This window comes from Vigna unguiculata, chromosome 5 (genome assembly GCF_037176805.1).
Source record: "Vigna unguiculata cultivar grain cowpea cultivar isolate G323 ecotype 2 chromosome 5, ASM3717680v1, whole genome shotgun sequence".
Lineage (NCBI taxonomy): Eukaryota > Viridiplantae > Streptophyta > Magnoliopsida > Fabales > Fabaceae > Vigna > Vigna unguiculata.
This window is the reverse complement of record NC_140796.1, coordinates 13,247,583-13,319,671: the sequence shown is the minus strand read 5'-3', so window position 1 is coordinate 13,319,671 and position 72,089 is coordinate 13,247,583. Positions and strand designations below refer to the sequence as shown.

General features: G+C 33.1%; 7 protein-coding genes and 1 long non-coding RNA gene across 11 annotated transcripts in view; 5 read left to right on the top strand and 3 right to left on the bottom strand.

Annotated features, from left to right (window-relative positions):
• The window catches only part of LOC114185327 (pectin acetylesterase 5-like), a 7,983-nt gene extending 5,200 nt beyond the window's left edge, over positions 1-2,783 (top strand). For both annotated transcript variants that reach the window (XM_028072989.2, XM_028072988.2), the window contains exons 6-12: positions 29-153; positions 455-515; positions 651-704; positions 830-907; positions 991-1,096; positions 1,286-1,431; positions 2,236-2,783. In XM_028072989.2, coding sequence (XP_027928790.1) covers positions 29-153; positions 455-515; positions 651-704; positions 830-907; positions 991-1,096; positions 1,286-1,431; positions 2,236-2,346 — 681 coding nt within the window. In that variant the 3' untranslated portion in view covers positions 2,347-2,783. The remainder of the gene's footprint in view (positions 1-28; positions 154-454; positions 516-650; positions 705-829; positions 908-990; positions 1,097-1,285; positions 1,432-2,235) is intronic.
• Positions 2,784-11,573: 8,790 nt separating this feature from the next.
• LOC114185442 (Pentatricopeptide repeat (PPR-like) superfamily protein) lies at positions 11,574-14,289 on the top strand. Its single transcript, XM_028073165.2, has one exon. The coding sequence runs from the start codon at positions 11,602-11,604 to the stop codon at positions 13,204-13,206; it is 1,605 nt and encodes a 534-aa protein (XP_027928966.1). The 5' UTR covers positions 11,574-11,601; the 3' UTR covers positions 13,207-14,289.
• A 1,415-nt stretch (positions 14,290-15,704) lies between these two features.
• LOC114185441 (putative protein phosphatase 2C 4) lies at positions 15,705-18,747 on the bottom strand. Its single transcript, XM_028073164.2, has 4 exons — positions 17,097-18,747; positions 16,874-16,987; positions 16,056-16,320; positions 15,705-15,959 (listed from the first exon to the last, which is right to left on the bottom strand). Exons 1-4 carry the CDS (start codon positions 18,393-18,395, stop codon positions 15,844-15,846), a joined length of 1,794 nt encoding a protein of 597 aa, XP_027928965.1. The 5' UTR covers positions 18,396-18,747; the 3' UTR covers positions 15,705-15,843.
• Positions 18,748-30,509: 11,762 nt separating this feature from the next.
• On the top strand, positions 30,510-31,917 carry LOC114184372 (uncharacterized). Its single transcript, XM_028071684.2, has 7 exons — positions 30,510-30,518; positions 30,603-30,760; positions 30,839-30,962; positions 31,043-31,213; positions 31,303-31,362; positions 31,463-31,522; positions 31,608-31,917. Exons 1-7 carry the CDS (start codon positions 30,510-30,512, stop codon positions 31,776-31,778), a joined length of 753 nt encoding a protein of 250 aa, XP_027927485.1. The 3' UTR covers positions 31,779-31,917.
• A 3,010-nt stretch (positions 31,918-34,927) lies between these two features.
• Positions 34,928-39,493, top strand: LOC114184371 (uncharacterized). Its single transcript, XM_085672969.1, has 7 exons — positions 34,928-35,316; positions 35,397-36,310; positions 36,394-36,587; positions 36,654-37,614; positions 37,705-37,912; positions 37,957-38,828; positions 38,916-39,493. The coding sequence occupies exons 1-7, from the start codon at positions 34,928-34,930 to the stop codon at positions 39,491-39,493; spliced, it is 4,116 nt and encodes a 1,371-aa protein (XP_085529095.1).
• A 6,052-nt stretch (positions 39,494-45,545) lies between these two features.
• LOC114185440 (uncharacterized) lies at positions 45,546-50,533 on the top strand. Of its 3 annotated transcripts, none has more exons than XM_028073160.2 (3): positions 45,546-48,659; positions 49,523-49,603; positions 50,052-50,533. In XM_028073160.2, the coding sequence occupies exon 1, from the start codon at positions 45,765-45,767 to the stop codon at positions 48,453-48,455; it is 2,691 nt and encodes an 896-aa protein (XP_027928961.1). In that variant the 5' UTR covers positions 45,546-45,764; the 3' UTR covers positions 48,456-48,659; positions 49,523-49,603; positions 50,052-50,533. The 3 variants fall into 3 exon arrangements, with proteins under 3 accessions (XP_027928961.1, XP_027928962.1, XP_027928963.1); XM_028073161.2 differs by having other exon boundaries at positions 50,049-50,533; XM_028073162.2 differs by having other exon boundaries at positions 50,030-50,533.
• Positions 50,534-51,557: 1,024 nt separating this feature from the next.
• Positions 51,558-53,142, bottom strand: LOC146886092 (uncharacterized). The gene is made up of 3 exons (XM_085672970.1): positions 52,853-53,142; positions 52,695-52,773; positions 51,558-51,839 (listed from the first exon to the last, which is right to left on the bottom strand). Exons 1-3 carry the CDS (start codon positions 52,964-52,966, stop codon positions 51,835-51,837), a joined length of 198 nt encoding a protein of 65 aa, XP_085529096.1. The 5' UTR covers positions 52,967-53,142; the 3' UTR covers positions 51,558-51,834.
• A 9,983-nt stretch (positions 53,143-63,125) lies between these two features.
• Positions 63,126-68,429, bottom strand: LOC146886091 (uncharacterized). The gene is made up of 4 exons (XR_014994839.1): positions 67,940-68,429; positions 67,223-67,432; positions 65,778-67,135; positions 63,126-63,391 (listed from the first exon to the last, which is right to left on the bottom strand). It is a non-coding gene; the product is annotated as an uncharacterized LOC146886091 (long non-coding RNA).
• Between the last annotated feature and the right edge of the window lie 3,660 nt (positions 68,430-72,089).

Here is a 72,089-nt window from a genome sequence, read left to right as displayed (position 1 = left end):
ATTTGATGATAGAAGACTGCTTCTGTAGGCGTTGCTCTCAGGATGCTCTGCTGGAGGGTTAGCAGCTCTTATACACTGTGACAACTTCCGACAAGTACTTCCTAAAGAAGCAACTGTTAAGTGCCTTTCTGATGCAGGGTTCTTCCTAGATGAGTAGGTTTCTCTCAACATGCTCCTTTTTCTGTCATGATAATTTCTAGTAAATGTAAACTGAAAGTTGCCGAAACACCTTTTTATTTTATCACACTATGGGTGATCTCTGGTTGATACTTCTTGAGCAAAAAAAGTTTTGAGTAGCAATGGACCAGAGTTTCATTAACCGCTATTGAGATTTGACAAATCGTGCTACTGGTACATTGAATTCTAATTACCTGTACATGGCATGCTCACCATCTCCCATGTTATGTGTTACTACTTAAAGTAATTAGTATAATCTCTATCACACAAATTTCAGGAAGGATATTAGTGGAAACAGTACAATGAGATCCTTCTATCATGATGTTGCCCAGCTCCAGGTGTGGTTGCTTATATAGTTATAGCAATATTTCTTTTAGGAATTACGGTTATACTTACCTGTTAAGTATAAATAAAGAAAAGTACAATGCAATTTTTTCTCTTAATTATATAATAATCGCAAATCTCGTTGTCAGGGTCTTGAAAAAAGTTTGCACAAAGATTGCATTGCTAAAATGGAACCATATAAGGCAGGTTTTTAGCTTCTTATTATACTTTGTTGCCTCAGCCTTTGGTATAATCTGTAACTGTAAAATTTGATTAGTTGGTCATATATTTCAACTAAAGAACAATCAAATGTATATTTGTAATGCAGTGTCTCTTTCCACAAGAAATTGTTAAAAACATAAAGACTCCACTGTTCCTTGTTCATCCAGCTTATGATTTCTGGCAGGTAAGCTCCCTTAGCATGCATGTTTCATTGTTAACATTTTTAAAAGAAATTCTCACATTTGATACGAGTTAAAATGTATTTAGATACGCAATATCTTGGTACCTCAAGGATCAGATCCCCTTGGTCACTGGCAAAGCTGCAGACTGAATATTCGCAATTGTAATGCTAACATGATTGATAAACTTGATGGTAAGTAAACACTGTCACTACCATATAGTTCTGGATATTTTGTTGAAGTCTTGGTTTATTAATTTCTGTAAGCCTTCAATTGGATTAGATTTGGAATAGCACAGATGTTGATTAATGATAATCTAACCTGGAACATAAATATAATAGCCACATCAAGGCATGGATAACGCGGGAAATTATGATTGTCAGGTTACCGTGGCTCTTTACTGAAGACTTTGAATGAATTCCTACAACGAAAGGAGATTGGAATGTTTATAAATTCCTGCTTTGTCCATTGCCAGACTGAGATGGAAGTAACGTGGCATTCTCCCAACTCTCCTAAAATAAATGATAAGGTAATCATAGTTTTGGAACCTCACATATGCAGTGTAGATAATATAAGCTATATAATACTCAAGACATGGAATTCACCCAACTATCCTGAAATAAATGATAAGGTAGGCCTTGTTTTGTTACCTCAGGAAGGTCATACAATAGGAAATTTGCTTTTTGGCAGCTAGCACTAATATAGAATCACAACATGGTACTGATATTTTAAGTGCCAAACTTAATTAGCTACTCCTCTGGACTAGCTTCTTTAACCACATCTCTCCATTAAAATGGGAAGATCCTTACTTGTTCTCCAGTCGACACTAGATTTTGATGTTGTTGATGCTGTGAATATGGTTCATTTAACACTAGTTGTGACAAACAATTCATTTACTTCTTGATAATGGCTTAGCAGTTAGCATTAGCACATATAGTCCGTTGTGATTGATCCGTATTTGGGATTTGACAACTTTTATGTTAATTGTCGTTAGAGTCTAACAAATTCTTCCGCTTTTTCCGATGCCTGAGATCAGTCACGGGACCATAGGCAAAGTAATATAATGTTTTAAAATATAAAGTGTAGTAAAATAACAAAACTTAATTTCACATTTTCTGTTTATTTGTATAAGCATTATATAGTTATTTTATCTGAAACTGAAATACGTGTCTTCCCCTTTCCCTCTAAACTCACACTTCTTCTATACATTAAAAAGAAACTTCAGCAAACTACGTCCTAGTCTGGTTTACTTCACATTGTACTTGTTTAGTTTTTGTCATACTGTCATACTGTTCCTTTTGCTACCCCTCACTGTTGTTGACCCCTGGAGCAGACAATTGCTGAATCTGTTGGTGATTGGTACTTTGATCGAGAAGCTGTAAAGCGTATTGACTGCTCTTCTTTTCCGTGCAATCCCACTTGCCACAATATGGATTTCACTTGAATACAAAACAAAACATGGGCTCCATTTTTAATGCCACATTTATCTCGGATCTTCGTCGCTTGAAGTTCATGAAGAAATATACTCCATTTATGCTCTTTCTTGAGAGTGTGCTGGGGAGTTAATCTTATTCACTTTTGCGTGATACGTGTTCTACAGTCTATAGATATTATGCCATGCAGCACGAAGTTTTCCCTTGACCAAGTAATTCCTCCCCGTCGTTGTTATATAACCATTGTATCATTTTTTGTCAGTATCTTTTTAAGTTTTTAAATTTTTTTATTGATTTCCTAATGCAGCATACTATTATTATTATATGTAATGTACTTGTTGGATCAAGTTTTTTGTAATACCTTAATTCTAACCGTAGTGTTTTGGTTAGATGTCTTTTCTCCTCAGATTGCCACATTCGTTAACAATTGATGTAATGACTTTTCTGATTTGGGGGGCAATAAAACTATTCATCAAACAAAAAACATTACAGTTTTGAATGGGATATAGCTCAGCAGAACATAAATATGAGGAAGAAATGACAAAATTGCTGGCAATCTGATGGATCAGTAAAGTTTGTGAATGTGGTAGAGACAATTGTACATCGTTGCAAAACCCATCACATACTCTTTTATTAAGCTAAAAACCGGTATGAATTTATGGACTATATATATATATATATATATATATACACACTGGATGCATAATGAAGAAAACAATTAATGTACAGTCCCTCACATGTATCTATTGGTTATGTAAATAATATTAGATTTAATTATTCTAATGGTACCCACTCTGGTAGATGTGTGTTAATCTGGTATCCACTTCTAAAAGAGTGCTAATTATATTCCAACTTTTGAAAAAAGTGTTTCAATTAGATCTTTTTCAGACAACAATTATTAATGTCATTAACAGCGTGTCATGTGTCCGTTTGTGATTTTTTTTAAATTTTTTAAATTTTTAAATTTTTTGTTTTCAAAAAGAAAAATATCATGTGTCAGGTCAATAGTGTGACACGTGACATTGTCAGTGCCACGTGGCAATATAATGTGTGTCAGGTTACTATCAAATGTAATTATCCTTATTTATGTATATTTGTTTCAATTCTGGTCTATTTTTTTTAATAATTAAAATATTTTTGTAATCCATTTTTTATAAGATTAAAACTAATTAAGTATAAATACTTTTACAAACTTAAGTACTGATATTTATATTGTTTTTCTCAAATTTTATATCAAATTTATTATTTGTATAAATGTTATACTAATATTTTTTTATTAAAAATGACTTTTTAACATATTATTTTATGGTATATTATTAACTCAGGTTTTGTTAATTATTAATATTTTTTTAAATAGAATAATATTGTCTCTCACTAATTTTAAATCAATTTTTTTATTTGTATGAATGTTATAATAATATTTTAAAAAAGTGACTTAATAAAATGATTTTTACCACTAAATTTTAATATAAATATTAGTACTTAATTTTTGTAAAAATATTTATACTTAATTAGTTTTAATCTTATAAAAAATAGGTTTTAATTATTAAAAAAAATTGGGACAAAATTGAATCAAATACACATAAATAAGAACTAAACTGAATCAAGATGATATATATGAGAACTAAATTGAAATCAACACAATGACATTTATAGTGACCTGGGATGTGGCATTATATTGTCATGTGGCACTGACAATGCCACGTGTCACACCAAGGACTTGACACATGGTATTTTTTTTCTTTTTTGCAAAAAATAAATAAATAAATAAAATAAAAAATCACAAACTGATACGTGACACGCTCTCAACGGTGTTAGTCATTTCCATCCGAAAGGGACCTAATTGAAGCACTTTTTCAAAAGTTAGGATGCAATTGACACTTTTTAAAAGCGGGTACTAGTTTAACATATTTCTACCAAAGTGGATAACATCTAAGTAATTAAACCTAAATATTATTACAGTCATAACTTAATTCTAAATCAATTTGTAAGGTGAACTTACTCACATATATACTATATAATTTGACTATCTATATGAGATATTTTTGGATCATTTGTATCTATCACGAGTGGAATAATAGATCCAATTTTATCAAGTGCAAAATTAGATATCTTTTGGATGATTTGTCAGCAAATAAAATAATAGATTCAATAAATAACAATTTCTTTCATGATGGGTTATAACATGATTTTAATACTATGTTAATTTTATAAAATCAACTTGTAGTATAATACTTGCACATATTTATATATCGGAATTTCATTAAGTGACGTGGCATTTCCAACAATTATTTGAAGTTTTATTTCCTTCTATGTTAGAAGGATTTCCCGTGGCGATCCATGGCAGCCACTTTAGACATGGCGAGTGGCAGTGGCGGAACTGTCATGGCGTAAAAATCAGGCTGAATAAAGGAAAAAATCAGGAACTTAGAACAAAAAGAGAAGAAATGGTAGATGGTAGTGCAACAAAGGCGTGGGAGAAAGAAGGGCGTGGGAGAAAGTGAGAGAAAGAAGGATACAAAAAACCCTAATTGCATTTGGGTTCTAAAGCTTTAAAAAATGGGCCAGACCCACCAAAACTTTGTTTAATTAACCTTACCTACTTCCATTCTTATTTTCTTTTTTGACCCTAAGTTACTGCAGCAGTAAAATTCTATTAACTTAAAACACATTCTTTTACCCAAAGTAAATCTCCTTTTAATCTTTCCCTTCTCAACATTACTTTCCAACATCAAGTATCAACTTTTGTATCTGCCAGTCACCATTGCTAGCCGCTGCCGCCATCAGACACTACCAGCAGCTGCTGCCACCGGCCACCGCCTATTTTTTTTTCTTTTTTCAATATTTTTTTCTACCTCTCTATTTTCACTATAATTATTTTGCAAAAAAAAAAAGACATACCAATTGTCCAACAAAAATAGTGACCAATGATCATAATACTTCAATATCATTATTTTTGTATTAAAATTATATGTGGGGGTATTATATTTTCTTTACCGCATTATTTCCGCCATAACCCGTTATAATTTTCGTTATAAATTTATAAAGGTTTTTGAGATCACCGATATAGTCTGTTATCCAATATCAATAACACTGCTATTAATAGACCGTTATCCAATATCAATAACACTGCTATTAATAGAGAAATAAGATAAAAAACAAGGAACACAACCCTTTGATTCTAAGTACACCCACACTCTTTAGAGTAAGAATTTAACTACATCTCAGAACATTTTACTACAATAGAGGATAAGAAAAGCTAAACATTAACTCAAAGTATCTTAGATTTGGGCCAAGAAACATCATGAACTTAGAGCCCATTATATAATCACTAACACTCACTCCCTTAATTTCTTAGGCGATGTGAGACTTTTCAAGACATGTTATATTGGAGAAAAGAATATACACTTAGAATGTCATTATTATATAAGAGAAATAAAGATGGATTATATTACAATATATGAACAAGAGTTGAATATTTAAACTCAAACATATCAAGTATATCATTGGTTACTGCGTGAAATAAAAATATTTACCTATATTCATTAACTTAAATATAATGGTTCAGTTTGTGTACTGAGCAACAAATCTAATAATAAAACCAATCTCATCTAAATGATTATAACTAGATGTAAAATTATAAATATTCAAAATAAATCTAAAATTTTTTATGCTATTTTTTTTTATCGTTATGTCTTATTCTACATATTATTTTTATATTCGTTGAATTCAAATATTTGAAAGATTCAAGTAAGTTAATATTTTAAGAAAAAAAATTTTAAACATAAATTTACTCATCTCATCTCATGATTATGTGCAGCTTATTTTTCGCTATTCTTAAAATCACATTTTCGTAAACATCGTTTGTCATATCATATTAATACCCTTTATGATAACAAATTTAAAATTTAGGTTGAATTTTGTCAAATTATATATATATATATATATATATATATATATATATTAATGTTATTCAATTTAGTAATTCAGAATTTAATCATTCATATATTAATCCAATATTTTAATTATGTTAATGTACTTGTTTTCCGAACTTGTATTCTTGATGGTGGTAAAAGATGCTACCATACAAAAATTAAATACAAAGAGTTTAACCACCCTAAAATTGAAACAAATATCAACAAATTAACACACCATTATATATAGTGTCAATATAAAACTATTCTAGTTCTTAAATTAAATATGTAAATGTCTTAGAAGTCAACCTCCTCACTTTTCTTCAGTCATGTATAAAATAAACTCTTTATCTTTAATTACGTGATATAAAGTAATTGATTGAGCTGTAGAGTATTTTAACAACCAAAAAGTTGTTAAATAAAAAAGAGAGGAGAGATGCAAGATGATGAATAGTAGAATCAGTAAAGTGTGTTTGGTGGAAGTGATGAATGAGAGAAGAAATAACTTAGAAAGTGGTAGAATAGAATTCGATATTATTTATGTAGGCTTAAATATTTTATCGGTGTAATTTTTGTAAAATTTGTTTCGTTTGATCCTATTTTTTTAAATGTTCAAAATAGTACTAATTTTTGTAAATTATAATCAATTTGATCATTTTTACGTATGTTTAAATTGTTAATGGAAAATGAACTTTCAATCATCACATGTTACTTTGTGGACTTCTAAATTTTTAAAAATTTTAAAATGTTGTCCACATGTCAAGTGAGCATTGTGACATGTGGTAGTGTCAGTGTCACCTTTAGAGCCAGTGTCACTGTCATGTGTAGTTAGTGTTATTGCCATGTGTCAGTGTCTCATAACTTATATTCAATTCAGTCCTAATTTTTGTTAATTTTGTTTAATTTAGTCTCAATTTTTATTATTTTTGTTCAATTTAGTTTCAATTTTGTCTTTCTCCAAATTGACCAAATTTAATTTTTATATAAATTTTATACTAAAAATTTTATTTTCATTAAAATTCATATCTATTTTAAGTATTTCTTTCATCATTTTTATACAAAACCTAACTATACTTTTGGAAGGAAATTATTATATATATGTTTGATTTTTGTTACATGTAAAAAATATGGTTAAATTTAGTTTAAAATTAGAGGATAAATTCCTCATCACTTTTAAAATTAGAAGGAAAGTTCTTCATTATTTTTTAAATAATAAGAAAAAGGCTTAACTATTTTTAAAATTAGAAGGAAAGTTTTTTATTATTTTTAAATTAGAAGAAAAATTCTTTATTATTTTTTAAATGATAAGAAAAATTCTTAGTGTAAATTTAAATTTTAATAAAAATAAAAATTTTAGTATAACATGTATATAGAGATTAAATTTGATCAATTTTGAAGAGGGGCAAAATTAAACTAATTTGAACAAAAATAATGAAAATTGAAACTAAATTGAATAAAATTAATGAAAATTAGAAAGAATGGAATATATGTCACAAGACACTGACACGTGACAATGATACTAAGTTAATACGTAATAGACAGTGACGCTGATTTAACACGTGGAATGCTAATTTGACATGACAACATTTTTAAAATTTTAAAAAGTATTTTTTTTAAAAGTTTTAAAAAAATCACAAAATGATAAGTGGCATCGGTGTTCACTCTCCATTAACAATTTAAATGATAAGTGACATTATTGTTCACTCTTCATTAACAATTTAAATGGCGTAAGTAAAAAAAGACTAAATTGACTACGATTTAAAAAAAAGTTTAATTACTTGTAAGGTACCCAATTTGTTGCTAGTGTGTCAAATTGGTACCCGGTTTTAAAAAAGTGTCAATTGCGTACCCAAATACGTTTATGTGCATCAATTGGGTCTAATTATTTAGACGTCGTTACAATGGTTAACGTTGACTGATTTAAGTTGGTCTGAGAAGCAATTTTATAACACGTGGCCATTATAGAATTACTGACGTGGATATTGTTGGTCTGAGAAACAATTTTACGTTAATTGTAGAAGCCAAAAATTAAAAACGAAATTTGGTAAAGTTAATTCTGGAGTTCGAAGAACAGAGATAGAGGGGAGAAGACGAGGGTCAGGCGAATCGACTCGCACAGGCTTTCACTGCGATTCAGTAGATTATCGGAAGCATCGTTGACAGCGACGTGGGTTGAGCGGTGGAAGAAAGCTATGTGTTCCTGGCATTCAGTAGACGAACCACTCGCGTAGGCTTTCACTGCCATTTAGGGTTTTTTGTTTTGTTTGAGATTGTGATAATTTTTGGGGTTCTGTTCAATGTATTTGATGTTTTGTGTGCTTTGATTGTTTTGCTTTTCTTATTTGTAATGCGGTGCCGGTGTTGGTCCCCCACTACATGTGAGGGTGACAGTGACGGTGTTGAGTTTACTGTGTGGTCCCCCCTTTGTTCATTTTGTCGTTGTCTTTGTGTGTTAGTGGTATGGTTTGTAATTTGTGTTTGATTGTTTGGGCATTTTCATATGTGATAGGGATATATAGATAGGAATATAGTAGTTCAGATGGACGAGAATTTCGAAGTTGTTTTTTACCATGGGGGAAGGTTTGTTAATGATGGGTCAATGAAATACATTGGAGAGAGTAGTATTTTGTCATATGACCCAGACAGATGGAGTTACTTTGAGATAATGTCAATTTTGAGGGAAATGGGTTACGTGAATGTCAAAGAATTGTGATATTCAGTAGGTGGAGGTGTTGTGTTGGATGGAAGGCTGGAATTACTGATCGATGATAGAGGTGCATGTCACATGGTCAACATCGCCACACTAAATGGTCAAGTGCACCTTTATGTGGTACACTTCGTCTGTGAGCCTATAGTAGTACATATGATAGAGGGTGGGACTGAGGCAGAAGTTGTTGTGGATGGTGCAGTTGAGGGTGAGGTTGATGTGGAGACTCGGGCTGATGAAGAACCTGTTGTTGTGGGTGGGGTTGAGGTGGAAGTTGGAGTGGATGTTGCAAGTCAAGGTGAGGGTGATGGTCATATGGAGGTTGCAGTTGATGAAGAACATGTAGTCATGGGTGGGGTTGGGGTGGAAGTTGGTGTAGGTCGTGCAGATAAGGGTGAGGGTGATGTGGAGGTAGAGGTTCAGGCTGATGAAGAAGATGTAGTGATAAGTGGGGTTGAGGTGGAAGTTGAAGTGGATGGTGCAGGTGAGGGTGAAATGGAGGGTGAGCCTGATGAAGAACCTTTTAAAGTGGGTGGTGCAGGTGAGAATAAGGGTGAAGTGGAGGTTGAAGCAGTTGAACAACCCGATATGGATGTGGAGGTTGAGGATGATGAAGAAGATGCTGTGGAGGGTGAGGAAACAGACTATGAGGGTGATGATGACTATGAGGTGAGGAGTTGGACTGATTCTGAAGAGGAAGTAATGGGTGAGGATGAGTTGTATGATGTTAGAATTGAAACCGAGGAATTGGAGGATGATCTGTATGATGTTACAATTGAAGGAGCAAGTGGTTCGTCTAGAACAAACCCAAAGGGTAAAAATGTGTTTGATAGGGGGTTGTCTGATAGTGAATGGGAGTTTGAGACATTAGATAGTTGTGGAAATAGTGATGCAAGTGATGACGATAGAGATAAGTATGGTAACTTTGGGATATTCTCCATGTCTAAAAGTATGGAAGACTATAATTGGGAAGTTGGGACATACTTTACTGAGAAGGAAGAATTCACTGAGGCTATTAGAACTTATGGTGTGCAAACTCAGGCAACTGATACCAATGGTGCTCAACAAAGTTAGATTACTGCATCTGAACCAGTTGTGCCAGCAGCAACAAATCAGCAGCAAAGTCACCCTACCCAGCCAACCCAAAATTCTTCATGCCAACAGACTCCAGTACCTCAACCAAGTCAGATTATTTCAAGCAATCAAATTCAACCAACAACAACAACCACTTTAAGAGAAAAAATGTCATTTAGGAGAGGACCAATCACGAAGCCATGAAGAAATTATGGAACAATTGTTTTATTTTGGAACATCAATATGTAATTGCTGTTATTTTACAAACTCAGTGCTGTTATTTTAGAATGTAGTAGTGTTATTTTGGAAGCACCTTACTAAGTGCTGTTATTTACAAACTCAGTACAAGTATTTTGAAGAACAATATTATGTAGTCAAATGGCATTCTGAACCACTTTAATATTATCTGTTTTCTCATATGCCCAGTTTCTCTTCATTATCAAATATTGTTAAGTGTGAATAAATGAAAAACAGAGTCAGTTCACTCAAACTTCTCATTCATTCAATAACAATTCATTACAACATTACATTGATACTTACTAAAACAGTCACTTTAACAACAGTTCAACAGCTCTTTTGTACTAACTTACAAACTAAAATTACATTAACGAAAAGCAAAAACATTATTATCACACTTACAATTTTAACCCATCTATCAGAAATCACAAGTGCTTTTTCCAGGGTATAAATCTTTCTCCTTTGTCTCCCAATGGTAGCATCTTTTTCATCTCCATTATCTTCATTCAGCCATTTGAAGTAATTGCACCCTTTAAATACCTCATTCCCACCACTTCGCTGTTTGCAAGAACAAAGAATCGAACATTAATACAAAATAGTAAATGCTAATTAAAGATTCAATCAAAATTAAATTAAAATCATACATCTATTCCGACCTTATAATTAGGACACCCCCAAAATTGTTTTCCAGCATTCCTAACTGTTTTAGCCACTCTCAACACAGCGTTCTCCCCACAAAAGCAAAGAGGGGATTCACCTAACACCCTGTACGAACCACCACTGGAGGAGACACTTTGCTTCTGCGAACCCCACGAAGAACATGAACACCCTTCATTGCGAGACATTGCAGATCCACCAAAAATGACATCTTCCAATCAATAACGAACTACAAAATGATTGAAGAAAGAAGGCAAAAGAGACGAAGCAGAGGAAGAAATATACCACACTGATAGCAAAAACCCAATTCCTCAATTAGGGCACAACACACTCTGATTTTTAAATATACCAAACCACATCCCTGTACAATTATTTTGTTCAGCCACAACTACTTTTTAGATTGACACGTATCCGTTCACAGTTGCCACATCATCTCATTTTTAACACCGTTTGTCACAATTTAACGGGATGGACACATAAATATATTTGGGTACGCAATTAACACTTTTTTAAAATCGGATATCAATTTGACACACTATCACCAAACTGGTACCTTACGATTAATTAAACCTTAAAAAAAAATAGAACCAAACAAAATAAACTTTACGAAAAATTGGAAAAAAAGTATATTTAATCTTTTAAGTTATGAAACATTGCAGTTCCTCTTTCATTTGCTAATGTTCCAGTCCACACTGTCCGGCATATCCCGGCGGCAGCGCCACCCATTTTCCACCGCCGTCTCCGCCGCCATCGCCGCAAACAGCGTTCCTGCCTCGCCGCTTCCTCCCCCATCTTTCACCATCCGGCCCCCAGTCCACCCTTGGCCTCGCCGCCTCACTCCTCTCAACCTCGCCTCCCTCATCTCCCGCCAGCACGACCCCGACCTCTCTCTCCAAATCTTCCACCACGCCCAATCCCTCTACCCTTCCCTCTCTTACGCGCCGCAACCCCTCCATGCGCTCTTCCTCAAACTCTCACGCGCCCGCCGCTTCTCCATCCTCGAGTCCCTCCTCACGCGCCTTCCCAATCCGCCGCCGGAACCCTCACTTGTCATCCTCATCCGCGCATACGGCCTTGCCGGAAAACCCCTATCGGCCGTCCGCCTCTTCCTCAAACTGCAACCCCTCCGCGTCCGAACCTCCGTCAAATCCCTCAACGCGCTCCTGAACGCGCTGGTTCAGAACAAACGGTACCGTTTAGCGCACTCTGTGTTTAAAAGCTCTGCGGAAAAATTCGGAATTGTGCCTGACGTTGTTAGCTGCAACATTTTGCTCAAGGCTCTGTGTAAGAGCAATGAAGTTGATGTTGCGGTTAGGGTTTTGGATGAGATGGGTTTGATGGGTTTGGTTCCCAATGTGGTTAGTTATACAACTGTGTTGGGTGGGTATGTGTTTACGGGTGATATGGAGAGTGCTATGAAGGTTTTTGGGGAGATTTTGGATAGAGGGTGGGTGCCTGATGCAACCACCTACACTGTTTTGATGAGTGGATTTTGTAGGATGGGAAAGTTTGTGGAGGCAATTAGGGTTATGGATTTGATGGAGGAGAATAGGGTTCAAGCTAATGAGGTTACTTATGGTGTCATGATTGAGGCTTATTGTAAGGGGAGGAAATCTGGGGAGGCTGTGAACTTGCTTGAGGATATGGTTGCAAAAGGGTTTGTGCCAAATTCGGTGTTGTGTTGTAGAGTTGTTGATTTGTTGTGTGAGGAGGGGAGTGTGGAGAGGGCTTGGGCGATGTGTAGGGGGATGGTGAGGAAAGGGATTGAGGTTGGTGGCGCGGTGGTGAGTACGATTGTGCATTGGCTTTGCAAGGAGGGGAAGGTGGTGGAGGCAAGAGGAGTGTTGGATGAACTGGAGAAGGGGGAGGTTGCGAGTTTGTTGACTTATAACACACTGATTGTGGGAATGTGTGAGAGAGGGAAGCTTTGTGAGGCAGCGAGGCTGTGGGATGACATGGTGGAAAAGGGTAGAGCTCCAAATGCATATACTTACAATGTGTTGATTAAAGGGTTTTGTAAGGTTGGGAATGTGAAGGAGGGTATCAGAGTGCTGGAGGAGATGGTGGAGAGTGGATGCTTGCCTAACAAATCAACATACTCCATATTGGTTGATGGGATTTCTGTTTCAGGAGGAAAGAAAGAGGAAATCGAGAAGGTAGTTTTGTTGGCCATGACTTCTGGAGTTGATGGGGACTTGTGGGAACTTTTGTTAAAACTTGTGATCAATTTAGATGGCAATGCAGCTAAACTGGATAGGATATTGACAGAGAATGCAGTGTGATAAAAGAAACTCTGGGATGTGCTTTCGTGTTTGATCTTTGGAAGTTGACCACCAAAGGGGATTGAATTTCTGAATCAAAGGGAATCGATGCATGTTTTGTATGTTGCATTGCATGTATCTCAATCCCTTTGTGGCGTGCTTGGAGAGTGAAACAAGTTCGGAAAGTGAGCCTGAGCTGTCAAATAGCTATGGGATTCTCATTCCATTACTGATTCTTGTTTAGTGAGTCTGTTTTGCGATTCGATTCAAGTAATGAAACATAATCTAATCATTCGAGGGTTCAACTGCTCAAGCACTTGGTTGGTTTCATTCCTAGTAAGCTGCATCTATTATAAGCATGCCACTGACTGCAAGCAAATTTTCCTGATGCTATTCTGGGTTGGCAAATTGCATTGGTATTTGGAATGATGTCAATGTGGTAATAGAAAAGTAACATCAAAAGGAAAATGTTGATATTCTTTCCCATGCCTATGGTTTAGCCTGCATCGTATAATGTTGGTCTTTGTAACTTTTGAGTCTAATATGGTAGCCAATTCAGTTGTGTTAAATTATACAAATATTCTTCAGTAAGAATACATTATATTGAGAGTGTCTGTATAATAGGGGGAAAAACTTGGGAAGTGAGAGAATAAGTTGAAAGAAAGAGCTTGAGAATTTGGAAGATCCAAGATTTAGTTCTGCGCCATGCTCACAGGATGTAACTGTGACATCACATTGTCAGTGACCTTCGCTGGAAGATTCAGTCCCAAGGATGAAGGAGAATGAGCACTCTGGAACAAAATCAGGCTCTAGTGTGCATCATTTCTTGCTTGAATGGAATAACTTAGCTTCATTATTTTCAATTCTATATAATTATGTAGCTTTTTCAATATCTTCATTTGGTAGTCTTATAAGTTTCTTCATTATAGTTAGCACGTTGTGCTGTCCTCAATCTTCAGAATCTCCAGCTGGGCACTTTTTGGTACCTTTATTTCTTTGGAAATTTCACCCAACTTCAAACACACATTTGTAAAAGTCAAGTTGTTGCAGTTGAGATCTAAGGCATTGGAACGCTTCAAACTTTCTCTGAGAAGGTTCAAACTATTTCGATTTGCGTTTTTTTATGTTTCATTAATTCGTTTTGTTTAAAACTATGACAAGTCGTCCTATATTATGTCATTGTTGCGTACCAATTTTAATTATATATGTATATTAAATAATAAACGAAGGCAAAATCGGTAAATGAACTAAGGTAAAACAATAAATTGATGTAAAAAGATTGTTATATGTCATGTAAACCAAGGAGTTGAGTGCTTAATTCGTGGAATAATTTGACATTGTCCGAGTTTTATTTTGTCAGACTTTACTTATCTTTTATTCTAGTCAAATTAATTTGAGACGAAATCTTCAAACACAGGTAGATTAGGTTTACAAACTAAAAGTTATTTGTATGTTCAGAATAAAAAATAAAAAAAGAATCAGTAGTAGTACTTCTGTAAACAATGTTAGATATTGAGTTATAACAACCGAAAATTTTTAAAAATTTAAACTGGTTTCTCGAAATTTTTCGTAATCAATTTTGGACGACCAGCCCATTAATTTTGAAATTAGTAGTTTTTTTGGGGTAAACAAATCATCTACCTAATCCATTCATAATTTTTCCAATCAAACCAGTTTTGTTGATTTCTTTAACAATAATTGTATAGCTAGGAAGAACATATATATCAAAGAAAAAAAAAACACCAATTGTTATAATAAACCAACTATTCGAAAGCTCATTTAAAAATCTGTTTTTATACAAGAAATTAAATTGACCAATGAAATTCAAGTATGGAGAATTTAATACCTCAGACCCACAGCATTGTCTTTTACAACCTTTGTGCTTATCATATACGTGTTGTAGTTGAAGTTATGATAGATTGCTTCTTGAATTTTCCTTATTGCCACGCATGATTGTACGTGTTTTGCTGAAACCGATTGCAGTTTAAACAAGTAGAAGAAAAAAACTGTCATATGGTGTACACTATTTCTTCCAGTAAAGTATAACTTAGCTTTCAAAACGAATTTGACCGAGATTTTATATAAGTAACAGCTAATTTCAACCATGCAAAGTTTGAATTTAAAAGAGCAATTTCTTGGACTATTAACCTACTATATCCAAATCTACAATTTCCTTCTCCTTAATAGGTTGACTATGCCTTTTGAATTCGTTAGAACTTTGAGATCAAACTATTTTCTGGACCCTTCTAACAGCTTCTTATCGTTTGAAACTGATAACTTTAAATCCTTGATATTTAGCACATAAATAAGGATATTTTGTCAACTGCCTGCCATTTTGGTATCATTGGAGAAAAACAATGGGCGTTGACTTTTGTGATCAGGTTATGACAACGTTTTTAAATTCTAAAATATCTCCCTTGGAACGTAGATCTACCTCTGAACAAAAAAAACCAAACAAATTAATTGGTCATCAACACAAAACTGGTCTTTCTAGAAGGAATTTTAAGTGTAGATTGCCCTTAGTGTTGGATCATTGGTATTAAAAAAATATGTCAAAAAGGGTAACAAAAGAAGAACTAGAAGGAATTTCCCAAAGTTTCAGAAAGTGTCAAAGACTCTGTGTGCTTAGTTGCTATACTCATAATCCGATCTGCAAATTTACACCAATGAACGCCATATTTTTCCCTCTAAGGAGATTATGACAATGGAAATGTCATCATGGTAATGACGGCGTTCCCCCTGTGGAATATCAAGCAGTTCATGGAACTCCAAACCTGCAAAAATGAAAGTGAGACTCACTAAGATTGTTTTGACTTGTGAATTCCTTTCATGTTGAAAAATAGAGGCAAAAAAAAGTGCTTTAAATATACCAGCCCTTTTTGCTGCTCTATCTAATGCTTCTTCAATGAGAAGTTGTGCAGGATCTCTATCAGGAAACATGGTGATGAATGACTCTACTTTGGCAGCTGCTTCTTCGTTGGTGAAGTATTGGTAGAGTCCATCTGAAGACAGTATGAGGAACTTGTCATTTGGATTGAGCTTGTGGTGGTGGAGTGAAGGGAAACATGTGATGTATGGAGATTCCCCTATGTAGCTCACTCTGAAAGTCTCTAATACTGCATTGTTTTGCTTAGGCTGCAAAATGGACCAACAAAGTCATGCATTGTTGTATATATAGAACAGTGAAGTAATCAAGCAATTAAAGTGAAATATAGTGGTCCATTGCAGTAGCAATTGCAAATGTTGACATGCAAGATGTGCTATGAATTATGATTGAGTCTTCCCAAAGTTCAGTTGTCTTATTTTTACTTTTTGAAGAGTAACCAATGACCTAATTCAATGTAACAGTAAAGAATAAGAGTATGAACCCAGCATTGCATTTTATTATGCACTAACAACACGAAGAAAATCCTAAACATGTTTTTGAAGAAAGACATAATTTTAAGGGTGCTAAATCTCAGACTGATAATTAGATTTATAACTGATCTATTACACTGAAACTAGTAGAGATACTTCAAGATCCAACTAGGAAAATAAGAAAGTATTATTTCACTAGATAATAAAGTCGGTGAAATAGATTGCATAGTGCCATTAAGCTTAGTTATATATCAAATTGTCATGAATAATTTTCACACCTAACTGTGCATTTTATGCAGTAATGCAAGTACTTCAGCAAAGACTATAGTACCTGCTTAAGGAACCCTGCCCCAAAAGCCCTTGTGACACTCAAGCGACCCTTCACTCGGCCTCTAGTTACTGCTAAAGGGTCATCAGGATGCTCCTTCCTGATTCTGTAAACCTCCTGAGATTAACAAAGGTCTCACAAACTATGTCATATGAACTAAAACACCAACCTTCATTCATTCATACATTGCTCAGAAAACAAGTTGCATTGCACAAGCACAAGCTACCTCTTTCACTTGAGTGCTATGCTCCTTGGTGAGCTGTAGAGATTCCCCACTGTGAGTGGCCAACACAGCACGGCTATCTCCCACATTCATCAGGTAAACATCTTGACCCTTCATCAACATCACCAAAACACAAGAACCCATCATAGCCAACACAGGGTTGTGACCAATCATCTCTTCAGCAGTCCTCATAAAAACATCCTCAGTCTTCCTCAATGACTCTGATAGAGCCTGTAATACTTCTGAGTGACTCAAATCCACTCTTTCACTGTTTATCCCATTCATTCCCTCTACTCTTTCTGACTCACATTCCAAATTCAACTCTCCATTTTCTATTGGATAATTTTCTCTATTATCACCTGAAGAACAACAACCATCAACCACTCCATTTCCCCTAAACAACACCTTCTCCCTCAGCTCCAAAGAGTCTGAATCCTTGAGCTCAAACTTGTTGTGACCACACAACATCTCCTTGAGCTCATCATTCACGGCATAAAACAAATTGTTGAGAAGAAAATCAGTGGCATCAGGGCCATTAAACCCATCATAAATCCCCACAAAAACCCATCCATGATCCTCACAAATCACAATATGCAAACGATCCTCACCCGCTCTCCCTTGAGCCCAATGAAGATTCTCACACCCCATCAACACATCACTATCCAAATAGTTATCATCAACCTCCACACCATGCAAACTCGTCTCAGCACTCAAACTAGTGCTGCAACTCACTCTTGCATTAGTATTATCATTGTTCTTGAAAACAGACATTCCCCCAATGGAAATCTTTCTCAGAACCTTTTTCCAATGTCTTTTACTTCCCTTTCCCTTGTTCATTGCTACCTCAGAAGAATCTTTCTCGATGGACCCTTCATCGTTCATCACACGATCACGAGGACCCCAATATAACCCTCTTTCCGAACACCCTCCCAGAGAGAATCCACGATGAACGTGTTGATGCTGAAAAGGCACCAAAGTAGAAGTGAAGGAGCCAGAGCTCTCAAACGAGGCAGAGGAATCCAAAACGGTGCTGTGTTGAAGTGAATCATCGAGCGAAGTTGAAGGCGTCGCCGACGTGTTTGCACTCACGGTAGCGCCGGAAACCGACCGGAAAGTGATGAGGGTGTCATCATCGTCAGAAAACGCCTCGCTGGAGAACCGACACGTGTCGGGTCTCACATAGCAAATAGAGTTTCCGAGGGAATTCTGGTTTTGCTTGGAAAGGAAGGAAGCTCTGTTCTCGAACCTTCCGGAGCGGTCGCCGGAGGAACAGAGGCAGAGGTTGCCGATTAGATTACCCATTGGAGAGTGGAAAAGAATGGGGGGTTCAAGTTTTAAGCTTTGGATAAGGGTGTGGCAATGCTGAAAATGGAAGATCTTGCATTGCAGAAAGAACAGAGGAGAGAAAAAAACAGAGGAAAACAGGGTTTCTGCAAGAGGGAAGAGGAAGGGGTGTTGACTTTGTAGCACTTCCTTAAAATTATAAAATGCAAATGTTGTTTTCTTGTGGTTAGTTCATGGTGGTTTTTCTTTCACGGTTCCATTTTTTTTTTCTTTCTATGGATGAGTTGACTATGAGTTTGAGTAAAAGGGTGGGAGAGAGAGTTATGCTTATTATTTTAGGAGTGTTGAGTTTGAATGAGGAAGAGTTTGTAAGGAGAACAGTTTCTTTATTTTAGGAGTGGTGAGTTTGAACAAGGAAGAGTTTATAAGAGGGAATATGTTGTTGTTTTTAAATTGAAATAGTAATGGCAACTCATTAGGGTGCTTTTGACTTTGCTGAGTTAACACAGAAACGGCCTGTGAAGCATTTATGAAGGTTTTTATTGCTACCTTCTTTTTTCTCCTTCACCAAATCAATACATTCATTCAAGTTTTTGTACTCTTTATCACTACTAGTTTAAACCAATTGATCAAAGTTAATGTAATTTACTGTGAATTTGTATCTGCATTAACCCTCAGTGTTCCTATCAGATTTGAATATGATTATATCTTCTATATATATATATATAAAGATTTAAGCATGAATATGAAGATTTCCATTTATATCTGATCTTATATTAATGATATATTTTATTCTGCTCCTTATATTAAAAGTCAATAATTGTCCCTGGTTAGTGATTATTTGTATGCAGATGGTGACAGAGATACAGAATCCAAGATCCTACTCGTTCTGGTGATATGGTAGAGCATGAACTGATAAAGAAAGTGGAGAATCTGATGAAGCAATTCAACTATGAGATTCCCAAATTTCATGAGACACCAAAGACAAAAGCAGAACAGAATTGTGAGATATGTGTGTGGTGTGGTAAATTAATGAGTATTTTGAGCATGGCATTTTGACTTCAATGAAACAGTGCACGTGCCTGAGATCTGAGGCTGACCAAACTATACATGATCTTGCAAGTGGAGAAAAAGTTCTAGCAAAACCTAATGCATTTGTACACTGTTTTTCTTTTGAAAAAATTAATGATTTTCTTGTCCTTTTGATTCTTGTCTTTCTTAAATAGACGAATTTATTTTTAACTTTTTTAATAAACTACGTACAGTTAATCTCTTATTATGTTGAGATGACTTTTGTTTAGGAGGATTTTGCTGAAATAACATGAACTTTCTGAGTTATGCATTATTGCATTTCACATATATTTTTTGTGTGAACTTGTAGTGAAGGGAGAGTGAAGTGTCACGTCAAGTGTAGAAATTAGACTGTGAAAAAGGAAAAAGAAGCTTCATTAATATCACCCTTGCCGAAACCAAAAACACTGGTAGATCCTACATGTAGAACCTAATTTTGTAGCACATAGAATAGATAACTGCTCTGAATATGAGATGTTAAAAAGGGTTATCTAACATTAAAACTCTATCTGTCACATTCATCATACTTGAAGTCAGCGGCAGAAAAGCAAGATAAAATTATGAACACTTCTGCTAGTCATCATTGCATTGCATTATTTCTCTTACACACTTGATTCTATGCTATCTGCAAATAAAAGTTGAAGAGAAGTAGTGTCAGTAATATATTTTCTTATTATGATTTTCTGTTCACAATGTTCTTCTTCTCCTCTCATGAAGGCTTTTGACTATATATTTTGTTTCTGATGGTAACTGTTGTTGGTGACACATTTTCACTATGAGACAAACTTTCTCTTAATCTCAGATACTCTTGACTTTGTTTCTTGTACATAAGGTTTTTTTTCTTCTCTTGCGTGTTTCTCTTTTATGCTACCATGATGTTCAGAGCATAAGAGATAAGGTGGTGCAATAAATATGACAGTAGAATGTTTGAATATGAAGCACAATATATACTTTTTTTTTTATATTAAATACATTATAGTTACTTTTTGATAAGATCTTTTATATTTTCAATGTATGTGTTTTGAACAGGAAAAAAATGGTGTAGTGTTTTGAAATGTTTGAAATATATAAACTTCAACGTAAAGGCTTGTATGTAAGTGTTTGAAGGTAAACTCAAAAGAAACTTAAAATTCCTGAATAGATTTATATATGAGAAAGTGAACTCAGTTAATCTTCAACATATAAAATTATGAAAGATATATCCCAAATTTTGGTTTGATTTCTCTGCTGAATCGACTCTTCTGAACCAATTTCTATGCAGTTTTTTTTTTCATTAAATAAATGTTTAACAAATATTATTATTTTTTAACAATTAAGATTATTTAGGATTAATTAATGTTTTTATATCATTAATGTATATAGACATATTTATATAATTTTTATTTGTTATAATTAATTATTTTTAAAATTTAATTTACGAATTTTTAGTATGATTAAAAATGTTGTGATTTATAATTATTATACCAGTGATACAGTAATTATTTTAACATTTTACTATAATATAAAAGTAACATTCATAATTAATATGAATATAAAATTAATTTCAATATGAAGTGTTAATATAAATCAAACTTTAATTACCTAAATTATTGACAAAGAATTAATGATTTTATTATTCTATATTAGGAAAACAATGTAATGATACTTAATTATTGTTAACTATAGATATGTATAATTAGTGAGATTTGTAATTGAGAAATTATGTAAGAAGTTAATCAGATGGAAAGACACACATCTTTAGGGTGTTGTTTATCAGATAAGATTCAACCTTCTATGAACATTCGTATCTTTCATTATTTGTTCTAATAACATCAGAGACAATAATTTTGATGATTTTGAGATAAGTCCAAATTTTTTATTGAGTTTCTGTCCAAAATGAATTGAGCTAAATGAATTTGTATAGATTTAAAAATAAAATTTGTATTATTTTTATTAAGAGATTTGTACGATGAAATTAAAGATAAAGTTTACAAAAATTTGTAAAAAATTTGATAATGTGATAAAATAAATTTTTTAATAGATTAAAATGTAATATTATTATTTTACCCATATATTAAAATTAATATATTATTTTATTATTATTAGATAATCTGAATTATTTGATGAATATAATAGATAAAAAATTGTTTTATTAAATTAAAATATAAAATTACTTTTTTGTTTCTATAATTAAAATGAACTTAAAAAATTAAATTAATTTAGTTGAAAATAATTTAAATCACTAGAAAATGTAATGTATTTAGTTAGACTAAAATTTGAGTAGGTGTTAGTAATTTAAATGAAATGTGATTGATTCAAAATAATTTTAATTAACTATTGATTTTAAAAAAATATTATTCATTTATTTTTCTCATTTTTAAGTTTATTAATATTTTAAATAACCGGTGTAGAGCTGTCAATTTAGTCCAATTTACAAGGTTTGGTCTTGGTTCATGTGGGTTGGGACCAAAAAAGCCCCCATTAAAAAGTCTACAGGGCTAAAAAATTCACAAAAGCCCTGTGGGCTAGGGCCAGCCCATGAGCTTTTCTCTAAACATTAGAAAGAAAAATTATATGACAAAACTTCACAGCTTCCGGACCCCACTTAATTGTACTAGTCATTGTAAGAGAAATAAAAACATCACTCACTGAAAATTATACATAAATCAAATAAAACTCATTCCAAAAAATCTTCTTGAGAAATAAAAACTCATTCCTAAGTTCCTTGCCCCTTACCATATCTCGAGGAGGATTAGGCATGTGGCTTACGAGATTGCTTTGCCTCCTTAGTTGGCAAACCTCCATCTGGTGTTTCACGTGTCACAACTGAGGAAGTACATATTCGATCCGTCTCATGTGTTGGAAGCAGAGAATGTGCAGATCAGGAAGGATCTCACTATGGAGGTACCACCAGTCAGTCTTGTGAAAGTCATCTGGGACTGGAGGACAGGTGACTCTACTTGGGAATTAGAGGAGGATATGAGGAAGTCACATCCACATTTGTTTTCCTGGTAGGTCTTCATTTTCGAGGTCAAAATTTTTTGTTGTTGGGGAGAATGTAAGTCCCACTTTATTCCTTTATTTTTTTTATGCCCTAATTTTAAGGGCTTATCCTAAGCAGATGGGCCTAAAGGTTGGCCCATAGGGTGTCAAGGCCCCTAAAGTAGCCTAACCCATCCTTTCTGCTCCCACTTGCGAAAAACAATACCTTACTCCCCTCCTTGTTTCCACATAAGCTCCGTTAGGGTTTGGACTTCCTTCCTCTTCGAGTTCGCTCAACTCCATTATTTTCTGCTCACGTAAGTTTATTCTCCTTCGTACCTTCTTTCTTTCCAGCTCTGTGGTCGTGAGTCTAACTAGGGTTCACCTTGGTAACCCATTTTGAATTTGTTCCAATGTTTTCCAACTCTCGAAGTTATTCCTTGAGTTATTGTGCTCCACGGTTTGGGTGTCAAAGTTCTTGGCTAGCACTTTCCAAGTAAAGGAAGCTAGGGCCTACTTGTTTACTTCGATCTTGTTTACTTTGCTCGGTTTTCGCGTTTGTATGGCTGAAGTGCTACTCTTAATGTATGGATAATATTATATGGTTGTTTGGGTATGAATGTGTGGCTGTTGCAGGGAGAACAATGGCGAGATTCGTCATTTTCGCCAAAGCGAGACTTGCAGAAACAGGTCTAGGTTCACACTCGAGCTCTCACTCGGGCAGAGAGCTCTCATTTTGAGCGAGGTACTATTTTGCTCAAGCGAGAGAGGCTCGCCTAAGCGAGAACGCGTGAGGGTTTAAGGCACGTCGCTACAGGGGTAGCCCAGGCGAGGAACTTCACCTTTGGACGAGGGGTGGCCTCGCTCAGGCGAGGAGGGCTCGCCTAAGCGAGAACTCGCGAGCCTTGCAAGGCTCTCTGTTGGCAGTCTCGCCTAAGCGAGAACTTGTAGCTTGAGCGAAAGATCCCTTTCGCCTGAGCGAAGGTCCTTGGCTTGAGCGAGACTGATGTGGGGTTTTGCTCTATGACTGTTCTTTCCATGTGTTTTGGTTGTTAATTGTATGCTTGACCTGGATTACCCTATTTTAAGTATGAAGTATATGAATATGCATGTGAGATCTGATTATATGGGCTGAAATGTTGAGCTAACATGATTTTGGCATGAACTGAGTATGGAATGGTTGGTTATAAAAGTGACATGGGATTGGTATGAGAATGAATGTTATTGTTGATAAGTGGAACATGTTGTTGGTATGTTTAGGGCGTAATCCCACGATAGTTTCGTGGTGGTACCTCATTGGTTAGGGCGTAATTCCATGAATCTCTAGGTGAGATTTCATGGTGGTGCCTTAGTTGGTGAGGACATAATTTCATGACCTATGTTAGCGGAAGTTCATGGTGGTGCCCCATCTATATAGTTTAGTAAGGATTGCATCCTGACACTCTAGAAAGTTAGTTAGTCTCACATAGAGCGTACTGACTCGAGTGGTGAGAGTAGTAGGAGGCATGAAACCCATTAAGGGCTAACCTTGTGTGTGGGGGATAAGACACTAGAACATTTAGCTCGGTAGAGCAGTAAAAGCCACCACAAGTGCAAGCATTCGCTGAACTCGACTAATTATATGTATCTGGATGGGTCGTGTCTTAAGTCTTAATGTATTGTTTGTGAGTCATAACATGATTGGTTGATATATGCATTAGAATATGAAATTGTAAGTGACTGTATGATAAATCATGTTTGCTCTAGCTTACCTTTTCTGTTTGTTTGTGTTATTTGTGTGGTTCTCTCTTTTTGCGATGATCATCAATTTATTGATGTGAGCAGATGCGAGAACTCCCCGTGGTCATCAGGGTGATGGAGGTTTCGCTGCATAGCCATCTGGGCTGGATTTCTGTTCACCTGAGTTTCTTTTAGGGTTATGGCCCATGTATTTTCTTGTCTTTGGGCTTTATTTTGAAATATTGTTGATCTACTATTACACTTGGTTACTGGCATCGTTGTGTGCCTTAGGTCATTTCTTGTTTTTCTTTGGACAATTGTAAGGAATAGTGTTCATACTCCAAGACCTTGCTTCGATTACTATTTTGTGTAATGTTTCATTTAATTATGTTATATTTTAAATGGGACGTTACATTATATACATAATTAGTATAGCCATTAATTTGCCTAATTCAATGATTGTGTGTCCACTACCATTACATAAAACTCTTGCTATGTAATGTTTATACGTTTGAAAAATTTTCTTGTAAAATTTATTAAAATTAGTTTAAAAGAACTATTTATTTTCATGCAATAGTTTTGTTAGAATTTTATATCAATTAGATATAATGATTAAATTATAAAATTTATAGTGTACGAAAACATTAGTCAGGTTTTTAATATAATGTTTTTGAATTCGAGCAAAATGTTCAAGCTTTTCTGTCATGAACTCTTAAGTTAAGCTTTAATTTAGAAGAAAACGTCTGAAAAAATGGTGGCATAGGAAAAGTTGAACAAAATTTTTCTAAAGTGTTATCATAAATTCTATGTAGGTGAAAGATACCATTTAGATTTTGATAGAAGGAGAAGGGGGTTAACCCGGCCCTAATCCTGTCTCACCCTTTTACCAGGAGCTTTTGGGGCTGGGAACTTTGGAAAAGTCCCCTAATGTATGAGCCAATAAAATGGGACCTAGCTCTGTGTGGGTCGGGGCCAGTCCTAAGATTACTAATAAAGTTGACAGTTCTAAACAGGTGACAAAACTTTAATAAAAACAAAAATATGTAAGAAAAATCAATAAAAGATAAGAAAACATGTAGTACACATACAATTTGTAATATATAAAAAAAATGAGGATAATTGTGTAAAAGTACAATTTACACCTCTCAATACTATCACTTGAGCAAAGATATTGAAAGAATGTGATTTTGCAATTATAAAGTCGAAACTCCACACAAATTCTTCAAAGTGAATGTGTGACTTCCACGTTTGCTCATCCCTAAAAAATGTATTGATATTAGTGTATTAAAAATATTTTTAATATTTTTTAAAACTTAAAATCAGTGTAATGTTTATTAATGTATTTTGAAAATTCATTAAAAAATAACACTAAAAGTTAAATAGAAAATTCAAACTCATACATGAGTCTCAATAAGAAACTAAAATTTAATTATTTTTATAGTTTATGGACACTTATAATGTGGAGTTGATTTTGTATGTTAGTTTTTCCTTAGTTTTTCCTGATGATAAAGGACAATATATATTTGCTTAAAAAAACTAGGCTTAAATGGTCTTTTCATCCTAGTTTTGGACGACTTTTTTCACTTTGGTTCTACTTTTGAAAATGTTTTCAGTTTGGTCCTACCTTTCGTAATTTGTTTTCAATCAACTCCTTTTCCTTAACTCCATCTAAATCGTTAACGGAACAATGCTAGCGTGGTGATTTTGTGTGACGTGTCTGTTTGCACTGTGCTGACCATTTAATTGAAATTGCGGATTCTTTTTAGGGTTTAAGTTGGATTAAATTGGGTTTAGAGTTGTTTATGTCGAATTGTGGATTTGGGGGTCAAATTGGGGATTTTGTCGTTGCTCTTTGAAATTGTGGAATTTGGCCTTTCAGATCAATTTCTGGCATCCAATTTCGTTGCTCATCTTTGGACAATCATTGCGGAGGGAAAAAAGTTTTCATTGCGGAGGTATGTCCTGCTTTAAGGTATTATTTTTGGTCAGTATTGATTGGGTTTAGTGTTAATGATTAGGGTTTTGTTTATGCATTCCATGGAATATTTTAAATTGTAGTTGCTTTTTCGGTGGTGCATTGTTTATTGTTTTCGTTGGTGACCCACCATTTTTAATTGCTTGTGTTGTCGCTATTTGTGGTGGGGTGGGTTTCATGGTTAGTTGTCGGTTTGTCGGTTGTAGATGGAGTATTTGTTCCCCATTTAAACATTGTTTACCATTTGCAGGTTTTTTTCTATTTTTTTGTGTGTTTCCAATGTTTGATGAAAGGTTTGAGGTTGTGGTCCACCACCGTGGTGAATTTACTGAAAATGAGTGGTGTAAGTATGTTGGTGGAGAAACTACTCATTGGTCATGCGATTCTGACCGCTGGAGTTATTTCGAAATATTGGGGTCTCTTAAGGAAATGGGGTATCATAGCATAAAGAGGTTGTGTTATTGTGTTGAGATGTTGTTGCACTCCTTGAATGATGACAGGGGTGCACTTAATATGCTTCATATCGCAAGGCATTATGGTGAAGTGCATATGTTTGTTGTGCATGGAGTTGATGAAGCCCAGGTAGAGGATAATATAGTGGAACTTGAAGGAGATGCTGGGAGACCTATAGAGAGTGGTGGAAGCAGTCATGTTGTTAGTGAATTTGAGGTACTAGGAACTAAGATTGTAGTCTGATCTGCTCCACCCTGAAAATGTAAGGTCTGCTCCACTTGAAGATGCTAGGAACCAAGAGACTGAAATTGGATCAGACGAAGGTGAAGTGGTTGACAGTTTAAGGAGGTGCGCTTCTCCTGCTCCTGTGATTGTAGCTGACGATGTTGTGGGTGAAGGTATTGGGCATTTGGAAGAAGAAGTGGGAGTTCAGAATGTGGGTACAAGTGAAGAAGAAGTGGGATTTGAGAATGTGGGTACAAGTGAAGAAGTGGGAGTTTAGGAGATATACAACTCCATAGTTCTTCCTGCCAATGGTCAACTTTTTTGGGAAACAACTGTCTTTCCTGATGTTCTACCACCACTTAAAAGAAGACTGCCAGGGAGACCAAAGAAGAAGAGAAAGTTGGAAGCTTGGGAACTTAGAAAAGATAACACCCAAATGAGGCCAGGTGGTCATAGAAAGAGATGTTCAGTTTGTCGCGCACTTGGGCACAAGAGGAACAATTGTCTAGTACTTCTTGTCCATGGCTGTGAAGAACGTCCCACTGAAGCTGCAACACCACAACCAAATCAACCCACACAAAGTGAACCACCACCAAGTCAACCACATGCAACACCCACTCCACTTGCAGCACCCACTCCACTTGTAGCACCAACCCCACCAGCAGCAGCACCAACCCCACCAGCACTAGGACCACCACCCAACACTGCAGTACAATAACCCAGCCAACCAACTTATGGAATTAGAAAGATGAGGCCAAAAATGCAAATAAGAAGGCCACCACGTCCATCATGAGATTACTGAATGTATTTTGGGGGAGGGGAATATTTTGTTATGTATTATGAATGTGATAATTGGAAATCAGGATGTACTTTAAGAATTTTTGGATTTTGATCACTGATATTTTGATGGAAGGCTTAAAAGCCTTAATTAGTAATGCATTATGATTTGCACTTTTCAGAATTTTATCTGCCTTCTTCATTTTCAAATTGTTCGTTCTTCAGTTCATTCAAATTACACAAAAAATTACAAACAATTTTAAACAACTGAGAATATGTAATCTACTTTAAAACTAAGAAAACAAACTACTAGGGATGTTACCTTAATACCCCTATCTGATGCGCTGACACGTGTCCAATTAAATGGCTTTTTCGTCAATTTGGTGCCCTTTATGAATGGTTTGAGCAGCTGAAGACGGAATTCCAAATTTGTCCCTGTTTTCTGGTCCGTAGTTTAATTGGCTTAGGTTATTTCGTAATTTTGCATAGTTTTTAATGCATCTGAGACTGATTTGACGAGCTTTCATTTCCAGTGCAGGCCTTCTACTTGGTTTGAATGCGGAAGCTTGCTGTGGAAGGAAGTTTCACAGATAAATGTGGAAGAAGTTGTGTATTTATATTGTGTTTGTTGTTTTCCATTTCTTTCTTCGTTTACTGTCTTTGCCTTACTCCAGGTATTTCTGTATTTTTTCTGTGTTGCAGTGTTTTTGTTCATCATGGAATGTTGCTTGGATAGAAGTTTACGTGAAAAATATGAAGATGCTTTGTTTTTTCTCTGTATTTCTGTTTATTTTGGTTTGTTTAATGTTTATGGGTAATGATAGAATGTGTTCTGTTCAACTTTACGTGATAAATATCGAAGAAGTTTTTTGTGTTCTGTTCAAATTGTGTTTTTTTGTTTAACTTTTTTTCCAGTTTATTTTTTTGTGTTTGGATTGTTGTTTTTCTGTGTTTATGTTCATCATGGAATGATATTTGGAAAGAATTTTATATTTTATGTGCTCTGTGTTAAGATTGTTTTTCTGTGTTTCAGTGTTTTTGTTCATCATGGAATGTTGCTTGGACAGAAGTTTACGTGAAAAATATGAAGATGCTTTGTTTTTTCTCTGTATTTCTGTTTATTTTGGTTTGTTTAATGTTTATGGGTAATGATAGAATGTGTTCTGTTCAACTTTACGTGATAAATATCGAAGAAGTTTTTTGTGTTCTGTTCAAATTGTGTTTTTTTGTTTAACTTTTTTTCCAGTTTATTTTTTTGTGTTTGGATTGTTGTTTTTCTGTGTTTATGTTCATCATGGAATGATATTTGGAAAGAAGTTTATATTTTCTGTGCTCTGTGTTAAGATTGTTTTTTTTCCGGTCATTGTTTTCGTTTTGGTTTTAATTAGTTTGATAATTTTATTTTGTCGTTTATCGCTTCTATAGTTCTTTGTTGTTTTTTATTTAGTTTTATTTTTCTGATGTTAGTTTATTTACTCCAGTTTATATTTTTGTTCTTGAATTTCCAATTTATTTACTGTTTAAATTTTTAATATGTAGTTTATTTACTCCAGTTTATATTTTTGTTCTTGGTTTTTTGTATTTTCATATTTTTAATATGTAGTTAATGGTTGGTTTTTACGTAGGCTACATCAGGAAGTTTGACTGATTTTATGGTGTTTTTAGGAAGTGCAATGGCGAAGAAGTTGGATATGATTAAAGATATTGATGGTAAGAGGGAAACTCTGAAGTTGGGAGTTAGAGTTGTTGATCATTGGTATGTTCAGTCCCGTGATTCTACTCTTCAATTGGAGATGATTCTGATGGATGAAAATGTAAGTATTTGTTCATTAAACATTTGAGTTAGTTTTTGGATGTCTTATGTATTTTAATTTGTTCTGTTGATTTTTTATTGTAGGCGGACAAAATACATTGCATTGTTCGCAGGGAAGAGTTTGATTTATGGGATAGCAAGTTGATTGAGGGAGAAACATATATCATGCACAATTTCAAGATACTGAAAAATGAAGGGCAGTATAGGGTATGTGAGCATCCTTACAAGTTACTGTTTATTGGTGCTACATCCGTGAAGTTGCAAGCTATTGCTAAACTTCGCTTACAACTTTAAAAGTATAAAAGATATTGTTAGTGGCAATTTTATTCCTGACTTGCTTATAGGTATGACAAATATAATAACTGTTTTATTTTTATTTAGAAAAATTTCGTATGATTTTCATACTAACTGTATTTTATATATTATGTCATTGAGACTTGATTGGTGTCGTTGAGAATGTGAGAATTAAGCCTCAGTTTAAAAGTGTAGAGTCAAAAAACGTGGTGTTTACTTTGGTGGATCTCAGGTAAATTAATATAATTGTACTGTATTATTATGTTAATATTTTGATTTATTTGAACTGAAAAATTTGTATTTTTGCAGTGGTACTGCTATTTGTTGTACATTGTGGGATGAATATTGCAAGAAGTTTATATAGAGGTACAATGACGTAGCTAATTCGGAAAAGCTTGTGGTTGTCATTACTCAAGCAAAAATCAAACCAGCTGCAGGTATAAATCTTTATGAAATCTCTTCTTCGTTGATTGTGATTTTGATTTTTTCTAACATTGGTTTTCATATGTAGGTGAATGGCCAGTTTCTGTTTCTAATACGTGGAATGGTACAAAGTTGATAATGGAAAGTGATTTTCCTCAAATAGTTGATTTTAAGAAATGAATGAAGGAGTAAGTTATCTGAATATTAAGCCATCTTAATTATTTGTCTGGTAGTGGAGTTATTTTACATACTATCAAAAAACTATAGTTGATTTTGTATGTTTTATTTGACTTGCAGAATTGATCCAGATGAATTAATATTGAGTCAGTGTGCAAGTCAATTGACTCAGTCTTCCCAATATATTGATGCTGAACGTTTTGTATATAAATGTTTAGTAAAAAGTTTGTCTTAAATCCCATTAATGAAGAAGGTATGAAAGCAAGTGTTGTGAAATACTTTATTTCATTTGTTTTTTCTTATTGTATTTTAACTTAAATTTTTTCTTTTGATATAGGAAGTTGTATGTGTGACTGTTGCAACAACTGTTAAGTTTAACTTAGATAATGAAGGGTGGTATTATTTGGTTTGCAACAATTGCAACAAAAGGACTTATGAAGCAGTTTCTTTCAAGTGCACTTATTGTGATAGAGATAATGCATTACCTGTTTTCAAGTTAGTATATTGTTTTATTGTATTTTTCATTTTGTGATGTATGTTAGTTGTTAATTGCAATTTTTGTGTACTTTGCAGGTATAGGCTCCAGGTCCAGGTCTGTGATGATTCAAACAATTATGCTAACTTTGTTGTATGGGACCAAGAATGTAGCAACATTATTGGGTTGTCTGCTGCTGATTTGCAGAAACAAATGATTGAGGTCTACAAATTTATACTTTCATCGTATATATTTTCTGCTTTCAGTGTTGTTTATATTTGCATTGTTGTTAATTACAATAGGCTGGTGAAGATGATCCCCTTTGCTTTCCTGATGCATTGGATGTAATGCTAGGCTGTACATTTGCTTTTAAAGTTCGAACGCAACCAAGAACTAAGTGTGCATCTGTCATTAAAGTTTCAAATGTTTCAGAAATAGTGGCACATGTTAAAAGTCTTATTCCTCCACTTCAAGTAAATATTATTTTGAAATGATTTATGTATTTCTTTCCATATGAAATACATATAAATGTAAAATAATTTTATTTTATTTGTATATGTAGATTGGTGATGGTACTGATAAATGCAGTATGGATTTGGTTTCTGAGAGTTCCAGTGTTATGGTAAGTATATTAAGATGCAGTTTTGATTTTTTGTTATTCTGAATCACAATTTTTAAGTATATATTACATAAATTGATATGTGGTTTTATTTGTTTTGTAGGTTTCAGAATTACGTGGGAAAGCTATTTGTAATTTGGCTGCAGACACTGATACTGATATAGTATATTCTTATTCCATTATCTTTAATCATAATTAAAACCATAGAGTATTTTTACATGATCAATTTTCTATTCTTAATTTTGTAGATGAGTTTGAGTGCAACTGGTGATAATGAGTCGGATTATGTTGTAATTGGAACTCCAGGAAAGAGGTTATTGCCATGTAATGAAAATTGGAATGAATCTTCTCAGGACATCGATTCTGCTCAACTATCCAGCACTAAGATGAAGAAGCTTATTAAGAAGGAGAAAACTTAAATTAAGTTGTTCTGATTTGTATATGTTTGATGTATATAATTTTGGGTGCTTTGGAACAGTTATGGTTAAGCACTTTTTTAGCCATATATATTCTGTAAGTTGGGTTCAATTACATTGTCCTTCATATTTTGTGTGTTTTGTTTGATGTTAGACTCATTCTCGAATATATGAATGAACCATCTTTTATTATTATATAATGAGCGATTGATAAAATTATAGCTACCAATATTCAAACAAAGGATATACATGATTGATAATAAAGGAAATTAGATTAAGTAGATCTGCACATACAGAAACATATAGTCTTGCAAAAAGCAAATAAAAAAAAGCCCGTAAACTATTATCAAACTTAAGTCATAAATATTCGTAGTTACATTAAGTGATTAAAACATGAATTGTCCTTGAACGGTTTTTGTCAACTCCAAACATCACTTTGTTTCCAGCTTCAACTCCATTATCAATGCAGAACTGGTTCCATCCTTGAGTGATGTAGCATCCCATACCCGATCTGTTACTCCATCTGATATTACATTCCCATAAATCACCATTTTCATTGCTGAGGTTATAGATTTTTTGACTCTTTACCAAGGTTACATCAGCAAATTGTGCATCCAAGTACTGTAAAAGAAATTCACAATATGTTAAGTAATTCTCTAAATTCATGTAACATATACATTTCAGAAGGAATGAAACTTACCAGTGATGATGAGCGGATATCGTATTCAGTCAATGTTTTTTCTGTTGAAAAGTAAAATGCATTTTCATCGTTGCTTTCCATTGTACTACTGCATTCATCTGTTGATTTGGTGATGTAAGTGATTTCATCACCAGCCAAATCAAATATCCTTACTATGAATTTGTTATCTCCCATGTAAGTTAGCCTCAGTACATGATCATTTTTTATATCATAGTATTTAATAAACTGTGGAATTCCCTTTGTAATAAAACGCATATGCAAGAATCCTCTTGAAATGATAATTTGGTGGATGTTTCCTACTGGGTCAATCATCTCAAAGTTATCAGACGCAAATGTTGGACCCCAAAACCGTGAGAATGCATCAGCAAGGGTTATAGATTCCTGTACCATAAATAAATTATCTTTATGTTTATACTGAAATAATTATAAACCAGTTACATATGAATTATATGTATCGATAATGTTACCTGTTGTATGGATAATTTGACATTGAAACAGTTGAAGAATCTGGGCAATGGGATTTCTGGGTGGACATGTGTCGGATTTTTTGGGGCAGGGTATTGGATTTCAGTCATGTCAGTGTCAAAAATCCTTAAGTCAAATACTCTGTTTCCTAAGTATTTTATTGCAACAAAATAGTTTTCTTTGAACTTGTAAAAACTTGTTATTTCATAACCTCCACAAAAGAAGTTTTCAGGCACTGAAGTTTGACCTATGCGGATAACTATCTTATTTCCTCTTGGGTCCACTAAGTAGTTTAGATTGTGTCTAACTTCCTTTGACCAGTAAACAACGAAACCAGGGTCAAATTGAATGTATTCCTGCAATATGTATGAAGTAGAGGAATGAAAAATTATGGATGTACTACGCTCTGTGATTTTATTTGTGCAGATAATAAAATAGGAAAAAAACAGTCTAAAGAATGGGTTCCAGTTTGTAATATTATGTCCACAGAATGTATATTATAATTGCTCCTATGCATAAATCAAACTTATACTGAAGTTTTGCATTTGCCTTCTCACATCAATGGTTGAAAACAGATGGTACTAACTTTAAACCAAAAAAATTAAAAAACTTACCTTAGTTGGATTAAAGATTGAAACCCAAAATGGATGGCAGTACATCATAGCATTCCGGGAAGATGAAGCCATTGGAATAGATTTGAGAAATGCAGTGCAGAATGATTGGACAATGGAAAGTGAAGAAGTCGAAGGACATGACATAAATATTAAACTTTAAAAAAAAATTACCGTTTCAAATGACGGTTGGTAATGAAATGTCAGTGTAATTAATACTCTGACCTTTTAATTATTTAGTTTAAGTTTTAAATACGAAAAAAATATGAAGCACTCATTGCATATACTAATTTCATTAAATTGACACGACAATATATGAAATAGATTTATGTGCAAAAAAATCCTATCTTTTTTTTATTTGGCGCCATTTTAATTGACTAATTGCAATAACTACAGCATAAACATCTAAGTTATGTGGTCTGCAATGAAGGGATGATAATTTGCAGTAGCAACAAAAATAATGAAACTACTCCAATGCCTACAAAAATAAAAAAGTTAAACTACACTGCGTTGAGGTTTGTTTATTGTTGTTCAAAACTATAGTTATACATTGTAGAATATGTTTTTATTATTTATTTGATTTGAATCCAATGGTGTGAAATAAATTCTGAAGTGATTGTGCTGTATGTTAAAAACGCAGGAATGGAGGCTAATAAAAAAATATTGAAGATTGCTTGTGCCCAAGCAAGATTGAAGCGAAAAATGATTTTGAAAGAAAACAGGATCAATAAGAAATGTGTTAAAGAGTGTGGTATATTTTCTAAAAGCCAACATGGTAGAACATTGTGTACTCCACTGTCTGATGTTACAACTCAATTTTTGTCTGGAGGAAGACTTAACACTTCTGGAAGAGTACAATGTCATAAAAATAGAGATGCAGTTCCAGATAGTAATGCTTCTCATCGACAAAACCTATTGCCTAGGTTTGAGATTGTTTTTTCAGAGCAGGAAAAAGATAATCAGTGCTCATTGAATAAGAGTAGTAGTCAACATTCTTCCTTAACTGCATCTCATTTTCATATGGGTGAAGAAATAAGTCAACCATGTACTAATGCAGACAATCCAGACAATGGCCAAGGTATTAATTAATTTATCTACTACCAAATGGATATATTGTTTAATTCTGACTGTTTTCAATTATCACAGTTCAACAGATGGTTAAAATGCGAAAAAATCAACATATAAAGCAAAAAACATATACAACTTCGGACTCTGACTATTCCATACAATTTGACGAAAGATAAGATACTATTAATTACATCTTGACTTTACTATATTTAGTTTTTTTATAAATGTTTTCTAAAATCGAGATACACATTCAGTTGCTATGCAGATATAGGTGACCCAATTTATACGTGCCCCTATTGCAAACATGCATGTGGTATGAAGAAAGGATAGACAAGCATAAACATTCTGCAATTCCAAAGTTTAATTTGTGCTGTGAAAATGGAAAAGTGCAGTTACCTCTATTGAAGGATGCTCCTACTGTTTTGAAGCAATTATTGTTTGATTCCAATAGCATAGAAGGAAAAAATTTCCAACAACATATTCGTACATATAATATGATGTTTGCTTTTACATCACCAGGTGCCAAAGTTGATAACAGCTATAACAATGGTCATGGTCCACCCAATCTGAGGATCCAAGGCCAAGCTTGCCATAGAATAGGTAGTTTGCTCCCGCTTGCAGGACAAATTCCTAAGTTTGCCCAACTATATATTTATGATATTGAAAATGAAACACACAACAGAATCCAATCCTTAAGGTACGTGAAGCTAAAGTTTGTTTAAAACAGCAATTTGATATTTTGGATGTTGTATTAATTAAGATTCTATTAATTTTCAGCAATGACAACAAAATTGACGTGGATATTGTAGACAAATTAACAAAAATGTTAGATGAATTCAATGTTCATGCCAAATCATTCCGAGTTGCTAGAGACCGTTACAGAGAACAACCTTTCCATGATCTTAAATTAAGGCTAATTGCTGATAGGAATAAGGATGGAAGGTTATATAATATTCCTACCGTTTCAGAAGTAGCAGCACTAATTGTTGGTGACGTTGACAGTGCTTCCCCAAGAGATATCATAATGGAAAATAGAAGTGGAAAACTGCAGAGAATTAACGAACTTCACACGAGTTACCTAGGCTTCCAATATCCTTTACTATTTCCATATGGGGAAGATGGTTATAGGCATGATGTTAATCATCGAGTCACAAGTACTTCAAAAAACATGAAGAGAAATCGCTTGACAATAAGGGAATGGTTCTGCTTCCGGATTCAGAGTAGAGAATTAGAAGCACAGACACTACTAAGATTTAGGCGATTGTTTCAACAATTTGTTGTTGATGGATACACTATGCTAGAGTCTGAAAGGTTATCATTCATAAGAAATAACCAGTCCAAGCTTAGAGTGGACAAGTACGATAACCTCTTCCAATCAAAATCAAGTACTCAAGAAGAAGGATCTACAAAAGGCAAAAGAGTTGTACTACCTTCCACTTTTGTTGGTGGAACGCGATTTATGGAACAACTTTATTTTGACGGAATGGCCATTTGTAGTCATGTTGGTTTTCCAGATTTGTTTGTTACTTTTACATGCAATCCGAAGTGGCCTGAAATACACAAAATTTTATCACATCAAAATTTATCTGCATCTGATAGACCAAACTTGGTTGCAAGGGTTTTCCGAATCAAATTTGATCATCTTCTAGCAGATCTTACGAAGAATCATTTGTTGGGCAGGGTCATTGGATGTATATTCCCTTTTTCCTATTATTTGATAACGTAAATTTTTTTTTGTTCGTTCATATACTAATGGAATGAATTTACAATGCAGACATGTATACTATTGAATTCCAAAAGCATGGTCTACCTCATGCTCATCTGCTTCTCTTTTTGCACCAAAATGACAAATATCCAAGCGCTGATGATATTGATAAAGTAATATCAGCTGAAATTTCGTGCCCAATTGCAAATCCTAAACTATATGAATGTGTGAAGGATCATATGATTCATGGTCCCTGTGGAGTAGTAAATAAATCCCTTCCTTGCATGAAGAATGGTAAATGCTCACGCTTTTATCCTAAAAAATTTCAGAGTAGTACAACTATTTCAGAAGATGGATTTCCACAATATCGAAGAAGAGACAATGGGGTCTGCGTGGTCAAGAATCATGTTTCTTTAGACAATCAATATGTGGTTCCATATAATCCTAAATTGTTACTTAAATATGAAGGTCACATCAATGTTGAATGGTGCAACAAAAGTACTTCAATTAAGTACTTATTCAAATACATCAACAAGGGTTATGACAGAATTACAGCGGCTATAGTTAATAATACCAATGCAACTCATCTTCATCACCAGTCAGGAGATGAAATTAAACAATATCTTGATTGTAGATACATATCACCATCTGAGGCATGTTGGAGAATATTTTCATTTCCTATGCATGGCAGGAATCCAGCTGTTGAACGTTTATTTTTTCATCTTCCCGGAGAACAATCAGTGTACTTTAAAGACGACGAGTTTATTGATGAAGTCATAGGAAAAGCAACTGTAGCAGAATCAATGTTTACAAGTTGGATGGAATGTAATAAAAAGTATGAATTGGCAAGAACTTTGACATACCCAGAGATTGTGTCAAAATTTGTCTATGTCAAGAAAGACAGATGTTGGAAACCCAGGAAAATAGGAAACACAATTGGAAGACTTATTTGGGTTCCACCATCAACAGGTGAATTATACTATCTAAGGAGGATGCTCACTGTTGTCAAAGGTCCTTTATGTTATGAAGATATCAGAACGGTGGATAATATATTATATTCAACCTTTAGAGAAGCATGTGAAACCTTGGGATTTTTGGCAGATGATAAGGAATATGTAGAAGCAATCAAAGAAGCCAAAGATTGGGGCAGTGGAAATTATCTAAGGAAACTTTTCGTGACAATGCTATTGTCCAATAGTGTCAACAAACCACTAGATCTATGGGAAAAAACTTGGAAATGGCTATCTGATGACATATTATATAGGGAAAGAATAAAAGCTGGCAATCCAGGTATGTCTGTCTTAAAATTATAAACTTATAAGAGAAATAAGTTACTGAAATAACAGAAATGAATACTTAAGTAACTGAATTTTAATGCAGAACTGCAATTATCACTTGATATATTGCGAAACTTGACGTTATTCCATATTGAAGAGATACTACAAAGTAATAGAAGAAGCCTAAAACAATTCCCAACAATGCCATATCCAGATGGTTTTATTATAGCTCAATGTGGGAACAGATTGGTGTACTCAGAACTTGACTACAATCCTGTCACCCAAGCAAATCTATTTCAGCAAACAATTCCCAATCATGAGTACATTTTTTGTTTTCAATAATTAATATGTGAATTACAATTGTAGGGGAACAAAAAGACATATTTCAAAAAGTTACTGAAGCTGTTATTAAAAATGTGGGAGGAATGTTCTTTCTGTATGGCTATGGGGGTACCGGAAAGACTTTCATGTGGACAACTATTTCTTCAGCATTGAGATCTAAGAGAAAAATTGTATTAACTGTTGCATCAAGTGGTATAGCATCTTTATTGCTGCCAGGAGGAAGGACAGCACATTCAAAGTTCAGAATTCCAATTCCAACCATGGAAAACTCAATTTGTAACATAGAGCAGGGTTCTGAAGCTGCTGAGCTACTAAAATTAGCTTATCTCATTATTTGGGATGAAGCACCAATGGCACACAAATTTTGTTTCGAAACTCTAGACAGGACCTTAAATGACATAATGAAAGACAAAATGAAACCAAATTTAGTATTTGGAGGAAAGGTAGTAGTTTTTGGAGGTGATTTCAGACAGATATTACCTGTCATTCCTAGAGGAACTAGATCAGACATTGTACATGCAACAATCAATGCTTCTTACCTATGGCAGCATTGTCAAGTTTTGACATTGACAAAGAACATGAGACTTCTACAACCAGGTTTACCAAGCACTTCAACATGCGAAATTCAGCAATTCTCCGATTGGATTGTAAAACTAGGTGATGGTATCTTGTGCGAACCCAATGATGGTGTTGTGGATATCGAAATACCTCCAGAATTTTTGATCTCTGATTTTAATGATCCAATTGAAGCTATTGTGTTAAGCACATATCCTGATCTATTGGAGAATTATAAAAATGATAATTTCCTGCAGAGCAGAGCTATACTGGCCAGTAGAATTGAAACAGTAGAAGAAATCAACAAATACATATTATCTTTAATTTCAGGTAATTATTAGGATATTGTTAGTCACATATGTTACATATTGAATATGAATTATATATGCAGTAACTAATACTATGACTATTTTGCAGGACAAGAACAAGAATACCTAAGTGCAGATACAATTGATAAGACAGATAATCCAATAAACGATGAATATGATGTTCTTACTCCAGAATTCCTGAATTCATTAACTACATCAGGTTTACCAAGTCATCAAATAACCCTCAAAATCAGAGCTCCTATAATGTTGCTAAGAAACTTGGATCAATCAGAGGGGTTGTGCAATGGAAGCAGATTAATTATTACAAGGTTGCAAAAACATGTAATAGCAGCAAAGATTCTTAGTGGAAACAGAAAGGGTAACGAAGTTTACATTCCACGTATGTCTATGTCTTCATCTCAATCTCCTTGGCCATTTAAACTAATCAGAAGGCAATTTCCAATAATGTTATCTTATGCAATGACAATTAACAAATCACAGGGACAATATTTGTGTTCGGTTGGATTATATTTGCCAAAACCAGTATTTAGCCATGGTCAATTATATGTCGCAGTTTCTAGGGTTCAGAGTAAATCGGGATTAAAAATTTTAATCCATGATTCTGACAAAAAACCATTGTCTTCAACGACAAATGTTGTATTTAAGGAAGTCTTTCAAAATGTATAGAAATTCAGACTATATTAATTTCATTTTGATAACTGAGTGGGTTATGTATTTTGTATAGACAAAGCAGATATGAGAACTAATGTGAAACTCCATGTCCATTATCTAATGACTTTGAAGTTATACAGTTTCAGATACAAAGAAAAAGGATGATACCTGATAAAAGGAACAACTGCAGCATTGTATGAATTGTTGCATGAGCTAATTGCCTCAGAAATGGTTGACATAGTAATTCGAACTAAAAACTATGTCCTCATTTATTGCGAGACTAACCATGGTAAACACGTATTCATGTTCAATAAAGAATGCATTTATGTACTGAACTCTTTTTCTTTTTACACTACCGCCACCTCCATTTAATGATTTCTTTCACCAACACAGTAATAAATTGAAATGAAACATAACCATATACACCAATTAATGAGCGTGAAACGTATTTACCTTGCATAAACGCAGTATTTGTTTTTTCACATTTTATCAACTATTAAAATACAGGTTATAAGTATTGTTCCATTTTGTTTTCTAAATCCACTTAATCACTTCAATCCATCCTATTTATTGGAAACTAATCTACTTTCTATATGGAACATTTATTGTTTCAACAAGACGTGATCGAAAATGAAGGTTTACCATTATGTAAACTGATTCTATTAGTCGTTAGCTGAATTAACAAAATTGTTTAATATAGATACCCATACTACATCCATTTAAATAAAACGTTGGCATACATACCAAAATACAAGTGCCAACCAAAAAAATATGTCCTTGTGCGTAAACAGCACCAAAATATTACCACAGCATACACAAATTTAACATTCCAGTTAAATATTACAGCAACACACTAGATAACTTCTAACTTCTAACTTTATCCTATCACCAGCGCATAACTTATTTTCCGTGACAAATCTCCTCCATCCACACCCCAGATAGCATTCAGTGCGCGCCCTCTGAGCCCATCTAATTGAACACTGCCAGTACATTCCATTACCATTTGATAATAGGCATTCCTTCTTAGATGTCGAAAATGCATTGGCAACGAATGAAGCATTCAGATACTGAAATAGGAATTAAAAAGATTGTAAGTAACTACAAAGTTTTATAGAAATCAAATAAATTTACTGTAATAAATAAAACTAAGTCATACCAGTGACGATGCACCAACATCATAAGCAGTCAAACATTTTATTAAGCAATTGTCACTATCATCTTCTGGAACATCTTCAAGGTTTTTTGCAGTACCAGAACAAGATGCTGCATTTGGAGTATAGGCAATCTCGATTCCTTCCACTGAAAATAACTTAATTAAGAAAACATTGAGTGATACATAAATCATATGCAAGTAGACTTCATCCTTCAGATTATAGTATTTGAACATTTTCCGAATCGGACCACGAAAAATCGTGGTTGCATTTGGGGTCACATGAAACTTAAACTTGAAAGTTTTAGAATTCGGATCAACAAACTCCATCTCCTGGTCAAAAACTGTTTTCTTTTCCCAGAATAGGTGGAAATAAGGATCCAAGCTAATTGTAGGCTGCATTCCGAAAATCATACAATATTAGACTAAAATATGAAACAGTTATTTTTACACAAAACAAGAATGATAAATGCTACAGATTTACCTCTTTGGGAGTTAACAGAATCCTGAAAGAAGACAAGAACCTAGACCACACCAAATCTTCTTCTGCAATGTAACTATCAGCTATACCTCGGTATTCTATTTCAGTCCATTGTAAGTCGAAAATCCTCATGCGAAAATATCGATCACCACAAAATACAGTGCAGACATAATGCAAGTCTCTCAGATCATAAAATTCTTCGAAATAAGGTGGTATTCGAAAAATTCCCTTTCTTATCAGATCTTCCTCAAACTCTAAGTTCATAACATTACCCATTGGGTCAGTAAAATAATTGGTCCCAAGAGTAAGTTTGTTTCCCCATTCCAGCATAAAACCATCTTCAAAATCCCCAAACCCCTGCAACGTAATATATGCCAGGAAACGACAATAAAAGACATGCATGTAAGACAAAATAACAAATAATACATGAATAATATTCCAAACATCAATACAAACAAAATACAAGTACCGATTACAAAATAAAAGCTGGTGAAAAAGGTATATAGTATAATATCGCAAAATAAACTGCAAAAGTAAAATACTACTTACATCACCTGGATACAGCAAGCAGATGGAGTTTTGGAACAGATTTTTGAAGCTGTATTTACCCGAGAAAGACATCTTCTCCCACACCCACACAGCGAACCAGAGAAGCCAAGAACTGTGACTGAACTCAGAATGCAAGCAAACGTAAAGTCTAATGTTGTTCCTTCAAAAAACTGAATAAAATAAAATATACGTTTTCGGAAACATTTGATATATTAATCGCCTCCTTAAAATACAATTATATTATTTAAAACGAAAAGAAAATACTTTTATTGATTTTTAATACTTATTAATGCAAAACTATTATTTGAAGATGAAATTTATTATCCATAATTATATTAGGTTCCTTAATATATTTTTAAAAAGTAGGCAAAATGCAAAATATATGATAAGTTGAAATATACGCATTACCAATATTTCTTTCACTATACTTTTGTAATTACTATTATTTATTTTTATTATTTAAAAATTATTACTTATTCGATTAATAACAAAATTATTATTTTCTATCTCTAGATCTAAAATAAACCTTTTAAAAAAATTACAATTTTACGTACTATTTATCATTCAATGTTGTCTGTTGTCTTGAAATCCAAATATATATAGGAATCAAAATATCTAAATCTCTATATAACCAAATTTAAATTACATATTTTAAAACATAAATACGAAACTTAAAATCCCTTTGACGTATATATTTCATATATATTACTTTTGTCAACTATAATATTTTGTAACAATATTTATTGAAAAAAAAAATACCCATCTACTTAAAAATTAATATTTTATTCTATCAAAAATACAACATTAAAAGAAAAAAAATCAGAAAGCACCACCCGTGCGTACGCACGGGTATAGCACTAGTTAAAGATAAAGGAATATCATTCATTCAAGTAATTATTCAAGATAGCCAACGACAATTACAACCCATAAAACCAACTACAATCATTACAATAAGAACACTTATCACAACTAATGACAAATGCATCCGTTTCTTCCAAACACTCAATGCATTTTCAATATAAGCAATCTTCTGCCTTTGCCTAGCGATAATGGCATCTCGCTCATCAGCACCCTCTTCGTAACACCACTTGAAAAAGTTGCATCCCAACACATCTTCACCACATCTCTACAACACAAAAAAACCATGAAGATGAAAGTGAAAGACTGAAAGTGAAAGAAACACCCAAAGCCGAACACTGGGAAACAAACCTTAAAGTACGCACAGCCCCAAAATTGTTTACCCAAGTTCTTTGTAGTTCTAGCTGTGCGCACCACTTCAATGTCTCCGCAATCGCAAATTGGGGGTGAGCCTGAAACCCTAGAACCACCATGGCAGAAATTGCAAGTTCGGTAAACCCAGCTATTGTAAGAAGATGAAGATGCATCACGAGACATTCGTTTTTAGCTGAACTTTAATGGAACCCTAAACCACAATGAACACAAACCCTAAATTTCAATTTAAAATCTGGGCTATGACAGTGCAAACGAACATGTCACTGAATAGTATCCACGTCACACAAAATCATCACGCTGACATTGTTCCGTTAACAATTTAGACGGAGCTAACAAAAATGAGTTGATTGAAAACAAATTACGAAAGGTAAGACCAAACTGAAAATATTTTCAAAAATAGGACCAAAGTGAAAAAAGTCGTCCAAAACTAGGACCATAAAACCATTTAAGCAAAAAAACTAACAAAGAAAATATTGAGAAACTTGATAAACATGAGCTTTGTGACAAACTTATGATTCTAATTTCTAATAGGATTTTAAGTTAATTGATTTTTTTTATCGCATTTTAAGTTAATTAAGTTAATTAAATACTATGAAAATACAAATATCATACAAAGTAACCTAAACATGACTAAAGTAGTAGAAGAAAGAAGCAAAATAACAATAAATAAGGAACCAAAATAAAGAATGAATTCATAAAACATTTAAGAAAAATAAATACGAACTTATGTTAGAGTGTTATCAACGCTATTAGTCATATAAATACATGTAAAACAATAATAAATCGCGACTTCGGTTTCTACTATTTTGGATTCTTTTTATCCATTGGGATTTCAACATTGTCAATTATTACCAATATCTAATCACCATGTTATTTAACTTCCTCATCGGTCAAATATTATTAGTTATTTATATGTAGTTTAGTAAACTACTAAAGTCAAAATTGTGATTTGACTTTGAATTTTCAATTCATTGTTAAGATAAGTACAACAACACCAAATTGTTTCCATCACACATTTTTTTTTTTATAAAAGTTAGGCACAAAAATAAAATGTTTTCTTTAATTCAAATTAGGCATCAAGTAAGTATAGAAGCATCCATAAAAATATTTGAACAATAAATTACCTTAGAATAATAAAATAACTAATTGGTACATGGACTTGAGCAATGCATCTTTTGTGTGAATTGTCTTTTGAGGAATGTATTTGGTCATGTTAAAACCAAAGGATCAAATAGCTTTAACCTAACAACTTTTTCTTTTCTTTTCTATGATAACAAACACCCATGAATAAGTTATATTTTTACCTTTCATACAATACTTATTTTATTATTTAAAGTTACGAGATATTCCTTTTAAGTAGATTATATAAGCAATTTATATAACTTTTACGTAGCTTCTCGTCCTTAAACTTATGATAAATTTAATTTGTATCTTATATTTTAAGTTAATCTTTTCGAAACTCATTCAATATCATATAGTAAGATATAATGATAAAATAAAAATAAGATAAATATTAACATAAGTGATAGAAGTGTTTGTATAATTATGATAGTAACAAAAAAGAGGACATACATAATAACACTAACTTTTGTTGTGATGATATATTGATACTTGAATATAAATCATAAGAATTATGATAATAAAAATGAGATAATAACGAAAGTACTAGAAATAGATGATTGTTAAGTGGCGTGAGAATATGATAAAAATCATACTTTTTATTTTATTTTTTAGTCAACTTAATATAAGAAAATAAATACACTATATTGATATGATATGGTACAAGAAATAGGATAGAAAAATTATTTCCTCTTAGGGTATAAAAATTATTAGAAGTTAAAAGGATAAAAAAACTCATTTAAAATTCTTCTTCAATAGCAAATAAAATATCATTATTTTATTATACAATTTTTTCATATAAATTTGTCAACGAGTTTATTTTCTTTTCTAAGTAGATAATTAACAATTTTTTTTTCTCCAAATTATGACTTAAAAAGTGGATCTTTTAAGAGTGGTAGTTTGTAATCTATTACAAAGATTGTGTTAAAAGTATTTATCATTAAAAAGTATATTAAAAAAATATTTAAAAATTGTAAGTTCTTTTCTTTCTGTTTAAGTAAAAATAAAAATAAAGTTCAATTTGTGACGAAGTAATAGTAGGATGGACCAAAAAGGTGAGAGTGTCCTGTTTTATCACCATTACTCAATCACATTAATAATTTACCTCTCTTAGAATACCAAATTCTCAATAGGTACAATAATCTACGTTATTTAGATAAAAGTTTAATGCTATTAAAAAAAGAGAAAAAATGTGCTATTTCGGAAAACAAATTACAATTTTTGTTTTATTTTACAGTTCTTTTATATGAATTCCTCAACGGATTTTTTTTTTCAAAGTAGACAATAAAACTTTCTTTGTCAAATTATGATTTAAAAGTGGGATCTTAATATTGGTGATTTGTAATCAATTACAGAGAGTGTCATACAAAATATTGATCATTAAAATATGATAGCTTAATAGTTTTTATATTTAAGAATAAGATGCTTCAAAACATATTTTCATAATCTGCTAATAATTTTATAAATATTTATTCTCATTTTATATGCTTTTGAGAACCAAAAGAAAGTACCATGAAACAAACCTTAGACGATTTAGATTAAGAAAGTGAAAACATAGAAAAACCAGAAACCTATGATATGAAAACCTTGGCCCAAATCACAAACCACCATCCCGCCTCCTCTTGTTTTTGTTCCTCCTTGCAACCCTTTTGAATGTTTGATTCCTCACCACCATCTTCATTCATCTCCATCCATTGGAGCTTCTAAAAGGGTTCATTCATGGATCTCTTACCCCCACTTTTCCATGCTCCAAGATGAGATTTTTGGCCTCCCTCACCATTCCCAGAGAAACCCTTTTGCTCCTCAACCTCACCAGACCCTTATCCACCCTGCACCCTCCCCCACCGGATCTCCCATCCCACCTCTTCACCCTACTCTCCCACCCCAACTGGCACCACCACCCTTCCCTCCCCCACTTGCTCCCTTTCATCACCCCCTTCCATGTCTCAACCCTCCTCCACCTCAAACCCTCCCCACAAACCGCATTGCAATTCTTCAATTGGGTCGCCACCAAACCCGGTTACAAGCACACCCCTTCTGCCTATGGTTCCCTGCTCAATCTCCTGGTGCCCCACGGGTTCCTCCGGGCCGCCGAGACCGCCCGGATTTCGATGGTCAAGGCGGCTGGATCGCCGGATGACGCCAGGTTTGTGCTGGCCTTTTTGAGGGGGATGAACATGAATTGTGATGAGAAGTTTAGGTTTAAGCTCAGTGTCAAGTGTTATAATTTGATGCTGATGCTGTTGTCAAGGTTTGAATTGGTTGATGAAATGAAGGGGCTGTATGTTGAGATGTTGGGTGACACGGTTTTGCCAAATATGTATACTTTCAATACAATGGTTAATGGGTATTGTAAGTTGGGGAATTTGAGTGAGGCTGGTGTTTACGTGAGTGAGATTGTGGAGGCGGGTTTTGCGCTGGATACGTTTACTTATACTTCATTGATTTTGGGGCATTGTAGGAGTAGGAATGTGGATGGTGCTTGCTGTGTCTTTGGGCTAATGTGGCGAAAGGGGTGTCCGAGGAATGAGGTTTCGTATACGAATCTTATTCACGGGCTTTGTGAAACAGGAAGAATTGGAGAGGCACTGAAGTTGTTCTTGCTGATGGAGGAGGACAATTGCTCTCCCACTGTGAGAACGTTTACGGTTCTGATTTGTGCTTTGTGTGAGTCAGGCAGGAAATTGGAGGCCATGAATCTTTTTAGAGAAATGAGTGGGAGAGGTTGTGAGCCTAATGCTCATACTTATACCGTCTTAATTGATAGTTCTTGTAAGGAGAGGAACTTTGATGAAGCTAGGAAGCTGTTAGATCAGATGCTGGAAAAAGGTTTGGTTCCTGGTGTGGTCACTTACAATGCGTTAATTGATGGGTACTGTAAAGTGGGAAAAAATTCAGAGGCATTGGAAATTTTGGGGTTGATGGAATCGAATAGTTGCAGCCCAAATTCTCAAACGTACAATGAGTTGATTTGTGGGTTTTGTAAAGTGAAAGATGTGCATCGAGCAATGTCATTGCTTAATAAAATGTTTGAGCGTAACCTATCTCCTACCCTTATTACATATAATTCGCTAATCTATGGGCAGTGTAGAGCAGGTCATTTGGATAGTGCTTTTAGATTGCTTAATTTGGTCAAGGAAAATGGTCTTGTCCCTGATCAGTGGACGTACAGTATACTTATAGATACACTATGCAAAAGAGGGAGAGTGGAAGAAGCTTGTGAACTCTTCAATTCCTCCCAGGAAAGAGATATTAAAGCAAATGAAGTAATGTATACTGCTCTGATTGATGGATACTGCAAAGTTGGGAAGATTGATGAAGCACACTCTTTGTTCAAAAGAATGGTCGATGAGGAATGTCCTCCAAACTCAATCACTTTCAATGTCTTAATAGACAACTTGTGTACTCAGAAAAAAGTGCAGGAAGCTTTATTGCTTGTAGATGACATGATTAAGATGAATCTGAAGCCCACAGTTGAAACATATACAAATCTTATCGTAGAAATGTTGAAAGATGGCGACATCGACTATGCTAATAAGACTCTTAACCAAATGATATCCTCAGGTTGTCAGCCTGATGTATTTACGTACACTACATTTGTGCATGCATACTGTAGTCAAGGAAGATTAGAAGAAGCTGAAAATGTGATGGCTAAGATGAAGGAAGAAGGAATTATTCCTGATTCTTTGGCTTACACATTTTTAATTGATGGATATGGGTGCATGCAATTGCTTGATTGCTCATTTGATGTTCTCAAGCGAATGTTTGATGCTGGCTGTGAGCCTTCTCATCATACATATGCATTTCTTTTAAAACATCTAGTGAAGGAAACGCAAACGATAAAAGATGGTTGCATTATCGAAGGTTCATTTGCTCCAGGTTTTGTTTCAAATGATTTAATTAATGTCTGGAAGACACTTGATTTTGATATATTATCTCTACTGTTTAAGAAGATGGTTGAACATGGTTGCAAACCTAATGTTAATACCTACAGCAAAGTTATTACCGGACTTTGCAGGGTGGGGAGGGTGAATGTTGCTCTGAAGTTGTTGAATGACTTAGAAGAAGCTGGAATGTCTCCCAGTGAGGTTATTTATAACGAACTCCTTAGATGTTGCTGCGAGTTGAAATTATATGAGGAGGCATTGAGTTTGCTATATGACATGGATGAGAATGGCCATTTGGCACATTTGGAATCCTACAAGCTGCTTATTTGTGGGCTTTGTGATGAAGGCAAAAGAGCAATGGCTGAATCAGTATTTCATACTTTGCTTTGTTGTCAGTATAATTATGATGAAGTAGCATGGAAAGTTCTTATGGATGGCCTACTTAAGAATGGCTATAATGATGAATGCTCAATGTTTCTGAAAAGTATGGAGAAGAAGGGTTGTCAATTGCATCCTCAGACGTATGCAATGTTGATTCAGGGACTTGATGGAACATAAGATTATGACCATTGCCATTTTTTCTTCTGCTGGTCTAAGTGCATCAGGGATATCAAATTGTTTGTGGGATGAGAATATATCATTGACACTGAAAATTCAAGTTTTCACAAATGGAACATTGGCTTCCTGGAATGCACCGGCTTTGGTTGCTTCTACAGCTAGTTGTTTCTGTGTCATTACAGAAAGAAATTTGAACATCAGGATGTAAGTCAGGTTTCACTTTCTTAAATTGTTTATTATTTTCTTAATCTTTTAATGTTTATCCCATTTAAATTTTGTCTTCTTTTTACTGCTTATTTGTTGTTTGGAGCTGTTAGTCTTCAAATCACTTTTATAGCATCTCTTTCAACCTTGAAAATTTTTGAAGTTAGAACATTGTCCTGTGTCTCTTCAATTACTGGTTTGGTCTGGTGAAAAGGTAAAGAAACACTGGACTATATTCGTATTATTTGAAAGCATAATTTAGAAATTTTATCATCACGATTAGGAAAATCAATTTGCCATAGTTGTTTTTATTGCAAGGTCTTTTAGTTAACGCTTATATTTAACAAAATATCAGTAAAAGTAAAATTTGGCAGTCACGTGTCTGATCTGAGTCTAATTTTGATTTGACTAACCATTACTGGAAATCAATTTAGTTAAATAGAGTATGTGTTGTTAGAACTGCAAATCAAGAAGCACGGAATGTGATGATTACTGATTTATATTTAAAAGATTGATATTTAGTGCTGTGGCTCGTAAAAGTTGAATGGACCATGTGCATTGTTTCTATATATTTGCAAAGATCATGTAGTGTTGTGATGCGAGTTAAGCTGTAAATTCAAAATTAGATATATAATATAGAAGAGAAAGTTACTGGATAATGTGAACTTGGTCAAATACAAGTCTCAATGTTTGCTTTTTCCTCCATTATGTGCTGTGTATGATTTTCTCTCATAAGAATACATTAATATTTGTCATTGATTTAATTTAAGCATAAATATATAATATAAAGCTCTTCTTATAGCAGTTTAATGATCATAGTTTACCTTAGTGCCCATTAGTTGACACTCACGTCATAATTTCAGGAGCAACAAGATATATAACAGGGACAATGTGCAGCCAGAGCATGTGGATTTGTCTCTGAAGTGCAAGCTGCTAGAGCAGATGTGAGTGTAGCATCATTTTTCATATTGAATACTTTATTGTATGTTTTAATGGTTGTTTTATTCTTGAACTCAAAATCAAAATTTGATTTACAAAAGGCATTTAGTTGTTGGGAAGTTAAGCAATCCAACCGTTTTACAAATGTGGACAATTTCTATGATGGTGTGTTATGGATTATGGAATTTATTTGAGACAAATAACATTAGAAGCTAATAATACCACTTAGTAATAAAACAACTTAGTGTAGTGTAGGTCCTTCCTGACTCAGGCAGTAGTGAACAATTTTTGCTTATTTGATATGCAGTTTTGGTATTATATAGGTGAAATATTAACTTTCCTGCGCCGCATATAGAATTTATATGTACTTTCTGTATTCTTCATTTTTTTTTACGAGCAACTTTTCTTATTCTTCATGGTTAATAATGCAGTTTTCAATTTTGAGTGTAGCAGGCTGAGGCGGCATGGATCTGACAAACAAGGTTAGGCATAAGATTAACATACTGATGTTGGTTAACATCACTCGGCAGACATAAGGTGAAGAAGTTATTCATTAAACACAATACCATAACCTTCAAAACAATTCTTTCATTTTTTTTATATACTAAAACCATCATAAGAGAACCAAATACATATACTTTTTTTACCAAGAGGCATGATATGGTGACAATTAGTCACACAGATTTTGCAGAGTTTCTTTAATGCATCTTTGAAAACAGAGATTAGTGTCCAAGTAGCAATCCTGCAGGGATTAGATGATATCAAGTAGTTGTAATAGAATTGATTCTGTAAATTCCATTTGTTAAAGTTATTAGATGTGATCTTTTTAGATCATTCAAGTTTGTTTTCGATCAATTATCCATGCCAATGTATGAAACATTAAGTTGGATCATCATTTTAAGAAATCCACACACACTGCTTACATTTGTTGTGAATGATTTCAGTTATTTGTAAATTATTTGAATATAAATCTCGTCCAATGATCGATTAATCTGTCAATTTAAACTAATGCTAGCCATTTTAAATAAGTGGAGGGTAATTTTTTGGACTTGACATCAATGATTAGTGAACAATTCATGCTATGCCTGCATTATTTAGAGTTTTAATCTTATTTATGTGGACAATTCATCATGTTATATTTAGAGTTTAACTTTTATTTATACACTTGCGCATAAATTATATTTTTTTTTGCCCTTTTTAAGACTGATTTCAATTTTCCTATCTTTTAGAGTCATTTAAGTTTTCAAAGTTTTGAAGCAAATTTGGCTTTCTGTCTATTTCACCAGAAACTTTTACATACTCACTTTGTACATACTGTTTTTTAATTTGAATCTATAAAATTACATTTACTGACTAAAACATTAAGCTCCACATTCAACATTTAACATTCTCTTTAAATTATACAAAAGTTCCTAAAAGAAATTTTCTAACCATTTTAAGATTAGTAAATACGTCACCACCCTCAAAATATTAAGAATAAAAATAATTGAGTTTTAAAGAAAAAGAAAATCCGTAAACATATCAACCTTGCTCAAATTTAAAAATAGAAAAAAACGTATAACTGGTTGGACAATCAATAGTTCATTTTATAAATAACAAATAAAGACTCTTTACTTTATTACTAATCTTAATCCCTTTAAGGTTATATAACCAATGGCATTTTCTTCCTTTAGATAAAGATGTTTAATTTTATTTTAATTAACAGAATCGGTCACAATAGCTTGATGTAATTTTTCATGTTTAACTTGTTAATCAATATTTACAGATAAAAATGGTATAATAATGACTCTTGGCATGTTTGGATGTACAGTGTAGTAGACACAAAACCACCTCAAAAAAGTAAAAATTTGGAAGTAGAAAAATTAGGTGTCTCTTCAACAGTCCGCAAAACAAAGTAAAATAAATTCAAACGTCTAACTTATTTAATCTACCTAAACTTTTCTTATATAGAAACTCATCTTAGCTTATAAGATCATTGCAGATTTTCTTTCAAATCTTGGGAAAAGTACAAATTCAATGGTCATGAATGGTAACAACAATAAATTTATTAATCTCCCTAGACACTGCATGAATCTCACATGGAGATTATGAATTCTAAAGTAGATGAAATTGAACTATAAAAATTCATAGGATACCAAAGACACTTTTTGAAACAAGTACCAAACATTCTACTTAGAAACAACCATCGCGCATTCCTCACTCACAAAACTCCCAAACATTCAGCAAAATAGCATCTTCAAGCTGTAAAAGAAATTCAACTTCAAAAGATTATCATGTAAACTAGTATCGATTGCTGATAACAGAACAAGTAGTGGTAAATAAACCAAATCATTGTGCATTATAAATTCCTAATCTGACATACCCACCCAGAGAAGCACCAAAAGGCCATAAATCTTAACCAATTATTCTTGCATCACTACAGTCTGGTAGTGAAACTACTCTTACTACTTTTCAAGTTGGACATAAATTTTCTGAGATGAAACTTTCCATGCGGAAAAGAACATACAAGAAAATTTAAAGGCTATATCGTAAAATTGTTTTTATTAAGAAATGAATTGAACATGACTAACAAAGCATACCTACCATGCTAACCTCATATTTGTTGAAAACTAAGACCTATTTGGCTAAATTTTTCTAGAAGAGAAAAATAAGCACGATGTACTAAACTTCTCTATAATCTAAAATCATTTTATGCAGCCTTGGAGAAGTTAAATCAAACGAGCCTGAATAAAAGTTTGGTATATAATCTAATTTAAACATAGTTCACAAGTTCAATTCACTTTACTTTCATTTTTTGTTGTTGCCATTTATGCAGAAATTAGTCTGAACAAGAACCACTGCCAAGAGATAAGACGGAAGGGAATGAACAAAAGTGGAATAAATTATAACAAATCACAATAGAATAAATCCATCAGTTCATAGTTGAACATATGCTAAAATAAAACAAAAGAAAATTCTCTGATAAATAACTACTACCGCTATTTTAAAAGTTGTAAAATATTATCACAGGCCACACCTGAAAACCCAATGTTGAAAACAGATAGAGGAATCGACAATAGGTAAGGATTAAGCCAAAAAAAGAAGTAAAGTGAATACCTTTAGGCCTCTCCAGGACTGAGAATGGAGGCAATCGCAACACAGCTTCTTCCGTCTCAATCGGGTCGGATCTGAGTATCTGAAACCGAAGGAGAAAGGTTAATTAAGAATGAAGAAAGAATGAAAGTGTAGGCACAAAGAAATCAAGGAGAGATTACAGGGTCTTGAAGCACGGGCTTGGTGTCGTCCTTTGCTGGCTTGAAAGGGGGTTTGGGTTTGGGTGAATTGTTGTTGTTATTTGGTTTTGTTGAAGATTCTGAATTCTTGTTCATGCTTTCTTGTTACTGCACTGTTTAGGTTAGGGCGTTTTGTTTTGTTGCAGATGTACTCTTTCTCTAAAAACAAAAATTCCCAGGCTTTCAAACTATATTTGAGTTTATGATGTTTATAATATTTTTTTAAAATGAAACTTTGACCGTTTGTTTGTTTGAAGAAACCAACAGCACTGATATACTGTGCAAGAAAATTGAAAGAGAATGGGCGAAAACAGAAAACCCGAAACACACACAAATTGAAAAGGAAAAAAAAAACAAAAACTTTTAACTCGCATTTAAAATCGCAAAGAAATGCTATAAAGTTTAGACTGTAGGTAATAGTTAGTGATACTATGTACACATGTGATAATCTCCTCGACCCGACATCGTCTCCATTTGTGTATACTACGTTACGTTATTTCGGCCGAACTACACCAACAACAGTAAATAATGATTAAATTAAGGTAATAATTAAAGTACATTATCAAAATATTTAACAAATTATTCAAGTGGATCAGGTCAATATAGATAAAAATTCATAAATTATTATATGGTTAAATATGTTTTTATTTTCTTAACTTTTGGTACAAATTGAAATTAGTTTCTTTTTGAAATTTTAGTTTAACTTAGGTTTCTAAGTGTATAATTGTGTAAATGATGTTTCAAATGCATTTCATAATAGTTTGTTAGATAATATTGGAATAAAAATGTGTCAAATGGTGTAAACAAGTTAAATACTATTATGAAAGTTAACTAAAGTTTAACAAAATTTGGTTGAAAGAATTATATTCACACGATTCTAAAGTTAAAATATAAATTAAACCAAAATTTTGAAAAAAGATAAGTTTTATTTTTTACTAAAAGTTAAGAGATAAAAAAGATATTTAGTCTATTACTATAACATTTATTGTTATTTAATCTACATCACTGACTTTGGAATGTCTTCTCCAAATAAATCTTTTCGGTCAGGAATGAATGACATATAAATCTTGTGCATCTCAAAGGTCGAAAGACATTGTGAAGAATTGTTGGTGAAAATTTTGATAGACTATTTAATCCTGTAAGAAAAAAAAAGAAAATTTAATTATACTTTTAATCCTTATTTTCTTATGAAAGTCTCAAATCAGTCCCATAATTTTATAGTATTAATTTTGAGATCCTGATTTTAATTTAGTATAGTTACATTTTCAATGATATTTTTAAATCACGAACTAGACATAGGTAAATAAAAATCCTCAAAAGCTTTTAATTGAAAAATCCAAAACATTGAGCTATTGTAAGAGTTAGGAAAATGACATGTCATTTTTTTAAAAAAAACAAAGAGATGTCACTTTTATTATAGAGAAAAAAACCAAAAAAAATGCCAAATGTTATCTTTAAAGTTGAATTAAAAGCGTATAACATTTTCTCATCTGGTGGGCTAAAATCATTTTCCTAAAGATATTATATATTTTTTATTTTTATTTATATTGATAGAAATATCATATATTTAATTTTTTATTATTATTATTATTATCAAATATTATATTTTATTAGGTTTTACTTTTCTTCTTATGAGACAGTTCTCTTTTAATTGATTTCACCAAACACTTAATGTGTATTTTTTTTTTCTTTTCATGATTTATATATATCTAGCACAATGTACTCTTTTATTTTTCTCTCAACGTACATTTCTATGAAATAGTGACCTAACTTTTAGTATTGATTCACATACTTTTAATTAGGAAATAAAAGGAATAAAAAGAGAAAATAATAAAATCTAATAATTTGTTTTATCAATGCATGCATTCATGGATAAATTTCATTCTCCTCTACACTTTTTTTTTTCGATTATATTTTTGTTTTTCACCTAAAGGTGTAAAGTAAAAACAAAATAATATGAAATGTTATGAAATAAAGCGAATAACAGAGAATAATAGATAATAGAGAAGAGAAGAAACAATAGAGAATACAGAATGAGAGAATAGGGAGCAACTCATCTATGTATTATTATTGATAGGAAAAGTCCTATTTATAGATACAATATTGTGTTTACTTTTTTTAATTGTGTTTACTTTTTAAGGTTGGTTGATGCGTACAATGGTTATATCTTTTATTTAGTTTCCTAATTACCAAAATTATATTGAAAATTTTGAAATGAAATTGGTGATGAAAATGAAAGCAATATTGTGATGTGAAAACAAACTCTATCATTCTCAACAAAAAAAATTATTATGAAGTAAAGCATAATAGGGAGAAGAGAGAAAAATAGACAATAGAAGAAAGAATAGAGAATGAGATAATAGGGAGCAACTCATCTGTGTATTATTATTGATAGGAAGAGTCCTATTTATAGATACAACATGTAATCCATAAAGGAAACAAATCAACTTAGTTAATACAAATATTTACATAAAGAGTAATGAATCATATGAGTATCAATCATATGAGTAAATGTATCAAATCAATGGACAATCATTAATTCATAACACTCCCCCTTGAGTGTTCATTGATAAAAGAATGTGCCTCGTTAAAACCTTATAAGGAAAAACCCTTTAGGATAAAAAAAACCTAGTGAAGGAAAAAGAGTACAACATTCTGTATTCTTTAATACAATATTGTTCATCACATATTCTATTTCTCCCCCTCATGTAAGCTTATATCATTAAGGTGACAGAGTCCGAACTTGTGAATCATTTGCTCAAAAGTTCTTCTTGGCAAAAACTTCATAAATAGACCTGCCATATTTTCACATGAATGCATTTTTTGATATCTATATCATACTTTCAATTGAACAATACACTATTGTCTTCATATATGGTTGTTGATTCCATCTTTGTCGGGGATAGTCACAAGTTTCTTGCACATGTTGAATTATAGACCTTAACCAAACATATTCACAACTTTCCTCGTAATTCTGTATGATTAGACGATGTTGCTACTATGGTTTGTTTCATATACCTTCATGAAACCATTGTGCTACCACATATGAACAAACATCTTGTTTGTGATCAACCATTGTGACATTGTGGGAATATGTAAAATAACATGCATATACATAACCCATTGGTCTGAATCTGAATCATTTGGATGGAATAAGCTCATATTCATAGTACCCTTAAAGTAACGAAGTATATGTTTTACTTCAAACCATTTTTTTCTTGTAGTTAAAGAATTATATCTTGCTTAACAAATTTATAGCAAATGCAATATTAGATCGAGTATAATTAGCAAGGTACATTAACGATTCTATGACACTAAGATATGGTGCTTCTGGACCAATAAGGATAAATGCATTTTTTGTACACATGAAGTTGTTTTCCTGGGGTTTGTAGTTAGCTCAAAAGGGGAAATAGTTGATGAGGAAAAAGTCAAAGCCATTAGGGACTGGCCCATCCCTAAGAATGCAAGTGAGGTACGAAGTTTTCATGGTTTGGCTAATTTCTATAGGAGGTTTGTCAAGGATTTTAGCACCATAGCGTCTCCACTAAATGAACTTGTTAAGAAAGATGTGGGGTTTAAATGGGGAAAGTGTAAGACCCATGGAAATTAATTAATAAATGCGGGTAGGGAGAGCCTTTATGGAATTAATTATTGATTGATATGACGTGGAAAAGTACTAGCTTAAATGGTTGAGAGTACTTTATTGTGTGAGAGGACTTGGATTCGAGTTCTATGTAGGCCAATTATGTGTTGTTTGAATTATTATTAATTTTTTATAATATGCATGAGCATGTTGAGTGATAACCTAATTATAGAATTATGTGAATTATCATGAAACATGAAATGGTTGAATGGTTGTGCATTGATTTGATGAGGAGCATGTTAAGGGTTTGAACCTTGGTGAACCCAAATTTAACTCTCTTTTTGCTAGAAATTGGTTGTGACTTGAATGTGAAAAGGCATAGAAAATCCTAGCAAGGCAGCCAAGAAGGGTTGAAAAACCACTAAATAATGGTCATTGAATAAAAATTAAACCATCATTAAGCTTAATTTCGTTTTAGCCCATTAACCTAGCATTAAGGCCCTTTAAAAGGCAAAATTTGAGTAAGAAGAAGGGTTTTGGAGAGGTTGTTTTCTGAGAGCTCTACGAATGCATTATCTAGGAGGCATGCATTATTATCTATGGTTGAAACTAAAATACTTGGTTTTGAAATGTTTAAGGAATTGTATATGGATGACCATGATTTTGGTGAAATCTATAAAAATTGTGAAAAATGAGCTTTTAAAGATTTTTTCAAGCATGATGCATTTCTTTTCAAAGGAACAAAGTTATGTGTGCCTAAAGGGTCAATGAGGGAATTATTTGTAAAAGAAGCTCGTGAAGGGGGCTTAATGGGACATTTTGGTGTTCAAAAGACCTTAGACATATTGTATGATCATTTCTTTTGGCCTCACATGAAACATGATGTGCACTCTTTTTGTAATAAATGTATCACTTGTAAGCGTGCTAAATCTAAGTCTATGCATCATGGGATGTTTATGCCCTTACCTGTTCCTAACTCTCCTTGGACCGATATTTCTATGGATTTTGTTTTGGGTCTCCCAAGGTCCAAAGGGGGAAAAAGATTTTGTTTTTGTTGTGGTTGATAGGTTCTCAAAGATGGTCCACTTTATTCCTTGCCACAAGAGCGATGATGCCAATCATGTGGCCAATTTAATTTTCAAAGAAGTGGTAAGATTACATGGCCTTCAACGGATCATTGTCTCAGATATGGATGTCAAATTTGATAGCTATTTTTGGAAGGTCTTGTGGGGTAAGTTAGGTACAAAGCTTCTCTTCTCTACAACTTGTCATCCTCAAACATATGGCCAGACATAAGTGGTAAATAGAACTCTTTCGCAACTCCTTAGATTTTTTGTAAACAAAAATTTGAAAACTTAAGAGGAGTGGTTACCTCATGTGGAGTTTGCTTATAATAGGGTAGTTCATTCTACTACTCAAATGTATCCTTTTGAGGTAGTATATGGTTTTAATCCTTTAACTCCATTAGATTTGTTACCTTTACCTGATATTGATTCTATGACTAACAAAGATGGACTTGCCAAAGCAACCTTTGTCAAGAACTTACATAAAGAGGTAAAGGCCCAAATAGAAAAGAAGATGGAGAAGTTAGCCTCTAAGGCTAACCAAGGGAGGAAGCAGATCAAGTTTGAACCTAGCGATTGGGTGTGGGTTCACTTTAGGAAGGAGAGATTTCCTTCTAAAAGGAAATCTAAACTTTTACCAAGAGGAGATGGACCATTTCAAGTTCTTAAAAGAATCAATGGCAATGCCTATGTTGTTGATCTACTTGAAGATTATGGGGTAAAATCTAGTTTCAATATTAATGACTTGTCTCCATTTGATGTAGGTTTGAAATTGAGGATAACTTCGATTCAAGAAGGAGGGAATGATAAAGGACTATCCCTAGATTCCATATAAGAAGAACTTGAAGATGAACCTTTACAATTCAAAGGACCTATGACAAGGGCAAAGAGCAAGAGATTGGAAAATCACGTATATTCAAAACTCTTGATACTACAAGCAACTGCAAGTGAAAATTCAAAGGATATGAAGATCATGGCTTGGAGCACTTTTGAAGGATAATTATTAGGAAATTAATTTATATTTTTAAACTTTGGGTTTTCTTTTAGAAAATAAGTTATGTTTTTGGGCTTTGGGCTTTCTTTTATAAATTAGTTTATGTTTTGGTTTCGGCCTTCTTGTAGGGTTCTTAGGTTTTCTTAAACTCATGTGCTTATATATAGAGGTACCAAAAACTATTGTAGACACTTTTTAGTCATATATTGAATTTGATTCCATTCAAGAGAGGATTCTCCTTGTTCTTTGCTTAGGCCTTTAGTTCTTATCAAAGATTAACATCTTTATGGTGAATCTTCACTTGACTTATCAATCTGCTAGATTGTGGCATCCTCCATCTCTGTCTTATTCTGCGTTCTTCTCTGATTTATTCGTGTCGTGCCTCTTTAGAATTCAAATTCATAAACGATCATACTTTTTCCTGGATAGGATTGTATCACTATGTTTTTGGGGCTGTACGATTTTTTTCTAAGATACAATGATACAATTGTATACAAATGTTATTATAGAAGTACACGGTGCACACCACTTAAGTCTATTTAGCTCAGTTCAATATTGCTTCTTCCATCACCTTAATGCCTCCACTTGGATCACACGCCATCGTTACTTAGCTTGGCAACTGCTCTTCTTTATCACTGGTTTATATACTCTTAACACTTCCATTATCTCTCATATATGGGCTATCATCAATATGCTTCCTTTGTTTCTTTTGAACATCACAATTACCTCTCTTACTTTGTAAGCTACATATAATGCAACTGAAAAATTATTGCACGTTGATCTCATATAATATATGAATAAGTCATGTTTTTTTTACCTATTTTTACCTATTTTTACTATTTAGATTTCTATGATGATATCGAAAATTATTAATTATCATTGATAGGCATGGATTATGATAAATTTAAAACCCAGTTGAAAGAGCACAATAATCATATAAATGCTCTTAAAGGCAACTTGCGATACGATCGTCGGGTCATGAATACGCTCATGAAAGACATTAGAAAGGAGATTGAAACATTTCATTCTAAGCATTCTAAAGACATAGAAGCAAGCGTTGATGCAAGAAAATGAGGAATTGTTGTTGTCACTGTTGTCAGGTAAATTTATTTATTTATATTTAAAAAAAAATTAAAATTTTTTATTTATTCGCTTTAAATTTTTATGTTTTTTTTTTCAGAGGTTGAACTAGTGAAAACGAAGAAAAAAATGCTGGAGATATATAAACAAATGCTAGATAAGGAAATGGAAAAAATGGATAAAACTTTCAAAGAGCTAAAGACTTATACAATGGAGACAAGAATGAAGTTGGGGCGAATAAAAGACAATTTATAAAAACTAGAAACTGGTGTGAAAACATTAAACATGGATAATTAAGATATGATTGGAGATTTATCTGAAAAGGTTGAAAACTTGAAGTAAGTATGTGATTTTTGCAATTAGTCCAGAGTTCTGACCTTTATATTTGATTTTCAAATTTATAGCTGCAATGTAACACAATTGTTGATCTGAAAGATGTGAGAAAATAAAAGAGAAGAGACGAGTGGAAGCAGAAACAGGAGAGCAAGCACGAGGGGTAAAGAGAGAAAAGATATACGGTATAATATTGAAAAGTTTTACTAGAATAAGGTACCATAGAGAGAATATATATAAGAGGATGAAAGAACAGAATAAAAACACAAAAGTTAAATATAACATATTCGGTTAGGTAAAATGTCAAATCGTTGCAGAAGTCTAAGCAATGAGCAGAAGATGAGCAGCTAAGCTATGTTATCAGTCCATGAATTATGATAAATTTAAAACCCAGCTGAAAGAGCACAATAATCATATAAATGCTCTTAAAGGCAACTTGCGATACGATAGTCGGGTCATGAATACGCTCATGAAAGATATTAGAGAGGAGATTGAAACATTTCATTCTAAGCATTCCAAAGACTTAGAGGGAAGCGTTTATGCAAGAGAATGAGGAAGTGTTGTTGTCACTGTTGTCAGGTAATTTTATTTATTTATATTTAAAAAAAAGAATTGAAATTTTTTATTTATTCACTTTAAATTTTTATGTTTTTTTTTCAGAGGTTGAACTATAAAGACCAGCAAGTATATTGAGACTAAAATCTTATGCAGGCTAGAAATTTTTTTTATGGTTTCTTAACTATAAAGACCAGCAAGTATATTGAGACTAAAATCTTATGAGGGCTTTTTTTGCTAGTCTTCAGCTTGTGTGATTCAAACGTAATGCTTGTATAGGGTGCTTTGGTCTCTAGAATTTGTTTTGATTGTCGATTCATGCATAAAGTGATCAAACAACTTTATTACTTTCTTTTCGTTTTGTTACACTTCCTTGTGTTGTGTGTGTATCTATATGTTTCTTCTTCCCTATTGATTTTGTTAGAGGCATATGGATAATACAGCCTTTGTTTGTTGTGCAGAAAACTGCTAGAAGTGGTCTTCATATCTTACTTGGAGATTTGTGCTTTAGCAGTGGTGGTTTTCTTCCGCTTTGTAAGTGCTCTGTGTCCCTTCCTTTTGCTCCCATTGTATTTTACTGAAGAAGTTTTATTCAAATTTTGTTATGTATTCTAACATGACACTTTGATGGAACAACATTTATAAGTCACAAAAAATGTGTTAGTTTTATTAGAATTGGTGGGTAGAGATAAAATGATTGAGTGATGCATTAACTTATGTTGTTATTGCCTTGACATATGAATTTGTTATTATATCTATCATTGGAATAGATTATTTAAATTTCTTTATTAATTTGTTCATGTTTCAGATAAATCACAAGTCAAGTGGATTGATGCCAACTCTAGTTGCTTCATATATAGATGGTTGTGAGATATTGATAATGAGTTTGAGTTAATGAGCCATGGAAGAGATTTTGAACTTTGTAATCGAATGGGTGTTGTTGCATTCTATTTGAAGAGACTGTCAAAATTGCCATCAACTCTATAGTGTTTTGGATTTGTTATTTTTTAATGTTAGTGATATTGTATGAGGACGTAATGACTTTATAATCATTTTCATTACCAAAAGATTAAATGATTTTATATGGACAATTATATGATTTTAATTTTTTTTAATGCTAAGAATTTAAATAATATATTATTTTTAATCTTTAATACTATTAAATTTATAATATTTTTATATTTTTATTATTTTATATTATTTTACTTTTTTTAAAAATATTTATGTATTGGATGAAATAATTATTTTATTTTTAAAATATAAATTTAAAATTAAAATTTAAAATTTAAAATTAAAATTAAATTTATAAAAAGTTAAGTTTCATTAAAAATGGATTTAGAAATAAATCTAGATTCTTAATTGATCCAAATATTTAGATAAGGATATCTAACTTGATCCTAATATTTGGATATAGATTTTAAAATATCCAAATTGTTTTTTCAACAAAAAAGTGGATATGGATCAAAATCTGAACCATATATTTAGATTCAAATTGGATTTGGAGCGGATATCTAATTATCCAATCCATGCCCACCCTTAATTATATCTATTATTATTATCTTGTTCATTCCAAATAACACCGATACATATATTTTAATTTGTTTTTCTTATTTATTATTATAAATTTATCCATAACTCTTTAGTATGATAAATTAAAACTTCAATTTTTTTTTTAAATAATAACATATGTTTTTATATTACGAATCGATTTTTAATCATTTGTATCTTAGAATACACGAACATAGTGTTTTAGAAGTGAAAGAAAATACATCGGTATAGTTTAATGTTTTTTAATGAGAAAAATATATTTTATTCTATTAGTTGTAGGGCTTACCCCTTCACCTATTACAAACCAACAACATAATTTAAAACTTTTATTATTCTTGAAAACCATCAATTTTTTTATTCTGCACCCGTCAATTTTCAAAATGGCCGTTTACCTGCACAAAAGTGACTTCTGCATTATTAATTCCGGAAAAGATTTTTCAAAATAAGATTTTTAGAGTTTTTGGAATAAAACTTTTTGAAATGAAATTTCTGGAATTGCGAAATATAGTTTGGAAGACACTTTTTGGAACAGATTTTTAGAATAAACTGAAATATACATGATACCTTTCATGAAATACTCCTCACATGTATTTTGGAAATAGCTCTCCGAAGTATACGAAATATTTTTTCAAAAAATACTTTTCGAAACGAGTTCTTTAACATTTTCTCTCTCCTTTTTATGCAGTACGGCGATGACAATGCAGGAAGCAAATGTCACACTTTTTGAGTTCTAATAGGCTAGGCTAGTCCAATCAACGTTATAAATGGGCTGAAATCTTCTTTTTTACACGACCCAAACCAAAATTATTTACAATTTATTTTTTTTTAAATCTAAGAAAAATATTGTAAAATGTATAATTTAATTGTTGGTAACGTCCAAAAGTACTTTTTTTTTGTCACATAATGCTATTTCGAAAATAATTTAAAATATATTAAATAGATAGTCGATTCAATTTAACAAATATTAATATATCTTATTTTCTATATATCAAATGGTACTAAATTAGTTTTATCTTGCTCGTTTGAACAAATCATTCTGTACACAAGGATTTGCGTTGACGTATTTAAACAAAATTTATGTTCTCATGTATGATTTGAAAGAAAAGGGAAAATGAATTTACGGATACCTTCCGGAAATTCATCCTCCATTTTGCAAAATTACGAGAACATCAATAGACATTTTATGTTTATATTCTATTTAAATTTTATATAAATATACAAAATATATATATATATATATATATATATATATATATATATATTCGTGAATATTATTCGAATATGTTGCTTCTATTGCTTCTTTTGCAATATGTTGCTTCTTCTGCAATTTCTTAACCATACCACAATCTGGTGAACTAAATGGGCTGCAAAGGAAAAGAAATAGTAATTAAAATAGTGTTGCAAATCAATGTATATACATTTTGCTTAACAGCACAACAAATTCAACCATGCTAAGCAAATGAAATATAGAGTCTAGCCACCAAATTATCATTCTTATATTTTCAATTTCTTACCAAGCACAAATTACTCCTCTAACATTTGTCCCTGCTAAAGAGTATACCAAACAACTATAATGGAGTTAAACTAGCATTCCAATTACACCCAAAAATAGTGCCTTTAATATAAGAAAATTAATAATAGTCATTGTCATTGGTCTATGTACACTAGTAGTCTCATGTTGCAGCCATAATTAAGGTTTCAGTACTTATAAGCCAAGGCACTGCTTCTGACTTTTTGAATCTTTAGACCTTATTTTGTAAGTATAAATGTCATCTCTCCACTCACAAACAGATGATCATGATGTTAGCGTGATTTTTTAACTTTAAAAGTATTAATAAGAATATTCTTGAAACCATATACTAGAGAAATAAAAATTAAAATGATATCCATTTATTAACAAAATATACTTCGAATCTTACGTACATCTCTATAATATCTTTTAAAATTTGACTATAAATCGCTTTTTAACTGTCTAATAACTATTATATTAGTGTTTCAAAAGTTATGCCACCACAATCATGAATAATAATACTTCAAGATATTCATGAATTAATTTGAAATAATTCTGGAAATTGTTAGTTGTTTCTTGGATCGCCAAGAAATAAAGGAGGCACAAAAATAGACAAAGAAATTGGTGACAGAACGTCGAGTTTCGGGGCATGTAGCTCAATTCGAGTTGTTATAATCTTTTTACTAGAGAGTGGTGTTGCTATGGAGAAAAATTCCAAGACCAGGGGTGCTTTTCAGGTAGGAAGGATTTAGTTTGCAGCTTGATGATGCGTGGTGGTGGGGGAGGACACAAATTGACTAAGAGTGTTGAAGGAAAAAGTAATATCGGTCCTAATGTTTGTTAGATATATGAGACGTCTAAGGAGACAACGGTAGGCAGAAGCATCAACAATATTGAATGGTTCTCCAACAATGTCAGCTTTGAAAGAATGGGCCATGGGAATGGAAGCTGAAGAACAATCTAACATACTTGAGTCATGAAGAAGATCCAAGGTACATTTTTGTTGACATACATAGATGCCAGTATGGTTTCTTAAGATTTCCAGTCCAAGAAAATATGTGAGCTCACCTAAATTCTTGATGTGGAAGGTCATATCGAGGAGTTGGATAATGTGTTAAATGTGCTCGGGGTTGTTTCCAGTTAGGACGATATCATCCACATAGATTAGGAGAGCCATCATGGATTGGTTAACATAGTGGAGAAATGAGGAATGGTCAGTAGAAGAATATTGTAAATGATGATTGGAAGGCAATATCTCTTCGATGGATGTGCATGAGAAGGTCCTTGCAAAGAGGATTGAATCGATTGATTCTATGTATTTCGAAGTCATAAAAGCTTTGAGGGAAGAAAATGATAAATTTTATTTATTTTTAATTTTTTAAACAAAAAAATAATTGAAAATTTTATTTATTTGCTTTATTTTTATGTGTTTTCTTTTCAGAGGCGGAACCAATGAAGATGTTGAGTTAGGAAAGGAAGAAAAAAGGAATGAAGGAAAGGTTATTAAAGTTGGAAGTTGACATGAATATGGAGAAACAAATGATGTTGGAGGAAGTAAATGTCCATTTATCAAAGCTGAAAGATGATATAAAGACATCAGAAAAGAGTATTGCAACTATGATTGCAGATTTATCTGAAAGACATGATAATCTGGTTGCAAAGTTTAAGTTGGGATGTAATGTTTATTAATATTTACTTTAATTAGTCCCAAGTTCTAAACTTTGTATTTGATTTTCAAATTTATAGTTGCAATGTAACACAATTCTTGATCTGCATAATGTGAAAAAAGCAAAAATAAGAGACAAGTGGAAGCAGAAACATGAGATCAAGCACGAGAGGTGAAAAGAGAAAAGATATACGGTATAATATTGAAAAATTGTATTACAATAAGGAACCATAGAGAGAATATATACAATAGGATGAAAAAATAGAATAGAAAAAATAGAATAAAAACATAAAAGTTAGATACAACAAATTCGGTTAGGTAAAATGTTGAATAGTTGCAGAACTCTAAACAATGAGCAAATAAGTTATGTTATCAACCCCTCAAGCTGGGAATATATATTTAATGCATAATGTGGACCCTCAAGAGACGATAAGTTATTCAAGGTAAAATAAAACTAAAAGCCCCAACATGTAACTAATGGAAAAAATAAAATAAAATGAAACGGCTCCATCAATTTAGTATGTCTATTATCTATCCTTGTGCCATAAAACAATGATTGAATGAACCACTACACCTCAAACAATTGTAAAATGCAGTGCGTGATCTACGAAAATCTTCCACCATTCATGCTATAGGTTTTTACCACTTAAACCCCAAAACGTGATATTTAACCATAGAAAATATATCAGCCTGTAAGGAATGGAAAATATTTGTGTAGTTATGGCAGCACACACATGAAAAGGAAGGAAGGTTTTCATGCATGTGTAGTTATGGCAGCACACACACATGAAAAATGAATGAAAAACAAATCTTATACCAGCAAGATGATACTTCTCTCTTCTTCCTCTATGTTCTACCCTTCTCAAACCCTAAACATGTGCATCTTAGTCCGAAACCCTAAAAAAAAGAAATTTTATGTGGCTATCGTGAGTGGAAAAACAAATGACACATGTCATTCAATGAGTTGAGGAGGAGTCACTCAGATCTTTTCGAGCCTTTGGTTATTTGATCTTTGAATTGTAATTTAAAATTTGATAACTCGTGTCCATCCATTTTTAACCGCATCCAAAACTACCTAAACCCAATGAACCAGAGGTGTAAAATGGTCGGGTATAGTTTTCTGAATGTTAAATTCTGATTTTGTTGGATTTGACCTGTTAGGCTCGAATCCGGCCCAACCCGATCGATGCTCACCCTTAGGTGGAGAATACACATACTAAATTGGTGGAGACGTTTCATTTTATTTTATTTTTTCCATTAATAACATGCTGCAACTTTTAGTTTTATTTTACCTTAATAACTTCTCTTCTCTTGATATATATTCCCAGATTGAGGGGCTGATAACATAGCTTAGCTGCTCATCTTCTGCTCATTACTTAGTGTTCTGCAACTATTCGATATTTTGCCTAACCAAATCTGTTGTCTCTAACTTTTATGTTTTTATTCTGTTCTTTCACCCACTTCTACATATTCCCTCTATGGTACCTTATTGTAATACAACTTTTCAATATTATACCGTATATCTTTTCTCTCTTCACCTCTTATGCTTGATCTCGTGTTTCTGCTTCCACTCGCATCTCGTCTTTGCTTTTCTCACATTATGCAAATTAACAATTGTGTTACATTGTAGTTATAAATTTGAAAATCAAATATAAAGGTTAGAACTCAGGACTAATTACAAACATCACCTACATACTTCAAGTTTTCAACCTTTTCAAATAAATCTCCAATCATATCTTCATTATCCATGTTTAATGTTTTCACAACAGTTTCTAGCTTTGATAAATAGTCCTTCATTCGCCCCAACTTCATTTCTGCCTCCATTGTATAAGTTTTCAGCTCTTTGAAAGTTTCATCCATTTTCTCCATTTCCTTATCCAACATTTGTTTCTCTATCTCCAACATTCGTTTCTCCGTCTTCACTAGTTCAACCTCAGAAAAAAAAACACACATAAAAATTAAAGCAAATAAATAAATAATTTCAATTCTTTTTTTTAAAATGAAAATAAATAAAATTACCTAACAATAGTGACAACAACAATTCCTCATTTTCTTGCATCAACGCTTCTAAGTCTTTGGAATGCTTACAATGAAACATTTCAATCTCCTCTCTAATATCTTTCATGAGCGTATTCATGACCCGACGATCGTATCGCAAATTGCCTTCAAGAGCATTTATATGATTATTGTGCTCTTCCAACTGGGCTTTAAATTTATCATAATCCATGCCTATCAATGATAATTAATAATTTTCAATATCATCTTAGAAATCTAAATAGTAAAAATAGGTAAAAAGAAAAACAAGACTTATTCATATATTATATGAGATCAACGTGTAATAATTTTTCAATTGCATGATACTTAGCTTACAAAGTAAGAGAGGTAATTATGATGTCGAAATGAAACAAAGGAAGCAAATTGATGATAGCCCATATATGAGAGATAATGGAAGTGTTAAGAGTATATAAAGTAGTGATAAAGAAAAGTAGGTTCCAAGCTAAGTAACGATGGGGTTTGATCGAAGTTGGGGCATTAAGGTGATGGTAGAAACAATATTGAACTGAGCTAAATAGACTTAAGTGGTGTGCACCGTGTACTTCTATAATAACGTTTGTATATCGTTGTATCATTGTATCTTAGAAAAAAATCGCACAGCCTCAAAAATAGAGGCCAAACACTTCACGGCCTCCCCAATAATAATAATAATAACAATAATGATATTGCTTCAACCATCACCTTTTTACACTTGTCTAAACACTCTCATCTTTTCTAATTGCACCACTTTATTCCCTAAGCTCTTTATGTTTTCTCCTCGTACATATTATGGAGTACCAACAGAGGTTGAAACCATGCATGGTCTCATTTAAATCGATTTGGTAATGCCTCTACAATGACACAACCTTTTCCAACCGACCCCTAAACACTGTTGCAATATTATTACTCTGTGAATGCATTAATATTGCATTTGGAAACTTGAATTCAGAAGAGGCAAGTATGGGCCTATGAACTTTTGAGCCCGAAACTGGTTCAATCATTTCACGAAATCAGGGAGGAAGAAGTCGCCAAATTGGTGAAAAAGGAACAAGACTTTACTGTCATTGCAAGCTCTATTCAGTTTCAAATCATTAGCAAAAACTTCCTAATTTATTTTCCTTGACAGAAGTAATCCTTCAATTAGCAATAACTTCCTAATTTGGAATGCTTACAATGAAACATTTCAATCTCCTCTCTAATCAAAGCTATCTACTTTGATGGGAAAAATACCGCCAATGGTTATTGTTATATGCGTTACCAGAGTTTGCGGATGGGAAAAATACCATCAATGCCCGAACGAAATCAGGTGTTGACAATGTCAAACAAATCCTATTTGAAATTTTATTAAACTCTTGCTTTAGCATACTTTTTTCTTTTATTAATATTTTCAAAACATCCCTTTTAATTGTATTTGTAGAAACTAAAGTAGCATCAAGATTCAAATAAGTTATCCAAGTTTTAAGCTCTTCATACCCCACAAAACTGAATGGTAAACCATGTCAGATAATCAAATATGCACACAATTCACAAGAAACCATTTGATCTATATTTTTTGCTTTCAACTTTCCTTGTCCGTCCATAATCATTTGTCTCACATCCTCACATTTACCTTAACTTCATTTTTCAATGTGACGTTTCAAATGAGAAGTGCCATCTTACCAATTTTGTATTTTTGGTTGCAGCCATTACACCTTGCCCTCTCTTTTCCATCATCACCAATCCCAATCCTAATCAAGTATTTCCAACAATCAGAAGTTATTCTCTTATCCCTTCTCTTATTAAGTTCAACACTTTCATTATCAATATCATCTTCAACGTCAACCTCATTCAGGGTTACATGATCTGGTTCATCAACATTTGTGTCATTTCCCGTAGGTTTACTAATAGAATCATCCATGATTACTAAATCCTATTATAGAAAAAAATTGAAATCCTAACGAGTAACACAATTGGGTCAGATTACAATTCACTCATCATACATAACTAACACCCAGATTACAAATTGTCATAATATTTGTAATATAAGGTCTCCAAATGCTAAAAGACATGCCTCACAGTTGTTAAAAATGAAAGGGACGAGTTGATCCCAAAAGGGTGCAAAACAGCTGGAGAGTTTGCATCGATTATAGGAGGCTCAATCAAGCGACCAGGAAAGACCACTTCCCCCTACCATTCATTGACCAGATCCTTGAGCGCTTGGTAGGTAAATCTCATTACTGTTTATGGATCCTACTTTGATGCATGTTTAAATAGTCTGGACAAAGTTTTGAATAAGTGCATCCAATTTAACCTTGTCCTCAATTTTGAGAGGTGTCATTTCATGGTAGAACAGGGCATAGTTTTGGGACACATCATTTCGAGTAAGGGCATTGAAGTTGATCCTGCCAAGATTTCTTTCATTTCACAGTTGCCTTACCACTCTTTTGTGCGAGAGGTTCATTCTTTTCTTGGCCATGTAGGGTTTTACATGCGCTTTATTCAGGATTTCAACAAGAAGGCCCTTCCATTGTCCAAGTTATTGCAAAAGGATATTGACTTCGTCTTTGATGAATGATGCATAGAGGCTTTTGATTGCCTCAAGAAGGCCCTAACCATTACTACTATCATTCAGGCGCCGAATTGGACAACCCCATTCGAGCTCATGTGTGATGCATCAAATTTTGCCGTGGGAGCTATCCCAGGACAAAAGATTGACAAGAAGCCTCGAGTGATCTACTACGCCTCCAGGATGTTAGATTCTACTCAAGCAAACTATACCACAACAGAAAAAGAACTCCTTGCAATTGTTTTTGCACTTGAGAAATTTAGATCATATTTGTTTGGTTCTCCTGTTATTGTGTTTACTGACAATGCAGTGCTGAAGTTCCTGTTGACTAAGGCGGAGTCCAAACCGCGGCTGATAAGATGGATGCTCTGACTCCAAGAGTTCGATTTGGAGATCCGTGATAGAAGTGAAACACATAATTTGGTTGCAGACCACCTAAGTAGGATAAAGAGGTTTGCTGATGATGTTTCACCTATCCAGGATGACTTTCCCGATGAAAGTTTGTTAACACTCTCTGCTTCTTTTCCCTTGATAACATTGTGAATTATCTTGTTGCTTCTGTTTTTCCTCCCCTAGCATCCAGTGCTTAATGTGATAAATTCAAGAGCGATGCTAGGTATTATATTTGGGATGACCCCTATTTGTGGAAGATGTGTAGTGATCAGGTTACTAGTAGATGCATTCCGGACCATGAGATTGACTCGGTCCTCAAATATTGTCATTTTCAGAATTTCCAAACGAAATCGTTTTCCTATTTAACTGATTTTTTCTTAGTATTTTTCTATTTTTAGTCAAACTTTGTGTGTTTTGTTCGTGTAGTTAGGATTTGCAGTTAGCCTTCAAAATTTTTGTGACAACTGTTCATGATTTTAGAATTTTTGTCAAAAATTTTCAGGTCAATCTGATGTACTTCAATTTATGCCATTTTTACTCCTGGTTGACTTTTTGTTGACTTTGGCAGTTTTGGGTTCATTAGTGTATGACTAGGGGGAATATTGGTATTTTACAATCATTGGATCCTGAAATTGATAGAACATTCCATAGAGGAGTTAGGCATAATAGGAATCCATCTTTGCATCCTACATATTCTGTGACCTTTCTTGATTCACCTGATACTTTTGTTTCTGTGCATTTTGATCATTTTGAGCATACTGTGCATTCTAATTATTTTGACATTCATTTTGAAATTGATAACATGGCTCAACCTCCACCTCATGAGAGGACAATGAGTGAGCTGACTACACTGGAGTTCACGTATCACTCATTGTGCATTCAGTATCCTGAGGAGGAAATTCTTTATGTTTTAAAAACTGGATTAATCCATTTGTTGCCAAAATTTCATGGACTTGCAGGTGAGGGCCCGTGTAAGCATCTGAAGCAGTTCCATGTTGTGTGCTCTACCATGAAGCCTGTAGATGTCCAAGAAGATCATGTGTACTTGAAAACTTTTCTTCATTTCTTGAAGGACAATGCAAAAGATTGGTTGTATTACCTTGCACCCAGGTCCATCACGAGCTGGGATGACTTGAAAAGATTGTTCGTGACCAAATTATTCCATGCGTCCAGAACAACAACCATAGAAAAGGAGATATCTGACATCAAACAATAGTCTAGGAATACTTTAATATAAAAATTTGTGTACGGGCAAATTTGCATTTTTTTTTCCAAAATGGATGAATCTAAACTCTTAACATCGAAGGTATTCTTTACGATTGAAATGAAACCATTAACATAGAAGGTCAATTAACGGGATAGAGTTTATTTAATTATTTTAACATAAAAATAACCTTTTAAATATCAAATATTTTTTGAAAACGATTTCCTATTGATAGGAAGAAGTGCTCTACTAATACATCCAAGTATCTGGGTTAACATAACTTTACGTCTTTTCTATCATAAATGGACAATAAAAACGGATAGTGATCGACTTCATGTTATTTTGTTTTTACTTTACACCTTTATGCGGAAAACAAAAAGATAACTGAAAAAGCGTGCGGAGGAGAATAAAATTTATCCATGAATGCATGTAATTGATAAAAAAATTATTAGATTTTATTATTCTGTTTTTCTTTCTTTTATTTCCTAATTAAAAGTATGTGAAACAATACTAAAAGTTAGGCCTATTTCATACAAATGTGTTGTACCCACCCAACGAAGTGTATGTTGAGAGAAAAATAAGAGTATATTAGGTGTCAGAAAAGAATATGTTTTTCTATTATATTTTCATAATATATTAATTATTACTAATTTTAATATTTAAAAATATATTAAAAAAATATTTAAAATATCAGCATAATATACTTTTTA

Coding starts and splice junctions, on each gene's coding strand:
- LOC114185442 (XM_028073165.2), top strand. CDS start 11,602: ATGTTCCAGTCCACACTGTCCGGCATATCCCGGCGGCAGCGCCACCCA.
- LOC114185441 (XM_028073164.2), bottom strand. CDS start 18,395: ATGGGTAATCTAATCGGCAACCTCTGCCTCTGTTCCTCCGGCGACCGC. Junction 16,988..17,096: donor ATAGCACTCAAGTGAAAGAG/GTAGCTTGTGCT, acceptor TGTTAATCTCAG/GAGGTTTACAGAATCAGGAA. Junction 16,321..16,873: donor GGGCAGGGTTCCTTAAGCAG/GTACTATAGTCT, acceptor TCCATTTTGCAG/CCTAAGCAAAACAATGCAGT.
- LOC114184372 (XM_028071684.2), top strand. Junction 30,761..30,838: donor AATGCATTACCTGTTTTCAA/GTTAGTATATTG, acceptor TGTACTTTGCAG/GTATAGGCTCCAGGTCCAGG. Junction 31,363..31,462: donor CTGAGAGTTCCAGTGTTATG/GTAAGTATATTA, acceptor TTTGTTTTGTAG/GTTTCAGAATTACGTGGGAA.
- LOC114184371 (XM_085672969.1), top strand. CDS start 34,928: ATGTGGTATGAAGAAAGGATAGACAAGCATAAACATTCTGCAATTCCA. Junction 36,588..36,653: donor TTCATGGTCCCTGTGGAGTA/GTAAATAAATCC, acceptor AAAAAATTTCAG/AGTAGTACAACTATTTCAGA. Junction 38,829..38,915: donor CATATTATCTTTAATTTCAG/GTAATTATTAGG, acceptor ACTATTTTGCAG/GACAAGAACAAGAATACCTA.
- LOC114185440 (XM_028073160.2), top strand. CDS start 45,765: ATGAGATTTTTGGCCTCCCTCACCATTCCCAGAGAAACCCTTTTGCTC.
- LOC146886092 (XM_085672970.1), bottom strand. CDS start 52,966: ATGAACAAGAATTCAGAATCTTCAACAAAACCAAATAACAACAACAAT. Junction 52,774..52,852: donor AGCCCGTGCTTCAAGACCCT/GTAATCTCTCCT, acceptor CTTCGGTTTCAG/ATACTCAGATCCGACCCGAT.